Source organism: Neofelis nebulosa, chromosome 5 (assembly GCF_028018385.1).
Source record: "Neofelis nebulosa isolate mNeoNeb1 chromosome 5, mNeoNeb1.pri, whole genome shotgun sequence".
Taxonomy (NCBI): domain Eukaryota; kingdom Metazoa; phylum Chordata; class Mammalia; order Carnivora; family Felidae; genus Neofelis; species Neofelis nebulosa.
In genome coordinates, this window is record NC_080786.1 from 84,839,562 (window position 1) to 84,911,469 (window position 71,908).

The following is a 71,908-nucleotide window of genomic DNA, read 5'->3' on the forward strand; positions in this document are numbered from 1 at the left end:
GCCCACTCGCCCCAAGCCCACCCAGTATTCATCATCTCCATGAGTCCTTACAGGAAGCAGGTGTAAACAGGGGTGGTCAGGTACCATCGGCTTGAAGAGTAAGGATTTCTAAGATGGAAGAAATATGGAGTATGGGGAGGAAGCAAGGACCCAAGGGAGAAAAAAAAAGAAATTAAAGAGAATGACTGTATCTGGGAGGTGAGAAAAGGACCAGAAGACTTGACCATGAAAACAGAGCCGCAAGAAACTTCAAAGTCCAGAGAAGAAGTAGCTGGTCCGAGGATTACATATGGCACAAAGATCTAGAAGACAGAGGTAGGAGGCAGGAAGAACTCATCCTCAGGACGTAAAGCTGAGTAAGCAAGCCTGTATTTTTGCAGTTCTCTGGTTAATTTCCAACCATAAAAAATATGGCCCAAGACTTCGTAAAAATATCCCTAAAGCATTCCACATGCTTCTCAAGGCAGAGGGTAATTGTTATGAACAAATCCACACAAATTCTTGTGCCAAGAGCAACAAATTGAGAATAAAAAGGGAACAAGAAACATGGAAAAGGGGGCTAGTCAGAAACCAGAATGACAAATGTGGGCCATCCTCCCCTCCCAGCAAAACCAGAGGGAAGTGGAACTTTACAGCACCTCAAAGGCTTATCGTTATTGAGAAAGATCCAGCAACAGTCCTAAAGGATACTGTCATCCTGAAGAAAGATCCAGAAGCACTGCTGAATGGTTGTCATGTAGATCAGGGACATAACTCTGCATACTCAGTGCTTGGGATCACAGCCTTTAGGACCCAGAGGGAGAGCATTGAGATCAACCCCCATTCTGTCTCTGCATTGCCCCCACCGGCTCCTTCATGTGATGGGCCAGTTTCTGCTTCCCCACTCTCAGATATCTTGACTTACAGAAAGTTCTTTCTTATAACTAGCCAAACCTTTCCCTCAGAGAGTAGGGGAGGGGAGGAAAGTTGAGACTAACAGAGTTGGCTGCCTTTCTCTATGTCAGGTCCTCAAGTATATGAAGACAGGTCTCATGCTCCAAACTAAACATCCCTTTACTTTCTGTGACATGAGCTCCAGTCTGTCACTCTCTTGGCCAATGTCCTGGGGACATGCTCTGGTTGGAACTGAGTGCAGTACTCCCAGCGCCTGGTCTCACTCCTGTCTGCCGTTGTGCAGCCATCCGTAGACCATTCTGGTGCAATAGCAGCTACATCTAGATGCACAAAGAATGAGAGGGCACTCCCTCAAAATCAGCCAAAGAGTTTGCGTTGTTCCTGCAAAAAAATCTATGGTAAGGAGACTGGGCCCAGTGTAGCTGCCATTGGGCTGGTGTCATTCTTCTCTCCTTTTCCCTTACCACCTTGGTCCTCATTGTGCTGAGATTTAACCTAAGCGGGGCCTCGGTCTCCTCCTCCATTCTCTGTGGGGACAACTGTTCACTGTCCTAAGGAAATCTTCACTCTGGGGGTACCTCTCACCAACATGTGCCCCCATAATAGAAGAGCTCATTAAAAGTACATTAGCAGACTGAGAGGCATCGAGTATGGAAACCTTCATTTCCCCCCTCAGTAAAATGAGAGCCTAACCTACCAAAATTGGAAATGGAGGGAGGTTCCCAGGCTGGGCAGGGGTGAGCGGACTCCAGCTCGGGCTCCCCGAGTCTCCCCTTCCTTTTGGACATCCCCACTGGCATCTTGGGTCAGAAATCTAGCCATTTCTCTTTTTTTTATGTTTATTTATTTTAGAGAGAGAGAATGTGAGCAGGCGAGGCACACAGAGAGAGGGAGAGAGAGGATCCAAAGCAGGGACTCTGAGCTGTCAGCACAGAGCCTGAGGCGGGGCTCCAACTCATGAACTGTGAGATCATGACCTGAGCTGAAGTCGGACCCTTAACTGATCGAGCCACCCAGGTGCCCCCAGCCATCTCTTTCAATACAGTCAAACCCCAGCTCTCTGAGGTTGGCCCTGGTCAGAGACTCTTCAAACAGAACAACGGGAAGGAGCCAGGGTATGACAGAGCTGGCTCCTTGCTTTGGGGCCACACCTTGCCATTTATTGACCACTTTTACATTTATCATCTCATTGGGTTCTCAGAACAGTCCAGTGATACAGGTAGGGCAGGAGTTATTTTAACTTTCCAGATGAGGAAAGTAGGGCCTCGAGGAGAGAAAGTGATCTTCCCAATTTCTACAACAAATCAGAGTTGATTCTAGAACCAGGGTCCCTAGTCTCTTTCTGATGGCCGTGCACAGATCCACTGACAGTCTTCAGACGTCCCCATCTTAAACACCTCACACATATAGTGGCAGCCCCGTGGAAAGTCCTAAAAGTTGACTCTTTCTGGGGATCTAATCGGGCTCAAAACAAGCAGCTTGTGGCCGGCAGCTCCAGCCCTCAAGCCATGATGGCGCGGTGACATCTCCTGTGATAAAAGGCATCTGTGAGGGGCCCAAAGAAACACACAGCCACACCCTAGGGCGCTGCAGGCCCCGCTGACTCAGGAGGAGCATTCCCACGGGTGACCGCAGTCTGCTCCAGCCCGTTGCCCTGGGAGATGAGAGAATCAGCAAGCAAAGAGCTGCCTGCCCTGCCCAGCCTCTCAGGGGCAATAGCTTAGCCCTAAAGCTGGCAAGCACCCACCGCTTGGGTGTGATTCGGCTGGGTGCCCAGCCCTGCAAGCCTGTCCAGGTCTCAGTTCCTGGTAACACCCTCATGCTTCACCCTCTTGCATGTGGGAGAAGAGTCATCAGTCTGGCAGCAGCCCAGGTCAGCAGCTGATTGGGAGGGAGGATGGCAGAGATCGCCACCAGATCAACCCTTCTCCGGCGACGTTATTCAAACGGGAGTTTTGATCATCCTGCTTCAAAGGCTTGAACGTCAGCCTCACATAATGTGTCTCTCTTCTAAACACGTGCATTTTCTCTGCCACAACGGGAGTGCCGTCAGCGCTCTTCAAACCAGCAACCTGGAAAGGCATTCCAGTAGACGTTATTCCGGGAGCGGCTACGAAGGTGTCGACACACACGGGTAATGAAGGGAGGGCACGGGCAAGGCGCTATGCAAAGTGGGACGTAAAGATGCCAGAGAGAGCACGAAGCTTCCTCAGCTCCAATCCCCGTTCACTCAACAGCTCTGTGATCTTAGGCACGTTACCCAGCTTCTCTGAGCCTGTTTTCTTTTTTTTTTTTTATAATTTTTTTTTAACGTTTTATTTATTTTTGAGACAGAGAGAGACAGAGCATGAACGGGGGAGGGGCAGAGAGAGAGGGAGACACAGAATCAGACGCAGGCTCCAGGCTCTGAGCCATCAGCCCAGAGCCCGATGCGGGGCTCGAACTCACGGACAGCGAGATCGTGACCTGAGCTGAAGTCGGACGCCCAACCGACTGAGCCACCCAGGCGCCCCTCTGAGCCTGTTTTCTTTTCTGCAAAACGGGGGTGCCAGTACCGTCCGCAGAGTTACAGGAACTAAATAAGACGATCATCCTAGAGCACTTGAAATGATGCTCTGAATATAAGCCCTTGATTAACGTTAGCCATTCTTACAGGCATATGTTGACTTAAGCCTTTCAATATCCCAGTGAGATGGGAACTAGTATACAAGCGACAAAGTGACTTCAGAGGCATTGAGCGAGTTTCCCAAGATCATAGTGCTGCTAACGAGAGGCAAACCCAAGACCCTCAACAGGTTTGTCTGGATCCAAGCACCGTGCTCCTATTTATTGCATGGAACGATGCAAATGTCTCCCGAGAATTCATTGGCTTAGAAGACAGGAGGGAATTAGTATTTGTTTTGTGCCGTTATATTCACTAACTGCAAGACACTTTGCTGGGGCTTTGCGTATATTAACATAAGCAAACACATAACTCTGGTTCAAATCAAAGGGTGATGAGGGCCTCACTAAGGGCCACTGAAAGTCAGAAGAGAGCAAGGTCACACTGCGGATCCCTCCAGGCCCCAACAAATGGGCTTGCACTTCCCGGGCTCCCGCTTCCCTCCATGGCTCCTGAGAGGTGTCTGTGGAGAAAGTCAGACATGCTCCTGGCCCCTCTGACTCCTGCAGGCAGCCCCAGCACGTCTCCCGTGCACTGTTTTGATTTCACCAAATATCAAACCTGGAAGAGCAGGCTACACACAAATAAGAGTTTCTACTCAAGGTTCCCTACCCCCAACCCCAACCACCCAGATTCCCAACAATTTGGGGTGATCTGTGTCCTGGTTCCATCCTTAATAACCGGTATGGGTGGGCTTAAATCTTTTTTCTTTTTTCTTACCCATCTCAGTAGGGCGATTCAATGGAGCAAAAGAAATTTAACCCTAGCACTTAACATAAATGGTATTACTAAGGGTGCTAAGTACTCCAAAGAGAGAAGAGGTTTCAAGGGAAAGTTGTCTTCACTAAAATCTAAAGTGTGGATTTGAACAACCATATTTAATAATACAAAAGACTGGAAAAACCCATTCAAATGCTTCTTTATAAAAACCGAGGACGCATTAAAATGTAAAGAAGTTTGAAATGTTCTTTTTTGCATAATATAAGCCTGCACATCCAGTCTTATACAATTTTGTTTCACATATACACACAGAGGTGCATACATACAAAAAGCATGAAATACATCAAAACATTAATAGCGGTTGCCTCTAGAGCATGAGTTAATGGTAATTTTATTTTCTTCTTTATACATTTCTGTATTTTACGAGTTGTAATTAGTCAGTCTATGTTATTTTTATAATGTAGAAAGATGCGAAATTTGTTTTACTTTAAATTACTGCAAGGGAAAACAGATTTGTCCATGTTAGCAACCAATATTTTAAACTTGTGACAAAGACAAAGAATTCAACACTGATAGGAAAAGAACTAATTAAGAAAAATCAAGAGGAAGTTTGTGGGAGGGGGGGAAACAGGTGAGAGGATTTAAAAGGTACAAACTTCCAGTTGTACATAAATAAGTCACAGGGATAGAAGCACAGCATAGGGGAATATAGTCAATAATATTATAATAACTTGTACTATGACAGATGGTAATTACCCTTACCATAGTGTTTCATAATGTATATGATTGTTGATCACGATGTTATACACCTGAAACTAATATAATATTGTATGTCAACTATAATAAAACAAAAAAATCTCACCTTAAAGAGTATGAAGCGAGCGTAGTATATAATTTATATTTATAACAACCCAAATTTGCCAAAAGTGCTAAGGATACATCTGTAACAGACTCTGGCTGTTTGTATCCATTTACAAAAGGTATAATGCATCCAAATGTATCTCTAGGGTTTTGTTTTTGTTTTGTTTTTTTTGGAGAGAGAGACAGACAGACAGACAGAAAGAACGTGTGAGCAGGGGAGAGGCAGAGAGAGAGGGAGACAGAATCCCAAGCAGGATGAACATTGTCAGTGCAGAGCCCGACTTGGGGGTAAACCTCACGAACCATGAGATCATGACCTGAGCCAGTGTCAAGAGTCAGGTGCTTAACTGACTGAGCCACCCAGGCATGACAATTTATCCCTAGTTTTAAGCAGTGTGTTTCACTTTGGGGAAGAGGAGTCATAGACTCGTTTGAGAATCGGGGAAGAACCACAACCAATAAACCTTTCCCCACAGTGAGGACAGAAATACGCACACACCACCACCACCAAAGTTTACATATAAATTTAGAAGCTTCCCGATCCCCGACACTCATTTGCCAATCACCTCTTCCCTGAAATCCATGAAACACAGGTCAAGAAACTCTGCGTGGAGGGGCGTCTGGGTGGCTCAGTCGGTTAAGCAACCGACCTCAGCTCAGGTCACGATCTCACGGGCTTGTGATGTCCGAGCCCCGCATCCGGCTCTGTGCTGACAGCTCGGAGCCTGGAGCCTGCTTCGGATTTGGTGTCTCCCTCTCTCTCTGCCCCTCCCCAACTCATACTCTGTCTCTCTCCCTCTCTCTCTCAAAAATAAGTAAAGGTTAAAAAAATAAAGAAACTCTGCGTCGAGAATTTTCTTCTCTCAATCTTCCCCAAGTTTTTAATTATGATCACTTCCAAGCATAGAGAAAAACTGAGAGAACAGAACAATGAACATCCATATACCTTCCACTTAGTCTTAAGAGTTCTTAACATTTTTGTGATCTTAGGCTTGTTATCTATCTACATTTTCATCAAAGCAATTGAGAACTGTAAACATTGTAACACATCACCCATAAATACTTCAGCGTGTCCTCCTTAAGAATAAAGATGTCTTCTTCATAACAACAAACACATTACATTCCAGAATATTTTTTCAATTTTTTAATGTTTCTTTATTTTTGAGAGAGACCGAGCACAAGGGGGGGGGGGGCAGAGAGAGAGGGAGACACAGAATCCGAAGCAGGCTCCAGGCTTCGAGCTGGCAGCACAGAGCCCGACATGGGACTTGAACTCACAAACTAAGAGATCATGACCTGAGCTGAAGTCGGACGCCCACCCAACTGAGCCACGCAGGCACTCCGAGGATATTTTTTGTAGTTTTTTTTTATTTATTTTGAGACAGAGAGAGAGAAAGAGAGAGAGAGGTGAGGGAAAGGGCAGAGAGAAAGGGTGAGAGAGAATCCCAAGCAGGACCTGCGTTGTCAGCGCTGAGCCAGACACAGGACTCGATCTCACAAACCATAGGATACGACCTGAGCCGAAAGCAAGAGCTGAACGTTTAACCGACTGAGCCACCCAGGCGCCCCTGGGTCCAAGATCCACATCACATCAACTCCCGATGCAAACTCTCTTCGGACCCCCCAGTACCTGCAACACAGCTCTGCCTGGGCTTGTTGTTTGGACATTGTTCTTCAGTTATTTGCCTCCCCTGCTGGACAACAAACCTGTCCTTTCCAACTTTGTACCCCACCGCGGGCCAAATGGTGATCCCCAAAAGATATGCCCAAGTCCTAACCCCCAGTACCTATGAATGTGATCTTACTTGGAAAAAAGGGTCGTCACCAGTGCAATTAAATTAAGGACCTCCAGATGAGATTAGCCTGGATAAAGCAGGTGGGCCCTAAATCCAATGTCAACTATCCTCATAAGAGACACATAGGAGAGATGCTCGGGAAGGAGGGAGTCCACAGGAAGCTGGAGGCACAGAGTGCAGGGATGCGCCCAGAAGCCAAGGGACGCCTGGAGCCACCAGAGGCTGGAGGAGACAAGGAAAGATTCTCCTCTGGAGCCTTCGGAGAGGGTGCAGCCCTCCCAACACCTTGCTCTCAGACTTCTGGCCTCCAGAACTGGGAAGGAAGACAGCTCTGTTGTTTTAAACCACCCAGTTTGTGGTGATTTGTTATAACAGCCTCAGAGAACCAATATCCCCAGAAGCACTGTCCCTGACGGAGAGTTTAAGAAAAGCACACTCGCTGAAGAATCGAAAAGGCTGAGGGTGTGATTTTATAGCCTTCTCCTACCCCACGGACGAGGAAGCATCTCTGAGGGCCCCTGGACGCTGGCTGACAACTGCATCAACTCGTGTCAACTGAACAATTTGTTTCTTTAATGAGGTGTTTTAATCTCACTTCATATTCATTGTTCGGCCCTCCTTGATATTACTGTAAGTGACTGGATCGCCTTTTGATGTATTGCCAGTGCACCCTAAGTTATGAGCCTCTTTCTTTAAGGTTGGAGCAGGGAGGAACTCAACTTCCCTCTTCAGTTATTTCAGGCAAGGGTGGGAGCAGGCTTTCTGTGCCAGCAGCAGCATCCTGATTATGATTCAGGATGTGCGGCCAACAGCAAACAGTTCCTCTTCGAATTCAATAAAATAGGAAGGAGCAAAGGCCCAAACAAGCAAAGCCGGGTTCTCTTTGTGTGCATGGCCAACGGGTCCTGGGAAGCTTGGGAAGGATGACACCCTATCTCGGGCTGAGCACCACCGGACTTAAACGGTGCTCGGGAAACTTCTGCATACGCCCAGAGCCGGATTCCAATCCTGGCCTTCCAGACTCTCATTCTGGACAATCCCAAATCCATCGCAGTGGGAGTTACTTGCAGGCTATAAGGACAGGAGTGACCCAGAATGCAAACATCTATTATTATTATTTTTTTAATGTTTTTATTTATTTTTGAGACAGAGAGAGACAGAGCATGAGTGGGGGAGGGGCAGAGAGAGAGGGAGACAGAGAATCAGAAGCAGGCTCCAGGCTCTGAGCTGTGAGCACAGAGCCCGACGCGGGGCTTGAACTCACAGACCGTGAGATCATGACCTGAGCCGAAGTTGGACACTTAACCACCCGGGTGCCCCGAAAACATCTATTTTTAATCTCTTCTCCTTGGAAAAACATTCTACGTGCAACTTCCATGCTGTGGATTATGGCTACTAAGGGCCCCCGATGACAGCTTCTGTGAACATGCTGTTCTGTGCAACTCAGCATATGGGCTTCTCACTCAATAAGTCATGACCCTTTAATGGATTGCGAAATCAATTTAGTGTGAGGTGTCGGCATTTTTGCTTAATGGAAATAAAAGAGAATACAAAATATCCGAGAGTCTCTTGCACAGTAAGTGTGGTACCACGAAACGTTGCTTCTGTATTGTGTCACTGGCTTGTGATAGAAAAGGTACTCCTCACCGAGTGTCCGAACCCAAAAAATGTATGAAAGCCACTGTCTTAGAGAATCTATTGCCCCAAACCGGAGAGCACTCCTTTCCTCTTGTCCACGTCCCAGATTTTGAGAGCATGTTTGCAGTTACGTTGGGGAACTCGATTAATGGGAATAAACCGTTACACCCCTCCTAAGAGAGGTTGCCATCTACAAGCAGGTGCAGATTCCCATCAGTCCATGGGAGTGCCTTCCTCCTGTTCAAGCCCTACTGTGCCTGAAGCTTGCCCCCACCCCCCGCCCATTCTTATTCCTACACTTTGATAGAGCCTCACGTGATTCAATTCCATCTTCCGGGGACGTACCGTCATTCCTCTGTAGTCCTGGAAACTCCATAGCCTTTCACAATTACTGTGCCACAGACTTACACACCTGGAGCTCCTGAAGTCTTTGTGGAGGGAAAGGAACCGCCTTACCCTCTCTCACTACCCACTCCCTTTGTCCTTCCGTACCTAAGTGTCCAATTTCCCCTTTCGCCCATTTGCCAGGAAAGATGGCCACTCTGGCTTCCATCAAGGATTCTCTCTCATCCACGACTTGCCGACTCTCCTAGCCCCAGGGTCCAATACTCTGGCCACAATATCCCACCACTGTGCCTTGTCCCCTGCCGGGTCTGCCTCATAGACCCGCTACCAGTGTTCTGATCACACATGAAGACTGTAGCTAGAGCTTTCTGATCACACATAGTTAAGAACTGTGACCAAGAAGGCTAGCCGAGGGGTGTAGGCTGGAGCGTGCACTTTGGCATCAGCAGAACCGGGTCCAAGTTTCGGTGCTATTGCTTTCCTGGCTGTTGACCTTGAGCAAACTCTTAACTTCTCCAAGCCTCATCTGTAAAGTCAAGATAATGCTAACACCCACCTCAAGGGAGTTGTTAAAGCCCATTTTTTTAAAGATTGGTTGAAGTTTCTGTGATGAATCCTCCTTGTGTATCTTATGAATGGACTTCACCAAAAAAGTCTTTATTCTCTCAATGCTTTCAGGAATCCATACTACCTCGGGAAGATATAAAAAACAGAGACTTTCTGAAAAATATGTATGTCTAACAAGTCAAGCCATTCCCAATACCTTAGATGTATAAAAAGTAAAAAGCGAGAAACAAGGAGGGGAGGAAGGAAGAGAAGGAACTTTCTACATGTGGTCTGACCTCCCAAAACGTGCCACAGGGGTCTTGTTATCCTTCCTGCATTAACACCAGGCTGTGAGCATCTTTCTGCCAGCAGCCTGGTCTGGTTTGGCGGGTCTGCTAGTCTGTTTCAGCACAAAAGATCCACTTAATGGAAAGCAAGTGTGCTGAGGGAAAACGCCGCTCACATTTTCCTGTGCATTCTTTACATGAAATAAAAACGATTCAGTAACCCAAAACAACTGAGGTCATATTTGAAGGAAGGGACTGCCCTTTGCATCTGGGATGGGTCTTTCTTCTAAGGTGGCCATGGATGGTGTGAAATTAAAAAAAAAAAAATGCGGGGCGCCTGGGTGGCGCAGTCGGTTGAGCGGCCGACTTCAGCCAGGTCACGATCTCGCGTCTGTGAGTTCGAGCCCCGCGTCGGGCTCTGTGCTGACAGCTCGGAGCCTGGAGCCTGTTTCCAATTCTGTGTCTCCCTCTCTCTCTGCCCCTCCCCTGTTCATGCTCTGTGTCTCTCTGTCCCAAAAATAAATAAAAAACATTGAAAAAAAAAAAAATTAAAAAAAAAAAATGCAGTTTAATTTTAAAGGGTTTTTAAGACCCTCCATAATGTCTCTGCAGTATACCAATAGGAAAAATATGGACACTTCCGTTTTCTTGAATGGTCAAAAACACAGACAGATAATTCAGGGAAGAAATTAAGTTGCTAATAAATATATAAAACCAAGTTCACTGATGATCAAAGATGCATGTAAAAGCAAAACGAACTGAAACTCATATCCTGTAAACAAATTTGTAAATATTGAAAAGGATAATTAATGGTAGCATAGGAATGATAAATCAGGCATTCTTCTCTGCTGATGGGAAGACAGAAGATCAACGCTTCTGACAAAAATTTGGTAATACGAATCAATAACTTCCAAAGTTCCATACCCTGTGGATAGTAATTGAAATTCCATTAAACACATCAAAGGGAAATAACCAGATATATGAGTATGTAGATATAGACATAAAAATTCTCATTATAATAAAACTTGTAATAGCAAGAAATTGTAGTCTACATCTCTATTAAGGACATTGACAAATAAATTATGGCTTATCAATATGATGGAATATTACAGTCACTTAAATTATATTTTCAAAATGTTTAATGGCATGGGGAGACATGGGGGGCAAAACTTTGCACATAGAATGTTCCAAATCAAGTAAACAGAGACATAGATCAAAGAAGGTTAAAATGAAATATATTAAAATACTAACAGCAGTTACCTCTGGATGGTAGGGTTGTAAGTAAATTTATGCTTTACTGTATTTCCAAACTTTTAATTATGGGTCCAGCTTACCACCGTGTGATACCAGAGCTCTAGCTAAGGGCAAGCTGACTAATGCACGGACACTTAGTTATCAACTCCAATGTGCTGCTTGGTGGGAAGGATGCATGTTACTCACGATCCCATTCCTTCAGGGGTACAACACACGCAGAGATGAACAATCTGAAAAAAATAAATAAATCAAGGCAATACAGTATTATGATCAGCACAAAGCCTTCCACATACAGGCATACCTCAGAGATATCATGGGTTCAGTTCCAGCCCATGGCAATGCCCAAATGCCACAACAAAGCTAGTCAAAGGAGTTTTTTGGTTTTCCAATGCATGTAAAAGTTATGTTTGCCCAGTATCTACAGCAATCCATTAAGTGTGCAATAGCATCACATATAAAAAATAATGGGCATGCCTTAATCAAAACATACTTGATTGCTAAAAAAACGCTAACCGTTATCTGAGCCTTCGACAAGTCATAACGACTGATCACAGATCACCATAACGAATATAACAGTAATGAAAAAGTTTAAACTATTGGGAGAATTACCAAAATGTGACACAGAGACAGAGAGTGAGCAAATGCTGTTGGGAAAATGACAAGGGTTGCTACAAACTTTCAATTCGTAAAAAAAATGCGATATCTGGGAAGTGCCATAAAGCTGAACCCCAATGAAACAAGGTAGGCCTGTAGTAAGTACTCAATAAACTAGTTACGTTCACTTCAGTAACAGATGAACAGAACCAGCCGTAAATGCTACTGTAATCAGATGGACAAGAATCCTGTGGCCTAGAGGACAGAAGAACGCACTATCAGGGAAGGTCCATGGAAGGCCTGGTCCTTGCACTGGAGCTTAAACGAGGGGCTAACTGGGTGCAGGTGTGGAGGGTGGGGGACAGGAGAGCCTGAGGTAGGTACAGGCATTCCTCCTGGGCATCCCAGAGACATGGTTCATGGCCTTACTGGCCTGGCAGTTTCTACATACTCACTTCAAGCTATGTTAGAAGCTGCCTAAACGTTGATCCTTTTCCTAAAGCAGCAAGAAACAAATGGGGGCGCAGGATTGTTGGATCACCAGCAAGTGGCATTTGCTGTCCAAGCTGGTCAATGGCCTCTGCATGTCCGTCCCTTGGTCATGGTTGAATCTGAGTGCTGCTGGTGGTGGATCTTGAGGAAGCAGTCTTACTCCTCATCTGCACCACACTCCACAGTGTAGCCAACTCTTCCGATCTAGGGTCTCCCCCTTAATCTCCCACTGTCCTATGGAGCATGCTCAGTTTCCAGCTAAGGAGCCGGAGGCTCACTGAAGTGATCGGATATGCTCAAGACAGAACCGGCTCGGGTAAAACCCAGACTCCAGTTCGGACTAGCCCTTTTCCCCTAGACTACAGGACTCAGTGGTGATCCATTCCTGGAGAGATACTCTCCCTCAGCAAGTGCTGACCATCTCCTCCCCTTTGCGAAACCCTTCCGACGCTCGTCAGCATCTCCCCCATGTCTTGGAGTCCTTGTATACATCAGCATTTGGGACGCCAAAAGGCAACACAACTACAACATAAAATACGGCGGTTGAAGATTTCCACAAGGAGTGATCAGAATGTATTCTATTCTGTGCTTGTGTGTTGTGGTCATATATAAATGCTTCCATCGAATTCCCATAGAAATCTGTCAGCCAGGAAAGCTGAGGACGGTTGCTGAAGAGGGTTGCTACATAACCGGGTGGGCTTGTCTGGACACTAAATTCAGCCCTGAGCTTCCTGGTCATCGAGGGGAAATGAACAAAGTAATGATAAAGCAAGGACTTTCTATTAGAAAGTAACTCTCCCACCACCCAAAATAAACACACACACACACACACACACACACACACACACGCACACACACACACACATTCGAAGACAACTGGAAGCCAAAATAGAATTGGCCTCTCATATCCCCATCCTTGTGGAGTTACAAGGCAAGGAGTGGTCAGGAGGCAAGGTATGTCTTTTAGTAAGGTATGGCTTACCTGGGCTAGTAAAACGTAGGAATCTATCCCATGCATAGTCACAAAAATTCATATGGCTGTCCAAGAAGTCAAAAATACTCATTTAAGTTGAAAAACTTGAAGGCAGTAGAAGAGAGATTTGCCCCAAATATCTTTGGAAAACTATGGTCTAGAATAATCCACACTAGCATGCTGGAGGTATTCATCAAATGCTGCCCAACAAAATTTTTAAAAAAGACCCACATTATCCATTTTCATATATAGAAAACCTGTGCATTTCATATTAACATTCAAATGACTCAGTTGCTAGAATGCCAAATAAAAGTTTAATTTCTGAGCCAGTTAAAAGTTCTGGCTTTCTAATCTGGTTTACTCTGTTAATCTACTTACTATACCTTTTTTCAGAGATGGTGAGTGAGTGCCCACCTCCTTCCTAGGTCTGTCTTTTCAAATCCAGAATGAACAGGATCCTAATAAATAAAAGGACTTGTTAGTAGAGTTAGATTTTGGGGTTTCGAGGGGTTTTTGTGGGTTAAAAAAAAATCCAGAGGTTCTCTTTTCCTCACTCTATTTAAGCCTGGAGAAAAAGAAATTAAAAAAGCATTCTTGGTAAGGTTACTTTCACAAAGCCAGTGGGAACCACAAAACCTCCCCCAAGGCTAAATCCTTCCTCAGGGCTGGTTGGTGCGAAAGTCCAGAGCTAAGGGGTTCTTTCCTCTGGCCCTTAGAAATAGGCATAATTAGGGCTTACACGGAAGTTATGATACAGTGGTATCATATATAGCAAGAGTCAGCAAACTATGTCCAGTGAAGCATTCCTAGCTGCAACACAGACCATATGCCCTGCAAAGCCAACACTGGTCCCTTCCAGAAAATGTTGGCCACCCCCTCCAAGCATCTCACCTTGATTCTCAGAACTGCCCACAGAGAAAACAGCCTCCTGATTTGATGGTCACATGGACTTCACAAAGAATGAGGGTTTGAGATTCCTCCTGGAATACTACCTGCAAAGAATGCCAATTTACTGGGGTGAATGAAGGGACAGGGGGAAGGAGAGAGGAGGGTTAGAAAGGTGACCCCAAAAGAAGAAAATGAGTCCAAAGGAGGGACCCCTGCCAGGGCCAGTGCACTAGCACTGCACAGGACGCCCCGCAGCCCCACCTGCTGCCCCTCCTGTTGTCCCCTGCTCCGCGTACCCCCTAAGGTCCTTGGCGCACACAGTGGGGGATGGGAGCCAGCTGGCACCAGCCCCTTGGGAGGTAGCTGCCCGCACCTTCTCCCACCTCTGTGGGCAGCAATATCACTTTGGTAGGTTGATATCGGCCATGATTGAGTATTTAGACCACAAAAATAGGCAGAAGCCACAAATCGGAGCTCTGCACCCCCCAAACTGATTGGTAAGCATCTCCCAGCACAGCCCCGGCACAACCACCCAGAAGTGGAGGACGTGGTGTCCCTCCCTCCCAGCGGAAGGAGCGTTGGCTGCTGTCGGCTCCCCAGCTACATCTCTATCCCTCAGACAACTGCCTGGAGCTGAAGGGAACTGCCACACCCCAGGTCTGCTTCCTTCCCTGGGGCACCCTCACTGCTGGTTCCTGCCTGGTGAACAGGCCAGACCCATCCGGGCTCAGAGGGGCTCCACGCCAAAGTTCTCCCTTGGGTTCAGCTGAGGCCTTGGCTGCGACAGCCTCGGAGAGACAGAGAGGGACAGAGAGACATACAGACAGAGTGATCCAGGGGCCCAAATGCTCCCCACCAACTTCTTCATCTTCTCCTGTCTTGACTTGTCTGTGTTGCTGACGGTTCTTTCTAGAGGTTTTTTTTCTCAAAAGACCTGGGCACCCAGGTAAGGCTTGTTTTGTTTTACTCTGACCAGCAAGACAGCTCTAGTATTTTTCAGGCATCTTCGAGTCCCCGTTATTAGAGGTGTGAAATATGACCCCCATCTCCTTTCCTTTCCTTTGTAACTAATGTTTCCCTCTTTGTACTGAAGAGGGAAAGAGGTTCTCTTTACACGTGCCTTTCAAGAATTTTATCTGGATGGGCTTAGGTATGTGGCTTTCAGTGCTAGTGACTCCCAACCCCCCCAGTGTTGTCTGTAAACCTTAGACCCCGGTCTTTCCCACTCAGGGCAGTTATCTTCTATCATTTGTCTAATTATTCCCTCTCCTTCAGCTATTTCTTTTTCTCCTCCTGGAACTCCGGGGATTGATATCTTAGGTCTGCTGACATTAGCTACCTTCTCTCTTATTGTCCCTGCATGATTTCCATCTCTTTGTATTCTTGTTCTATGTTTGGGACTTTTTTTATAAAGTATTTTTAATATATTATTTTTAATGTTTATTTATTCATTTTCGAGAGAGACAGAGAGCAGGGGAGGGGCAGAGAGAGAGAGGGAGAGAGAATCCCAAGCAGGCTCCATGCTGTCAACACAGAACCTGACCCAGGGCTTGAACTCACAAACCATTTGAGATCATGACCGAAATCAAGAGTCGGACGCTCAAACGGCACCCAGGCGCCCCTGTTTGGGATATTTTTGCACTTGATCTTCTAAGTCTATATTCTGCCTTCATTCATTCAATGATTATTTTAGTTAAAAATATGATTTAGTTCCTGGAAGTCCTTTTTTGGGACTGTGTTTGAAGGTCCTTGTTACTTCTGCACAGGCTGTCAGTGTTATTTCCTTGAGGAGCTGTTCAGTGGGTTCTTCTTCCCCCTCTCTCTGCCTGCTGAGCCCTCTTACGTGCACAGGTTTCTTTTATCTGTCCTTTGAAGCTCAGGGCCAGCTTCTAGGGGTTCCTTAAGTGGCAGCAGTCCTGGGAGTAGCTGTATATAGGGAGTCAGTTCTGATCAAGGCACCAGGAAGAAAGAAGGGTCTCAGCTCTGCTGTCTTCCCAGGTTCAGCTTCTCCTCAACAGCCTGGGACCAGGGAGGTCGCCCATGAATGCTGATGGAGCCCAGGACCCATCACACTTAGAGCCTCATCTCTGTGCTCTCCGTCTGTTGGCTCAGAGGGGAGCTCAAAGCTCAAAGCTGTCCAGCTGCCGCTCCCTTCCCTGGGTCTGTTTGTCCTCACTCCTCCACCACCATCATTCCCAGTGGTTGCCTCATGGAGAGAAGTACCGGACTGGAGTTGGAAGTCAAGGGCAGCCAATGTACCATCTTATAAAAATCTCCATCCCACCCTCAGCCTCTTCACATAAATGAAGGACAAACTTGATCTGTGGTCTCTGGCAGATGCCCAATCTGCTTAGAAGACCATTAAACTCTTTGTTCTCCACTGGTTTCTTTGGGGGAAGCCCTTCAAAGTTATGCACAATAATTTGATTTTTTTTTTTTAATAATTGGATTTACTTTAAAGCTGTGGTCACTGGGAAAATAAGTGGGCAAAAAAGATAGAATCCAAAATGCACGTGCGTGCGTGTGTGTGTGTGTGTGTGTGTGTGTATGTGTGTGTTCTCCCACATCCGCAGATCTACAACACACCAAGAAAAAAAAGTTTGCACGCACAACACCAAATTGTTTTCTGTAGATGATGAATCTATGAATAATTTTTACTGTCTTCTTTTCTCCTTATCCAGATTGTCCAATATTTCTCGTTTATGGAAGACAAAAGAATTATTCTCTTCAATTGTTCACTCAGCAAAACACGTTATATAATGTTGGCTGATGCTCACGAGCACTTTTCCAAGAGTGTGAGGAGGATGGTGGCGGAAGTCCTTGGCCTCTCCATCTCCATGTCTGTACAACGAGGGCCCATCTCGAGGACTCGATGCTTTCAGTGGACTCACCAGGCTGTTAGCAACCGGTGAGGGCAAAGGAAAACCATAGACAGAAGCTTCTTACCCACAGTCACTCAGGACAGCCCCACCCACGTGGAATGGGGTTCAGAGGCAAAGCTCAACCACCCCAGCTTCCTCTGGTCTCTCCAGATGTCTATTACCGGCCCCAGTGGACTGGACAGTCTCCCAGCGCAGAACCATTTCCAGTTTACTGCTGAATCTCCAGCACCGGGGACATGGTCTGGCACTTTGTGGCCACTCAGTAAACATAGGTTGAATGAATGAATGAATGAATGAATGAACAAATGATTGCATGACCTCTCACCTCACTTGATACTATAGGACAGGTTAGTAGATGGCATTGCTTGCTTTGAGGCTCTCTTTGAACTTGCAATCCCATCGAAGTGAGGAACAAAAAGTTGAGATGTATAGAAAGATTTCAGCTCAACAAAGGGGGTTCATACTTCTCATTTGTTAGGAAAATTTCAGTTCCTGTTGGTTCATACAGGAGGCTTCTTTCAGAGAGCTGAGTTCCCTGGCAAGGGGCATGACCTAGAAGGGGCTGACTATCTCCTGGGAAGGTTGCTATAGAAGGGGCCACGCTGGCTATAAAGAGAGACCAGATGTCTAAGTTTCCTTCTAATTCAAACTCTATGGCAAATGCAATTCCTGCTTGGGAAATATTATGCAAATTTGTCTCTTTCTCCCAAAAATATTCTTCAACCCTGAAGTCATTCCTCTGCTTATTAACACTCTCCTTTGAGGCAGTCAAATATGATTCAAGGGAACAGTTGGGTGTGTCCTTGAAGCAACCAGGGGAATGAGAGTCACCTCTTAAGAAAGCCTCCTTTGGGCACCCTGGACTGGTCTGGAATCCAAGAAGGGGAGTCCGATGGAACTGTCCCTGGTCTGCTCCACAGGTATCTGCCAGGCCTCACCCCCAGGAAGACATGATGTAGAACGGGTGACTATATTTTTTTTTATTGTTTTTTTTTAACGCTTATTTATTTTTGAGACAGAGAGGGACAGAGCATGAACGGGGGAGGGTCAGAGAGAGGGAGACACAGAATCCAAAGCGGGCTCCAGGCTCTGAGCTGTCAGCACAAAGCCCGACGCGGGGCTCGAACTCACGGATCGCGAGATCATGACCTGAGCTGAAATCGGACGCTCAACCGACTGAGCCACACAGGTACCCCGAACGGGTGACATTTTAAATACGCACCAACTGATACTGCGTGGGCACCGGCCACTCCAAACCGATGTGGCACTGGAGACACAGAGGGGGGTCTGCAAGCAGCCCGTATTCGGTTGCTGGGTCCTGGGGAGGTCCTGGATGGGGGCTGGGCAGTCAGTGCAGCAGCAGGGAGGCACTTAGGAGCCTAAGAGTAGCAGCTCTGTAATAACGGGCACAGAAGTCTCTGAATGGTCTACGAACCGGAATGGCCATACCCAGTGCATACCAGCTAGACACTGGCCCTGCTCTGAAACCACTTCTGAGTAGGGTGACCCTCTAGCAGAGGCTGCAGCCCGGTGCCTCCAAGCCGCATTTTATGGAGTTCTTTTATTAGTCTCTCATGGAACCCGTAGCCACATCATAAAATTAAACACCCCACTCTGTACACCAAGTCCACTGACTTCTTGAGCCCCGATTAGCACTGGGCTTTTCCCTCCGGGTGTTGTGTTACAGTAACATTATAACTGTCAGAAAAGGAACCTTTGCTGGGAGCAGTCAAATCCTTCAGACCACCTCGGCCGCGGCCACAGTGTGTCACCCTTTTTCTGAAGTCCCTTTGCCAGCTTCCTGTCAGCCTCTCTCTGCATCTTTCATCCCTACCCCCCCCCCCCCCATCTCTCCCTCTGGGTCCCTTCCCCTTCCCAAGGCCCTCCAGTGCTATAGAGCCCCGGGGTGCTCAGATGCTTGCCTGGAGACACCCGTCAGGGTAGCCCCAACTCACCCCTGAGGATAAATTTAGCGGGTGGGTGACATCCCAGATGGAGAGGTTATCTTTAGCCTGGCGGAGGTAAGGAGTCAGTCTGGGCCATGCGGGACCCAGCAGAGGGAGCGGGGAAGGAGGAAAGAAACACATACTAGAGAATCTACAATATAGCCGGGCTCAAGTGTACTCAGGTGGTAGAGAACTCAGGGTGATGGCGTGCTTCCTGAAACATGAGGCTGTTCCGGGAACACCCTGGAATAATGGCCTGTTTCATTCCGTCCATGAACGAGGAACAATTTTAATAGCAGAAAATATGGCTACATTATGGGCAGGCAGTATAAAACCACAAGCACACATGTTCTTTAAAAAAAAAAAAAAAAAAAAAAGCAACACACTCAGCAAGATCGGTGGTTTTCAAGCTTTCCCATTCATATGTTTACTACTTGTTCATTAGTTTGGTTGCCTGCAGGTGCTGAAGGTTTAAGAGTTAAGAAGAATGTACAGAAAAAAAAATTTACGTGGAAAACTTGCATTACCTGAATTAGGGAAAAGGCCACTGCCATTCGGTTTTCAAGGTAGGACATGTCAGTTCGCCTCAGGAATACCAAGGCATCAGCTTAGAAAGAAGCGGGATGCCTTCTTCTGAACTGTGCAAGAAAGATTCCAGACTCTTCCTTAAGGGAATCCAAATAATATTCCTTGTTATCATCCCAATATAAGAAATCCTTCCTTTTCACTCACGAAAATTTTTCCTGCTGTCATTTATACCCATAACCTCTAGTTTGGCCTTCTTTGGTGAACAGTTGATCAGAATCGTAGTGACTGTGAGGGGAAACCAAGGTCTCAGTTCGAACCTGAGCTGGAATTCTGACGTGTCTGGGCTTGTCTGACACAACTGTGGAGAGGCCCAGGGGCCGCCTGGGAGCTTGTTCTGTGGGAAAGGTGACCTGAGAGACGGTGGTTAACCGGAACATAGTCCTCACCACTGGAGGGGAAGAGCAATTAATTCTGAGTATCCCTTAGCCAAACATGCAGTGGACTCCTATCTGAGCCTTACAAGAGCAGCAGGACCGTACAGAAAAACTGAGAAGACCATCGTGTTAGAGTTTTGGGAGAATTCAGAGAGCAGGTAGTGGAGCTTTGGGACTGCACTACCAGACTTCACACACAGGGAAGGGAGACAGGCAAGGAACCTTCTTCCTCTTTCCCCAGAGCTTTGACTCCAGAATGCCTAGGGGTGCCCAAGTGTAACTTGAGTGGCCGGCAGGAACAGGTCCCAGGGGCTCCTAGGACAACTCAGAGGGGTTGTGCAGGGGGCTGGAAATGCTTTGTGGTGTACAACCACAGGGTACAAGAAGACATCTGTCCTCAGACAGTGCAACCCGGGGGCACCCAGCTTACTGTGCCATGTTCTTACATAATTAAGTCACGTTTCGTCCTTTTCTTTTTTAGATGAAATGATGCCAGTTTGGTCAACCAGGCTGTTGTGGGCACCCTTTATTTTAACATTACATGAGTGCATTTAATTGAACGTTATATGAGTGCATTCAAGAAATGGGGGGTTGGGAAAGCCTCTGATCTCACAGATGCCCTGCTTATGCCTTGATAGATTTCCTCCTTATTCAGCTAGAAGTTACTTTATTCATCTCTGTGACTCTCCCTCCTAGCAGTATACAGCAGAGTAACCAACAAATGACAGGACATTTATCAATACTTTAAGGGGAGTCTACCCAATAAATACTTTGCTGATCTCCATCGGGTCTACTTATGATCCCCCTAGAGCACAGTGGTACTTGCTAAAATGGCCTAACATTTCCTACCCATATCCAATCTGTGGCCAACCACATCTCCTTGGATCCTTTCTCCACTACCCTTGGACCAGACCTGCCTTTTTCAAGATAGCATCTGAGGTATCCAGATTTTATTATTACACCATTATTGCTATGCATCATCATAATGTACAAGACAAGTTCTCCAGTTCTCAAGGTCAGTGGAACCCTAAAACCTCTTTTCCAGATCACCAACAACCCTAACACCATCACCATCGCCTGCAAAGGCATTGAGGGTGCTCACAACAACCTTATTAGTTCCTCACAGAAAATACAAAAATATTGTATAATACATGGCACCTCGGGGAAAAGAAACTCTGAATGATGGCTGCCTCTGGGCTGGGCGATGATGAGCTAAGGAGTCTGCTTGGACCCCGGGGAATCATTTTAATATGTAAATCATGTGCACATTTCCCATTTCCAATTAAAATGCTTTTAAAGCAAGTTCTAAACAAACGGAAATACAACGAAGAATAAGACACAGTCCCAACCCTCTGAGCAGTGATGCTGACAGGTGTCCATAGTTGACACCATACCCTTTGGAGTCAAATGTCCACACCGTGTCATTGGCCCTATGGAAAGCTGAACTGAAATCAAGAAGGATTATGCAATGATCTGCTGGCTCTGGGCCCTCACAGTTCTTTCCTCATAGCTGGGGTGACAAGACTTCCTGCTATGCCCAGTCCCCGGGACTAATCCTGTTCCTAGGCTGGAGGGATTTTAAGGGACTTCGGGCTTAGGTGACGGACTCTGCCTTCATATTCTCTAGGCCGAGAGTGGTCCAGACCTTCTCTGATGGGGACACCCGTCGTCTCCATTTTTAGTTTGCTTGATCATGAAATCTATCAAGGTGTAAGCAGGGCATCCGTGAGATCAGAGACTTTCCCAACCCCCCATTTCTTGACCAAATGCAGTTACTAAGAACCTCTTATGGGCAGGATATTCAACCAGGCCTGAGGCAAAGTGAGTAAAGAGGGGAAGGAATAGACCAGCGCCCTCCAGAAGTTCACAGTCCAGTAATAAAGATGGATGGAGTCCAGAGCTGAGAGCTTTACTGCACATAGGCAAGTGTGACAGAAGAGAGAGGGAAAGATTGCTTTCGGTGACTAGCACGCTGGAGCTGGTGGGGTTTCAGTTAGCAGTAGATGGAGACCGCTGGATCCAGGCTGAGGCCTGGGAAGGTGATCCCATTTCACACAATATAAAGGCTCTGCACTTCCTTGGGGAGAACACAAAATGGAAGGTGAAAGGAGTCGCATCCTAGGAGCCTTTCTGTGGAAACTGCCTTCCTCTCATTTTCGCGTCTGTCTGGTGAACACCTAGGCTTCAAGTTCCATCCCTAATAACACCCCTGCCCCCAGAAAGCCCACTTGGGTTCCCCCAGGCAGGATTAATTGTCCCGGCTGCTGCACTCACCAGGCTCGCTGTCTGTTCTAGAAAGTCAGGGACATTTAGAGGTTGTGCACAGGCTGTGGTGGTGCCATGCTGCCAGGGTTCAAATCCTGGCTCAGCCATGGACTTCATGAGTCATCTTAAGCAAGTTGCTTACCCTCTCTGAGCCCCAGCTTCACCTTCTGTCAAATGGTGTAATAATGGCACCTCCCCCCTAAAGTCACCATGAGGATGGCGTAAGTTAGTGCTCCCAGAGCATCAGAACAGGGCCTGCCTTGGTGTCTGCTCTGGGCTACTTAGAGCCCCAGGCTGCAGTGACCCTTCCCTGGACTGTCCTCGGGACCTCCAGGACCTGAGGTCCAGCGTCACGGCTCTTAATCTAGAAATCTCTAATGAACCTGCCGGCTTGGAGGGGTCCAGTAAAGCAGCTATGCAATTACTATCTTCCGAAAGGAGGAACAATACAGGGCCATGAATGGGGGGAAAATGAGTCAAGTCCAAATGCAAACACAAAGCAACACCCACGAAATGATGGGGAAGGAACTTGCAAGGGTCAGTGTAGGGGCTGAGAATTTGCCAGCCTTAGGAAGAGAAATACTCCCGTCAGCCCGTTCCCTCTCGCAACAGGGCACCAAGCCTTTGGGCGTGAAGGATTCTGCCCTTTCCCTCCAGGCTACGCGCGCCGCGCCGCTCCCTCCCCCGCGGGCGTTCCCCCTCCCGCCCCCCTCCGTCCCGCCCCGCCCCGCCCCCGCCTGGCCGCGGCCCTGACCTCCGCTCCCACGCGGGCCCGCAGCCGACGGGCTGGCGGGCGGGGCAGGAAGGGGGAGACGCGGCTCCCGGCACCCGAGATCCTTAACTGCAGCTTCCAAAGCCCTGGCTGATCCTAATCAGTGTGGGAAAGGAGCGCGGGCCGGCCCGCCTGCCGCAGACGCCGCCTCTTTTCGTAAACTTTATCGCCGCGCACAGCCGCTGATAAAGCACCGTAAATAAGCAGGCGGCCGGAGTGTGCCGGGGCCGGGGCTGCCGGCGCACGCCCGCCTCGGCCCTGCGGCTCCCGGGGGAGATGAATCACGCGCAGAGTTGGAAGGAGTTCCGAGTTTTCCTCCTCTGCAGATCAGCGGCCATAAATAACCACGCATTCCTTCCCTGCCCAGAAACCCCCTCACCTTTTGTTTTATGGATTCAATAAAAAAGCCCAGGAGTTTTCCTTCTGGCTGCCGGGCCACCCTCCCCATCTCCGGGGAGGTGAGTGTGCTGGCCTGAGTTACCCTCCCGCCTCCGGTTGAGCTCCTTGGGCGTGGGCTGGGCCTGTTACCTGCGTCTCCTTTATCTCAAATCCCCTTTGGCTCCTGCACAACCCAGAGGGGCTGGAGCAGGGCAGGGAGGGGCGACCTGCCGCCTCTAGGGGGTAGGTGATGAGAACCTGTTCCCCGGAAACTCACCTTGGACTTGAGTGCATGGTGAACTCGCTGAGGCCAAGTCATAGCAGGAGCCCTGGCCTCCGTGCTTGGCCTGCACCCCAGGATTTAAGGCAGAGAGAGTGCAATACCCTGGCTGCAAAGGACCCGAGGGACCCCCACAACTTACACTATAGTGTATTCCAAAGTGGAAGTGTCTTAGATGCTATTTGGCAGATCTCATGATCTGTATTCTTAAGTTCTTGAAATTTTGACTCGAGGGGGCCCCCCAATTTGACCTGTGGCACAATTTGGAGACTGAAGTTTGAGGAAGACTGCAGGAACAGGGATGAATAGAGAAAGAGGGATGTGTAGAGTGTCCAGCTCACCAGCTCCATCACAAGACCCTGGGCCCTTGCCGGGCTCTGCTACCACCTGGCTCAGGGGCCTCCTGCAGCCACTGACCCTGTGTGGGCCTCAGGTTCCTCATCTGTCCCCTGAGTGGATAGTACAAAAAGGATCCTCCAGGGGCGCCTGGGTGGTTCAGTCAGTTGAGCATCCGACTCTTGGTTTCAGCTCAGGTCATGATCTCAGGGTTCGTGAGTTTGAGCCCCACGTGGGGCTCTGTGCTGACAGCTCAGAGCCCGATTGGGCTTCTCTCTTTCCCTCTCTCTCTGCCCCTCCCCCACTCGCACGCACACCGGGGCGCTCTTTCTCCCTCAAAATAAATAAACTTTATAAAAATAAATAAAGCGGGCGCCTGGGTGGCTCAGTCGGTTGAGCGTCCGACTTCTGTTCAGGTCATGATCTCACAGCTTGTGAGTTCCAGCCCCGCATAGGGCTCTGTGCCAACAGCTCAGAGCCTGGAGCCTGCTTCAGATTCTGGGTCTCCCTCTCTCTCTACCCCTCCTCCGCTCATGCTGTGTCTCTCTCTGTCTCAAAAATAAATAAACATTAAAAAAAAATTTTTTTAAGATTTTTAAAAAAAAAATAAAGGGATCCTCCAGCTTTCCTACTGTATAGGAAATAACATCCTGCTTATAAATCACTACATTTCTGAGGTGCCTTCTCACAGGCCCCTCTGAGAAACACTGTTTTGTCTCCTTGGAAGAAACCAGGGCATGGCCAGCTTCTGAAACTGACCTCTCGCTGGTGAGGTTAGCATTGAACTTTACCCCTCTTGGAAGTCACAGAGGTCCAGAGTCCCTCAGGCCAGAAGGGAATCCACCTGTGAAGCAAAAAGCCATTTAAAAATAAAATCCTGCACACCCTAACAGCATTAGCTCGGTGCTTCCTGGGGCCCTCAGTGTAAGGGGCCCAATGACTGTGGTTCTGCTTCAGGTGGGAGGGAGGCACTGGTTGGCTCGGAACATCTAATCTGGCAAAGACAACGTTTTCCCCCAGAAAAAATAGAGGCTAGGAGGAAAGGGGCCTCTGATGGCAGATCTAGAGACAGCAATCCCTGATGGCAGTCCTAACGAGGTTGCCTGGTGTAAGTCTCCCTCAGAGTACGTGTGGGTGCGGAACCACCCCTCCAGCCACCATGGCTGAGAGGAGCTCACTCACCAAACAGAATCGGACAAAGGCCCGCTTCTTCCAGGACCCATTTCTGACACTACGACATGTCCCAAGGGAACGTGTGGCCCCAGACAGACTTCATATCCTGATCTCTGGACAGAAAGCCACTCAGTGTTGTTTCCCTCATTTGCATGATGTCAAAAAAAAAAAAAATGAGTCACACTGAATTGTCATTTGTTAAGAAATTTTGGCAAGAGCCTCCCTACTGAGATTGGAGCTGATTTCTCAAAAAGGAATGCACAGGAACTCGAACCCTGATTTGTTATGTGAATGTGATCAATGTTTTAGGCCTCAGTTTTTCCATCTGTGAATCCTGACGTGTTTTAGGGTTTCTTTCCGCTCTAACCTACTGGGACTCTACCGTAGTCAGGACTATCATAAGTAGAAGGAAGATTTTAAACTTTCCAGGACAGAGATGAGTTAGGGAAACTTATCTAACGTGACTCTTCCACAATTGTTCTTGCTTTCGATTTTGTCTGCTGTTGTGGAGGTCAGCAACCAAGGCCAAAAGGGAGGGAAATCAAAAAGATCGGGTTCCATGTCAAGATTGGGCTATTCTGCCAATTAGTATACAATAAAAGCGGCTCTGAACCTTTCACAACCACAGAACTTGGTAGAATTTGATGAAAATCACGTGCTCCTCTCTCCTTCCCCCAAATACACATACAAATACATACTTGTCTTTCCAGCTCATGTCAGGGGTCCACAGACCCCGGAAGCCCCAGCCACAGACCCTGTTAGGAAATATTAAGTAATTCGTATTTAATAAATTATTGATCCTCTGTTTCTGTATCTGTAAAAAGGAAACACCATTCACCCCCAACCAGTGTCCTGGAAACAGAGGAGGATAAATAGAGCTGTGCTATTAAAACTTATGGGTTCTCTGCCTAGTAGCCATGTAATATTGATGCAATCCTATTACCATCATCTGCCATCGTCATTCTCTCTTCTGCTTCATGGGATGTAAATTTCCGTGCAAGACAGCAGCAGTCCTGTCTTGTGAAATTCCCGAAGCAAACCCTTCTGGTAAGTCAGCACTATAAGTCTTCATACTTACTTGTTAGAGACGTAACGGGTCCCCGTGGAGACCAAAGAGAAGGCTAGAGGTAGCTCTGTGGGGTAATAACCGCCGAGGTAGGAATGTCCCAAATGATCCCCTTGTGGCTTTAAAAGTCAATGTAACTTTCCAAAGAGTCTTCCTTTCTCTCAGAATATGTTGTAACATTAGAGAAATGAACTCACAGAAACAAAACCAAGGTTTAGGGGAAAAGCTCTTGATGAAGTTATCAGTCATATATTAAATAGAGTCAGTCCATTTGGTCCAAGGAGCCAAACCTCAATTTCCATATCAGCCACATAATGAAGGAATTAGATTAGGTTCTGTGGCTCTTCCTCTTTCTGGGTCTGCATATTCTTTGAGAATGGGATGTAAGCTGTGGCTCCCGGCAGAAAATATACCCTCGATGGACACCTACTCTCACGCGCTTTGACTTAAAATTTGGGGGCCTTGCAGAGCCCTGGCGGCCCGATTATGGAACACGAGATTCCTACCAGCTACACTCCCCCTCCCTCAGGCCTCTTCTGCCTCAGCTGTTGAAGGCTCTTGGGATCCACTGCTAAGTCCATCTGTGGCTTCGGGGCCAAGTCCTTGACCATTTCTCAGAGCCTCTGCAAACAGAGGAAGGAGTGAAGTTCTCTTCTGGTGGCTGCTGTGAAAATAGCCGTGCTTTAAACGCTCGGCGTGGGGTCTGTTTAGGAAGCAAAGCTCCGACAGCAGTCTCGCAGGCAAGAGCATAAAACTCTTAAGTCAACATGTTTTGTTTTGTTTCTTTCTTGGAAATGAGGAACAACGAGGGCTGGGGGACGAGCGCAGGATGAAGTGGAGGGTGTGGTCAGAACATGCTCACAGCACAGGGCTTGCAGAAGGGGTGCTAAGGATTTGGAGGAAGCCTGGATGAGCGGCGATCTTCCCTGGGTGGGAAGTTCTGCAGCTTCTAAACAGACAGAGGGGCTCCTCCTACAGCACCTATGGCCTGCCTTACTGTGGTTCAGAAATAGTCCCTGCCCCTCCCTGGGGAAAGATGATATTTCTCCTCCTCACTGACATCAACCTTGGTCACAGGGCTTGCCCTGGCTGGTGAAATGAGCAGAAGTGACAGCCATCATTTCCAGGCAGAAGATTCAAGAGCCACCTTGAGGTGTCCCACACGCTCTTCTCCCTCTGCCACAAGACCACCCTATTCCAAATCCACCACCCCATCAGCCTGGTCTCAGAGTGAAGGTGACCCAGAGCAGACCTGCTGTGAGCCTGTCAGAAACCGCAGGAAGTGCGAGAAAAAAGGCACCTATAGTGGGTTGAATGGTAGCCCCCCAAAAGATATGTCTATATCCTAACGCCCCAAACCTATGAATGTGACCTGATTTGGAAAAAGGGTTTTTGCAGATGCAGTTAAATAAGGATCTTTAGATAACGTCACCCTGCTTTACCCGCACGCGCTCTACAACCAATGACAAGCTCCTCATACAGATGAGGAGAAGCCAGAGGCAGAAATTGAATGATGCAGCCATAAACCAAAGAACGCCGGGAGTTACCAGAAGCTGAAAGAAGCAAGGGAGGATCCTCCCCTAGAGCTCTTGGAGGGAGGCTGAGACCCTGCTGACATCACGACTTCAGAATCGTGGCCTCCAGAATTGTAAGAAGATAAATTTCTGTTGTTTCAAGCCACCCCGTTTGTAGTCATTTGTTACAGCCACCATAGAAAACGAATGCCCCACCTTGGCAAAATATCTTTTCTTCCTGAGTCCCTCCCTCTAATGTAATTCGCAACGGCAAGAACTACAAACCAGTATACTAATGGATTAGGAAGAAAGCTTCTCTTTCTCTCTATCCAGTCCCTAGGGCAGGGCCGCGATTACGTTTGAAGGGGAGAATGCCAGCTCACAAAACCCGACTGGTTCACTTCCTCTCCAGAGGGGACACCCGCAGTGAGAGAGGTTGAATCCTTGATTATGGGCTGTGCACAAACTGATGCTCAAAATAAACAGCCCCTGGAATCAAAGCTCAGGGGACGGGGCAGAGAATTTTAGAGTCTCAAGGGTGGAGAGAGATCACATCCGACATCTTCAGATAGAAGTTTTAGCGGTACTTTAGAGAGTTTAAAGGACTTTTGCACCCTTGTTTATTTTTTGGCTTTGTTGGTGACACTGAGGCCCTGGGAGGGGTGCAGCCCGCCCAGGGTCACGAATGAATTAGGGGCTGATGCCTGCTTCACCATTCAGCACAGAAAGGTGTTTCCTTCTCCACAAAAGTCTGGCTGTGGGCCTCTGTGCTTCCCACCAGGAACAGGGCTCTTACCACCTAACTGGTCTGGAGGGCGTAGGTCTCTCATAAGGTTTCACCTCGCCTAGTCTGGGGCTTCACTCCATATCATTTAAGCATCTTAAAATGCATGTTCATCCCACACTGAGCACTGTTTTTATCTAGAAACATTTCCATAACTCTTTTAGAATTTTTGCTTTTGAAAGTAGTTGCTTAAACTAACTTGTTTGGTTTTAGTTTCTTAAAAAAATTTTTTTTTAATGTTAATTTATTTTAGAGAGAGAGGGAGCAGGGGAGGGGCAGAGAGAGAGAGAGAATCTGAAGTAGGTTCCAGGTTCTGAGCTGTCATCACAGAGCCCACCGTGGGACCTGAACTCATAAGCCATAAGATCATGACCTGAGCTGAAGTTGGACGCTTAACCGGCAGAGCCACCCAGACATCCCTAACTTGTTTGATTTTAGATGTTCTACAATGGTCTCAGCAATCCTCATTCAGACTCAGGAAAATCTAACCATAGATTGTTTTCAAATGCAATGGCATGTTGATGGATGCTGAATTTCATGATTAATCAGATTGAAATCATGCTTCCTTTTGTACAGATTTAATTCAATCAATGCCAATATTACAGATAATGCAGATATTGGTTATCCCCATTTCAAGCGGAAGGACCACTCTCCCGAGGATACCCAACTATGAACGAAAGAAGCCAAGAGGACTGCAGCCCAGGCACCCAGACTCCAAGAAGAGCCCCCCTTTCTGTTGAGCACAGCAGAGTTTCTGTTCAAAAGATTCACAGCCTCTCAAAGAATGACTAATATGTCAACAAGGCACAGAAGTCAGCTTGAAAGCACTCCCACTGGTCAAATCTGGGGCAGTTTATTTCTCAAAATAAATAATGGTAGTAATACATTGTAATTATTGAGGAAAATAGGAATCCCTAAGTCCATGCTAACACAAAAAAATAGAGAAGAAAGAAAGTTTTTCCTTACAGTAAAATACTAACTAATAGATGAAGAAATGATGGAATTTTAAAAATCACTATTCAGCAACCATCTTAGCAATAATTAATTCATCCAAGAGATACCAGTGGATGTTGAAACCTGGGCGGTGGGGGAGGAGTTGAATAAGAAATGGGAAATTTGCATAGTTTCAGAGTACCACTACACAAAATTCTCATTCGTGACAAAGAGAGAGTAATTTTTTTTTTGTATCTTAGGGAGAGAGAGAGAGAGAACAGGGGAGGGGCAGAGGCAGAGGGAAAGAGAGAGAATCTTAAGCGGGTTCCACACCCAGTGCAGAGCCCAACGTGGGGCTGGGTCCCACGACCCTGGGATCATGATCTGTGCAGAAATCACGAGTCAGACGCTCAACCAACTGAGCCACCCACGCACCCCAAGAGAGACTAATTTTATAATGAAAAATCAGGGGGAAATATCGACAAATGCAAATGGAGGGACGCTCTACAAAATAATCAGAATGTGACATTCAGAAGTATCAGAGTTGTAAAAGTCAAGGAAAGACTGAGGAGGCACTCTGAGTGAAAGAAGTGGGAGACAGGACAACGAAATACAACAGGTGATCCTGAACTGGGTTTCTGTTGTAGGGACCATGATCTGTCAAAACCTGAACAGCACCTGAAGCTGGATGGTAGGAAGGCATCAGTGTTAATTTCCTTATTTTGATGATTGCATTCCAGTTATGTAGGAGAATTTCCTTGTTTGTAGGAATTCTACATTACAGTATTCAGGCTCAGGAAAGAAGTTCTTTGTTTCATTTTTGCCAACTTTGTGTAAGTATGAAATTATTTCAAAATAAAAAACTTTTAAAAAAGTAAAAATAAAAAAATAAAAATAAAAAACTTTAAAGAAGAAATGTAGACACAAACAAGTCAAAGTAGTGAATGTTAAGCATATTTTTGTCACTGTTTCCAAGAAATAGGCTGCCTCCCTCAAGGACAGGGCAGTAACCTGTCAGCTGAGGCAGACTGGTGCAGCGCTAAAAAGACATGCGCTCAATGAATGTCTGAAAACGAGTCCTATATCTTTGCTGGTTTAAACTGATGATGCCTGAATGTCATTCGCCATCAACCTTTAGTTAGCAGTGGCTCTTCCATTTGACCTTTAAATCTGACCCATTCAATGAAAAAAAGTTCTGAAAAACAAAACACTAAAGGGTATTGACATGGTTCCCATGTAAAATGAACACTTCAATAAATGTTTTTTAAGAAACCAGAATCTAATTTTGTAACACGAATGCTGATTTTCTTCAAGGGGGGGGGCGGGGGCGCCAGAAATGAATGTGCTATCATCACAGTGTAAGAGGAACAGAGGCAACACCGACTTACCACCGCACAGAACAATGCACCTTCCTGTGCTGGATTCTCCTGTGCGTTCTACTGCCATTACTCCTGAGTGACGAATTTCCAAAGAAACATTTTACAGTGTGTATGTCGTCTTGTCTGCCGACGATTGGCTTGCCCGCCCTCCCTCCTTCCCTTCCTTCCTTCCTTCCTTCCTTCCTTCCTTCCTCAGTGCATTCCTTAATGCACTCAGCATTGTCTGGGTCAGTCGGAAAGTCTATTTTTCTTGCAGACTTTAGGAAATCTACAACACCTAGTGAACCTATAATTAAGCTTAATATAACCTGGAGAAGGCAGAAGAGGAAGAAAATGAAGGCTGTGAATAACTGGCAGCGTGTAGTTAGCACATACCCATTTCCTTTGCGGAAAGGTGACGAAAGCCTGCAAACATCTAGAGTGCCCTCTGTGTGCTGGGTCTCAGATCTCTAGCTGTTTCAGCTTTTCTTTTTTTGAAGAAATGATGCTCCTGGGGACTGTCTGGAATATTGCCAGGGAGTCCCATAGGAAGCCGCGCAGACCCTCCTTTCTCTCCAAGTAGAATAGGCTGTCCCTGACTCACAACCCTGCTGTGATCCAAAAGTTTTTTTTTAATTATTATTTAGAGCGTGGAAATATTGTGAATTATGGTTTGGTTTCCAGTTTAGCTGCAAAAGCCCCCCCCCATAATTAGTGTATTAAGTAACCAATACGCATACATACACGCACTCCAACGTCATCATTAGAACCGCTAAGGTGGCATTTTCGGTAACGGTCCGAGTCTAGTGTTCATAGTTCTGACACTACCTTGATGAAAATGATACATGTTGACAGATGGCTCCTTCACTTGGAATTCTGATGTGAACAAGAATGTGGTGAGGGCTCACAGTAGGCCATTCTCTCACTCTCCCCGACAGGCATAGATCCCCCTCCCAAAGCCTACACTGAGTTTTATTATGCTCTCATCATTGTCTTTTTATTCCACTGCACACACCTCTTGTTTGTTCTCTCTCTCTCTCTCTCTCCCCCCCTCCCCCAACCCCGGCATAATCCGTTTCACTGAGCCCAGAAAATCCGACATTTGGGCAGAAAATAAGGACTGAAAGGAAACTGAAGAAAGTAGATATCGCTTTCTTTTAAGATTTTATTTTTAAGTCATCTCTACACCCAACATGGGGCTCGAACTTACAATCCCAAGGTCAAGAGTTCCATGCTCTACTGACAGAGCCAGTCAGGTGGCCCTGAAGAAAGTAGGTATCATTGATCATTTCACCACTAAATACATTTTTCATTTAGAATGCTTCAACTGATACTTGGTGAAACAAAATATCTTTAGAATATTCTACTTATCATGGTAATAAAGAAAAGGAAAAGGAGGAGGGAGACCTAAATAGCTATATTGGGATCAACTCACTGCTGTAACCACACTTGGCTATAAATTTACTAGATGTGACATGATTTAAGTTTCAAAAAATAAGACCATCACCAGGATGATCTCATTGAAAGTACAAATGTCCTTGAAATTCTTATTCTGTGATGGGGGGGGGGGGCGGGGAAGGAGCAAATCCGTCTGGTAGTCTCCCTACGTGTTCTTCTCCAAGACAAAGTTTCTAAAATAATCTCAGACGTGGTGTAACATTTGCCAGACAGCTGTTCTAGAGAAGCCAAGACAATAATCCTTGGGTCTATCATAGTCTTTTGTACTTTTTCTCCCTTCAGTGAAATCTGTGCCCAAGCCATTTTATAGATGCATGTTCTGCAAGTTCAAAAATCATCTCTAAGGAGACTTGATGTGACTTAAGGCCTTTTATGCTATTCTACTGACCTGGTTAAGAAAACAGTTTCTTGACTCATTGGTAAAGCGATGGACCACAACTCTGTTTTCTAGAAGGCAGATGTCTGTGAAGATGAAGCTTCCACTGACGTTCACCAGCTCCAAGATTCACCTGGTCTGAACGGTCCTCTCTCCATCCCTAAGACTGCTCCCATCCAGAGTAGATGAAACCCTAGGACAGACAGTTACAGACCTGTTGATCTTAGAGTTAGCAGAAAACTCTAGAAGTCATATGGCCTGGCATCCTCCCTTCGAATCTTTTGGTTACCCCTATTGTCCAATAGATATAAAATTTTCTAGAACACTAAATTCTTTCTACCAATAAATGTGTTCAGAATCCTGTGACTATTTTAATACATCTGGCTTTATCTTTCCTTCAGATTAATGTCTTGAAAGAACTTTAGAGGAAAAAGGGTTTGTGTGTTTCCATAGACCTAGATATAAAACCTTGAGGTCAGCCAGTTCTCTTCAAAATGCCAGTTTTCTGACGCTAGTGCTCTTAAATCTTCATCATCTGTCAAGGAACAAAGAGGACTGTTAGTAGAAGAGGAGACAGAGAAGCACACAATATGGGCATGGGGACTGGAGAGCAGACGCTGCTCTCAGACAGAAGCAATAAGAGAGAGAAGTGTTCCCAGCTCTCTTTGAAGCCCCAACAGATTGTTGCAGGAAGCAGATTTCTGGCCTCGGAGAAATTGTTTTCTCTTGCCACTAAGCTTTCTCCAGGTCTACCAAGAAAAAGGTTAGTGTATACATTTCCAAGGGCTGCCACGAAAACATACCACAGACCAGGCGGCTTAAACAACAGAACTTAATTTTCTCACACTTCGGGGGGCTAGAAGTCCAAGATCAAGGCGTTCACAGGGATGGTTTCTCCCTGAGGCTTTCTTCTTGGCTTGCAGACATCTGCCTTCTTGCTGTGTCCTCACATAGTTTTTCCTTTGTGCCTGGGTATCCCTCGTGCCTCTTTCTATGTCCAGCTTTTCCTCATCTGCTAAGGACACCAGCCAGATTGGATTAAGACCCAGCTTAAAAGCCTCATTTTAACTTAACCATCTCTTCAAGGGCCTGGTCTTCGTATACAGTCAGTCACATTCTGCGGCCATGTTGAAGGGACATAATTCAGCCCATAACAGAGAGAGTACTTTTCAAGTTAGGATGCTAAAATCCAAATAATTAGTAAATGTCAGTGTTTTTAAAATAAGCGAAATAAGAAGTGTGATTGAAAGTATAACTGGAGCGCCAAGGCTAAGAGATGAAATACCACGGGGACCAGTCAAATGAGACACCTAAAAATCGTGTACCGTAGATTCAGGCACGGATTCTGCGAAGGAACGATACCTAAACCCAAGAGGGCGGCTGTTGCTGCATCCAGTTCATCTGCAGGAGTTCAACGACTGGTCACAAGATAAAAGTTTGGGGTTTTAATAAATAAATAAATAAATAAATAAATAGAAACTATTATTTCACTATGTAATCAATATTGAAAACTCGCTCATGATATCACTGGCATTCCTCCTTGGGTCTTCGGTCTTCGGGCTCTGGTGACTACCTTGCACTTACAGCAAATGTCCATGGTGCCTAGCACATTTCTAGTGCTCATTACCCGCATGTGGCTGTCATACTAGACAACGCAGATCTAAAGAGTGGTCAAGTCCACGGTGGCCCAGGACACTGCCCTGTCTTACGCTCCAAAAGGAAGTCTGAGGATTTAATGAATGAAGAGGAGGGGTTTGAAATTAAAGACATTTTCTTAAGGTTCTCGAGAGCGGTCAGTGTTTTCTGGAACTCCTAGAGACGCCTAGAGACTTGTGAATGCAGCCCCATCAGATGGTGCCTTTCCAGATTCAAAGGCTGTGGGCTTACCAAGGACATGACTCAGGAGCAGAGCAGCCAGAGAGGGACACTCACCCTCCTCTCATCACTTGGCTCTGTCTTGGTAAATAGAACCAAGACAGGGCGCTCAACTCAGCCTTCTCTTCTCCACCACCTGGCTAGAATTTTGGTCAGATCATCCAAGCCCCTGCCTAGTAGGAATCAAATAGACCCAATAAGAACCATTTTGTTACCTGTCCTTGCCTCTCTTTCCATGCAGGCTACCTTTTCCAGGGTCCATCGCCATGGAGGTGGGAAGGAGGATATTTCCTGCACACTAGCAGGTGTATTATGAAGAAGCATTGAACAGGAAAACAGGGATCAGTGAATGGTTGGTGAAAAACTCTGGAAGTCAAGTAGCCTTGTAGGATTACTGACTTTGGAAAGCAGGGCATCCCCTACTCCCTAAAGGGTTTTAAAGGCTTAATTCATGCCCAGAGATAAAGCAAGTAGCCTAGAGCTTGTTTCTCTCCTGTTAGTTCTCCTGAGAGAAGTCACCTAAGAGTGTTCTTCTATATTTTTATTTTAGAGAGAGACCTTATGCACTAGTGGGGCGGGGCGAGGTAGGACGGGAGGTGAGGGGGGAGGAGGGGAGGGGCAGAGGGAGAGAGACAGAATCTTAGGCAAGCTCCATGCTCAGCGCTGAGCCCGGCACAGGGCTCGATCCCACGACCCTGGGATCATGCCTTGAGCCAAAATCAGGAGTCAGATGCTTACCCAACTGAGCCACTCAGGCGCCCCCACCTAAGTGCATTCTTAATCAGAATTCCATTGTTACCTACACAGTTAAGGCTTGCCCTAGCAACACTCCTCATATCCCTAACGTTGGCACCTCCCATTGACATATGACATCCATTATGCATATGAAATCATTCGACTCCAACAAGGTCCCCGTGAGAATAGAAAACTGAGGCTCACAGAGTTGGCAAAGTTAGTGGGAGGATTTAAAAACGGTCTTCTGACCTCAAATCTACATAAATAGTGCACAAGGTCATTGATATGTAATCTATGCCTGGAACGTGGGGTCGATAAACACCAAATAAAAGTTGGTTGAACGAATGAACAAATGAATAAAAAGAGACCGAATTTCTCGAAATTCCTCAGATGACACCATTTCTACATTCAAGTGTGAGATCACACTTCCTCAGGAAATGTCCTGAGGAAAGGGTCTTCACCTGATGAATATTGCATAGGAACAGCAGACAGCATTTCCTTTAGTCTAGATTTCTTTCTAAAATTAGCCATAGAAGTTGTTTGAGAACAGCCATCTCTGTTTCTCCAGGCTTCTTGCAACAATGTACAGACATCTCAGCAGCTAGTGCATACCATCAGGCAAAGCAGCCTTCACTGGAAAAATGTCTTGTCCACAGATGACTTTGCTCAGCTATAGAGACAAAGGCAGCCAGCTGGCAAAGGTGCTGGTCTAGTCAGCCTCTGTCCAGGTCTGTGCTTTCCTCACTTACCTGGAGGTGGACATTGCCAGGAAAGAAGTTGCCAGCAAGGGATTCAAATGAATTCGACAGAGGTAACTAGGTGGGAGGAACAAACCAGTTACAGAGAGAAAATTGCCTATAGACTATTTTTGGTCTTCAAGTTCAAACCCACTTTCTTTATTTCTCAGGCAGGGCATGGGGGCAGGAGTCATTCAAGTGTTTTCAGACACCCAATGTTCAAGCTGGAAGAAATTTATAGATGATAACAATAATAATAATTAGTAATAATAATAATAATAATAATTGCAGCTCCTACTTGGGTATCCCCAGAATGATACCCCAGAGGGTATTGAATGGCACCCTCTAGAGCTCTGCAACCCTGAAGCCTTGCTCATTTCACAGGAGGAAGCAACATGTATGTATGCTTTCACTTCTCTGATCAAGAAACTGATGTTTACTAACTCTACCACACAGCAAGTTATTGACAGAGATGATTCTAAGATCTTGACTTCCTCGTTTTGAGTCTGGTGCCTGTGCAAGCTGACATGGGCTACTTACCTTTTGGAAGCCGTGGGTGATTTCAGGATACCCGCCTTTAAAGACCTCACAACTAATAAGGGAGGAGTTAGCAGCAGAAGAACGTAGAAACCAGCACATCTGCACATTCAGGTTCAGGGTAACGTTCCCATCATCCTCTTGGTTGTCCTTGATTTCTCCTTCCTCGAGGCACTTGTCCAATAGGTGGCCACGCCCTTCCATCTCAGCAGAGCCTAGTAGTTGAGGACGGGTGCTCACACCACTGTCTGATCTCGGGCCAGTGTCTGTGCCTCAGTTTCCTCCTCCAGAACGTGGAGACAATTACAGAACTCGATCCTGGGGTTGTTAGGAGAATTAAATGAGTTGCTGTTTCTAAATCATCTCAAACAGTGCACAGCACAAGGAAGCATAGGATGCAGGTGTTTCATAGAAGTCCGGATTATGAACCAACCACCTAGCTGCAGTCACTTCCTACGGTATCAAAGTACTCTTGCTGAACCCCACGTCTGCTTCCTGCCTGCCAGGCTCCAAGTGACCTACAGCAATAGCTCTCAAACTTCAGTTTGCACAAGAATCCCCTGGGGTGCTTGCAAAAAATGCAAACTTCTGTGCCACTCCCTGGACTCTGGTTTAAAAGGTCTGGGTGGAGCCCAGGAATTTACATTTTTAACGAGTACCCACAAGGGATTCTCATGTAGGTGGTCTGACAGCAGAATTTGAGAAAGGGAGGCTACCCGGATGAAGGCTACCTTTTAGCAAGGCTTTCAGTGACCCTGGTCAACTGGCCCTTGTCCACCATTCCAGCCTCGCTGCTCAAAACTCCACCCCCGGTCCTGCCAGCCAGACCTGCGTCAGGAAAAATAAAAAGCCATGTTAAAGTCAAGCCCAATTGCATTTCTCTATATGACTGCTGTGTTATAGGAGATTAGGAAAAAACAGCTGAGTTGACACCCAGCAAAGTCTCTGTGGCCGTGCCGTTGGGTCACCATGGGAACGACATCTCTGTGACTTAGTTCTGAGTGTGCATACAAGCCAAGAGGGACAGAGTGCTTCATGTCTCTGAGTTTCTGTTCTCTTTCTGAATCTCCCTGAGAGACCTGAACCGTTGTTTTCTTCCCTCCACATAACTCAAGGGATTGTCAGTTCTAAATTTGGGGAGAGAAAGGTGAGAGGGGTAGAACAGAGACGTAAGTAGGCCTAAAGCCAAGGGGACAACACGCTGAGATAAACGGAAACATTAAGGTGTAGGAATGCCCCTGTTCCAAACCACGAACTCATCCACAGAAGAAAAAGAAAATTATTTTCTCTCACAGCAAAGCAACTTAAGCCTACTTAATGTAGGCTTAAGACTCCCTAAAAACTAAGTTTTCACAAACCAGTCCCAGAAATGTATAATACCTCTTTTTCCTAGTTACAGAGTCCAAGCACTTTTAAAAGGGGTTTAGTCAGAAAACAAAAGTGTCCATTAAATTCCACTATGGAAAGCGTCCCTCTCAATGAATTCCAGGTTACACCCATTTGTTTTTGTATCTAAAGTTGACTTCATCAGGGGCGCCTCGGTGGGTCAGTTGGTTAAGTGTCCAGCTCTTGACTTCGGCTCAGGTCATGATCTCGCGGTTCGTGGATTTGAGCCCCATATCAGGCTCTGTGCCAGCAGTGTGGAGCCTACTTGGGATTTTCTCTCTCTCTCTCTCTGTCTCTCTGTCTGTCTCTCTCTCTCTCTCTCTCTCTCTCTCTCTCTCTCCCCCTGTCTGCCCCTCCCCCGCTTACGTGCTCTGTCTGTCTCTCTCTCTCTCAAAATAAAGAAATAAACTTTAAAAAAATAAATAAATAAATAGGGGCACCTGGGTGACTCAGTCGGTTGGACGTCAGACTTCAGCTCAGGTCATGATCTCATGGTCCGCGAGTTCAAGCCCCACGTCGGGCTCTGTACTGACAGCTCAGAGCCTGGAGCCTGCTTCGGATTCTGTGTCTCCCTCGCTCTCTGCCCCTCCCCCCGCTCATGCTCTGTCTCTGTCTCTGTCTCTCTCAAAAATAAACATCAAAAAAAAAATTAAATACGTAAATACATAAAGAAATAAATAAAGTTGACTTCATCAACCAACCGGGGGAGTCTACTTCACCCTCTGCCTGTCCTGGGTTGAATCGTATATCCCTTCCCCAAAACGCACGTCCATCTGAAATCTGTGAATATGACCTTAGTTAGAAATAGGAACCGTGAAGATGTAATTAAAATGTAAGGGAAGAGGAGGTCAAACTGGTTTTCTGTCTCAGTCTGTTGGGGCTGCTATAACAAAAATTCCACAGACTGGGCGGCTTCTAAACCATGGAAGTTTCTGTCTCGGCCCTGGAGGTCGGAAGTGAGGGTGCCAACATGGCCAGGTTAAGAGCCCTTTCCCGGTTCGTAGCCAATGCCCGTTAGGCTGGGCTGGGGCCCCTCCTAGGCTGGTAGGAGGGGCGAAGGAGGGGGCGAAGGAGGGGGCAAAGGAGCTCTCTGGGGTCTCTGTTTACCAAGGGCACTAATCCCCTACCTGGGGCTCCATCGTCCTGACCGAATCACCTCCCAAAAGCCCCACCTCCTGACACCATCGCATTTGGGTGACGATTTCAACCTATGCATCTGGGGGGACACAAACCTTCAGACCATGAAGTCACACTGGATTAGAGCGGGCCCTCAATCCAACTACTGATGTCTTTGAAGAAGAGGAGACCCAGAGAGGAAAACACCATGTGAGGAGAAACACATAGGAAAGAAGACGAGGAATGACACAGAGGCAGAGAATGGAGGAGGCCGGCGGCCACCCCCAGGAGCTGCAAAAGGCAGGGAAGGATTCTCCTCCAGAGCCTTCAGAGGGAGCGGGCCCTACCAGCACCATGCGCTCAGACTTCTTTCCGGCCTCCAGAACTGGGAAAGAATAGATCCCTGTTGTTTGAAGCCACCCAGATTGTGGCCATGTGGTGTGGCAGCCCTAGGAAATTGCTCAGCAGGCCCCTTTCTTGGTGATAGAAAATTCATACTCTCCTTAGCCTTCAGATTGATCCGTTCAGCGTGAGAACCCCGGGGGGATGAGCTCAGATCTTAGAAAACAGTAACAAACGGCTTTAGTTTTGAATCAGATTTCCCTCGGCAGAGCCCATGAGGGGTGCGGTGACAGTGCCCTGCAGGAAGGAAGCCCTTCCCCTGACAGGCGTCCAGTTTCCCAGAGGGGTCTGTCCTCTTCCCACCTTGCATACAGTTCTGCCGAGGCTGACGGAATCCTTGAAGCGGTCTACTAAGGAGGTGCCACATGACCCACGCGGTGCCACCCGGACTGTCTTCTAGGAGTTTTGTCCCAAGCATGGCGATGCTGGAAGGAAGAGTGGCGTCGTTCATCCACTGCTGAGCCCCAAAGGGACTGTCCACCAGGACCTGTGCCTGGACGCCAGGAAGTAATGCAGAGGGGCTGTATTACTCTGTCCTCCGAAAGGCTGGCTCTTCTGTTGAGTTGGCCGAAAGCCAGCTTTTATTGCATGCTCCCCAAAACTGCAGTGGAGACGCTAACCTGCATCCAGGCACCCTAAGCCCTCCTGTCCTCAAAGGGAGAGAGGGGACAGAAAGGAATTCCTGGGAGCGGCTAAGGAAAGGTCACAATTGCCCCCACACACATGCACACACTGCTGCAGCTCTTGCAAGAAAGCAGCTAAAAATATAGTCATCATGTTTTTCAAAATGCCTTGGGTACAGATTTTTGACACAAATTTATTTCAGAAATCAATACAGTGCTAGATAGAGGTCTTCTCATCTGAACGACTGCCATGTCTTTCTACCAGATAAAGCACATCACACAACTTGCTGTGTTTCCCTTCTGTCTCCCTGTGCCTTTTGCGTCAGAGTTAAAGCTACTACCCCCATCATAAACACTATGCTAGTTTGTGACTTGATGCATATCCCTTCCCCTTGTCCTTTGTTTTTGATCTTCAAAGACTTGTTATAATATCCCTAAACTCTCTCATGGAAATAGGTGATACGGATAAATAAACAAGCACATAGACAAATCAAATGATCTCCACAAATCTCATCAAGTGAGATTCATAAATTTAAATTTATGAATTTAGCTTCCAGACTTTCAAACACCTGCCTTAGACCCCTGAAATACGTCCTGCCAAGTGTTCAACAGCATTCTCGAGATAAACCAGACAAATTCCTGAACCACTGGTCAGAGATCCCAGAGGCAAAGGGCCATGCCACACCCTCACCTTTCACAGAAACCTGTGGAAAGTATAGGCCATACTGGTCTTGTTTTGTTTTGTTTCCATATTTTTTGACTGCATTGGCTGTGCTCACCTGAAAGAGCTCGCCCATCAGGAAGGGATTTCACAGGGTGACCATTTGGCCAGAGAAAAGCCATCTTTGTTTTCCAATCCCCTCTCCTGTCCCCAGGGCCTGAAAATAACACCAACACCAACTTCTCTCAAATCTGAGGAGCTATTGTGCGAACCTGAATAAGTCAGTTACTCTTTCTTTGCCTGGGGGAGGAGGAAACAAAACAAAACGAAACAAAACAAAACAAAACAAAACAAAACAAAACAAAACAAAACAAAACACAGACGGGACTCCTCGCATAAACCAGACCTTCGCACTGAAGAGATTAATATTTTCCACAGTCAGATGAAAGATGGTATGTAAATGCAAAAGGGGTCACTGTACATTATTACATTTCTATTACACTTGAATTAGTTATAAAGTGACATTTTGACTGTTTCCTCCATGTAATTCTCATAACTCCACCTGTCTGACATTTCCTTCCTCTCCGGGGCCCGTGTAGAACAGGTCCCACTTTGTGGGAGCGAGGCCACCCTGCAGAATTTCAAGAACACATTCCAGGGAAGTCTGTTGCCGAGGCACACACAGGAAATTTCAAACACTCACAGACATCAAGAGGTTAATCGCCCCAGGACTTGATCATTCAAGAACTACCCAAGGAGGAACAGAGAAAGTTCTTCATAAAAAAGAAAAAAAACTCCCAAATCCTTTCACCTCCTTCTAGCCCTCAGGGACAAAAACTCATTGAGTAACCAAATAGACACTTCCCCTCCCCCCACCTGAGTGGGCACTCAGAGAAAAATCGCGAAGATTAGAGGTTTAGCACCCATTGTCCAGAAGAAATGCAGAGAGCAGTGAGAGTACTGGGACAGGGGAAATAGCATGCCAAGAACTGAGATTTATGAACAAGAAAAGAGAGAGAAAGAAAAGACAAAGGTAATGACCTCAAACAAACATAACCTTTACTGCACTGAGGCGAATGGCAGGCAGAATGTTTATGAGGTGGCCGTGCCCGATCCCCACCCCTGCTTTTTCCTTGGGTCACAACCAGGAGTTCAAATGGCATCGCATATGAGATCTGACGTATTCTAGCACCTACCTCACTTTAAGATAACTAGTTCAAGCACAGATTTCACTCTATTGCATATTCTTTTGTCTTGGATAAACCCAAGGGGCATTGCCTGACCAAAGTCCCGGAAGGCTCCTGCTATAATACAGTGGGGAGAGGTGGGGCCTTGTCCCCTCACCTGGCTCCATGGTATGATGGTTTCATAACAGTGGTGTTAGCGCCCTGCCCTGAAGACAGGCATTAATGGCCTGCCATTTGAAGCCACCGCCTCTCATTTCTCCCTGAAGTATTTCAAATACGAGAGGAAAATGAAAGCATACTCTCAGAGGCTTGCCACCAAGGCCCTGCGTGTTTTGTACACTTACCCCCAACCTCCCTCCCACTTACATTCAAGCCCAAACTTTCCCTAAAGCCCTGTGGTTAAGCTTAGAAAGCCATGCAGGATTTGTATCCTACTATTTTATGATATGTCTTTTGTTTTACTCTAAAAACATTTCAAATTTCTTACCACTCAGTGAATTTATATCCCATGAAGATGTACCAGGTCTATTCTTTGGATTAATATATTTCTCTGGATCATCACCCCAAAATGAGAGTGTGTACCCCAGTTGGAGGGGCATGGTCTTAAACAATTGCTTCTCTTAGAGAAGCAAAGGTCCGGACAGTCGTTCTGGAGACACATTTGGGCCAGCTGCCCTATTTTATTTTCAGTTGCCAAGAAAGGTCTCTGGTAGATGAGCAATATTCCTCTAACTCAGTGCAAAGGGGGAAGCTTCTCCACTGTGGTGTGCCTGGCTCTCTCTCTCTGAGTCTCGTGATCCTCCCTGGGGATTCTGGGGAAACATGGTCTGCCTTTGCTCCATCTCTCACACTTTTAAATAAGATAAAAACAGAGAGGGAGACAAACCATAAGAGACTCGTAACTATGGAGAACAAACGGAGGGTTGCTGGAGGGGAGGTGGGTGGAAGGATGGGCTAAAAGAGGGCACTTGTTGGGATGAGCACCGGGTATTATATGTGAGTGACGAATCACTAAATTCTACTCCTGAAACCATTATTACCCTATACATTAACTAACTTGAATTTAAATTTTTTTTTTTTTTTAATGGACTTCAAGGTTCCGCATGGTCTGGTCTTTCCCCAGCTCTCAATGCTATCTTCCTCTCGATCAATCGCTACATTCTCTCTTATGTCCTAATGGGCCTGCATTCTAAAAGTAGTACCTGCCATGTTGCCAATTCCCCTACTTCGGTAAGAAGGAAATGGTTCCCTTCTTGTCCATGTGAGTCTGAGGCTCTTCTCTAATAATTTGTCCAGGATCCCAACTCATCTAGGACTTGCTGTCCCCGGGGGCCTTCCTGCCGCCAGTCCTTACTCTCCTGAGCGGTATGGTGGACCTCCCCGACACCCACTCGACCCTTCCCTCACTTGATAACAGACATTCAGTCTTGTACAATTCCACTCGTCTCAACCTAACTCTAAGATCTAAATCAATCCTGGTAATTGTCTTCCTCTTGAAACAGTTCAGGAGTGGGCGTATGACTTTGGATCATCCAGTCAGACAAAAGCCCAGGACTTTGTCTGATGGTTCGAGGAGAAACAGTCCGCGCTTCCTTTCTTTCTCTGTGGATGGACAAGAAAGCAGGTATCCTGGGGCTCGTAACAGACACTGTGTAACCAAAAGAGGAGCCCATTTTAGGACGAAGGCACAAAAAGAGAAAGCAAAAGGAACTGGGCTCTTGGTTATATCCCTGAGCCACTGAATTAAAGCAATGCTGAGGCTTACCCTCTAGAATGTTTATCTCCAAGAGCCAATACTAATCTTCATTATTTAAGGCAGTTTGATTTGGGATACAATATATGAGTTTCCTACGCTCAGGGAGTTTACAGTCGAGTCAAGGAAAGAGAAAATACATCACACAATGAATACTAATGATGGAGGAAGTAGAGTGTTCTGAGAGGCATAGAACTGGGCCACCTAATCCCAGCTTGGAATCCACACTTGGCAGAAGTGACCATGATCTGATGGGGGGGATACACATTAGGCAGCCAGTGTGAGGGGGGAGAAGAAAGAGAAGATGAAGAATGTGGAGCTCCACACAGAGACAACCACCTACACAGAGACTCAACGTCAGAAAAACATGGTGTTTCCATGCAACCAAAAATGGCCCCATGGTTTGGTCCTGTCTTCAAATCAGCCACCAAGAGAGAGAAAGTAGTTGCTTGGAGTAGATCCTGCCATCCCTTTTATTTATTTATTTTTTAATTTTTTTTTTTAACGTTTATTTATTTTTGAGAGAGAGAGAGACAGAGCATGAACGGGGGAGGGGCAGAGAGAGGGAGACACAGAATCGGAAGCAGGCTCCAGGCTCTGAGCGGTCAGCACAGAGCCCGACGCGGGGCTCAAACTCACGGACCGCGAGATCGTGACCTGAGCCCAAGTCGGCCGCTTAACCGACTGAGCCACCCAGGGGCCCCCCGCCATCCCTTTTAAATGGCGGGGCCTGATGGCCAGACCCCGGTGCCATCTTCAGCCCAAAGGCATTCTTGCACTAGCGGTTGCAAGTGGGGGCAGCAGGTACCGACCCACAGGGTCTTTGGGAGCCACACACATGGTCTCTCCACAGACACTGCCAGCATCAGCCCGAAACTTCCCACTGTCACCCTCGTCGTCTACCACCAGCCAGGACCTGCTCATCAAGATACCGGATCAGAAGAAGACTCTGCTGGTATCTGGGAATAGTATATCCTTGTCCTTTGTGGATTCACCTATTTTTAACCACCGAGTCAGTACTTGTGGTGCTCTGGCAGTCATTTGTGGACACTTGCAGATGGATGAAAAATCTGAGTCCCTTGATACACGTTTCCAGCTTCAGTCCATGCTGGGCCTTCTTGTTTCAGCTCTCATACTGTAAAATGTCCTTTTCACGATCTATTTTAGTGCCAGGGTGTGGGTTTTGGGGGGGGGGGGGGGTTGGTTTTTTGGTTTTTTTTTTTTGTTTTTGCATTTTTGTGCCTTTTTTTCTTCTTCAGTAATTTCACTGTTTAAAATGAACCCTAAGGATAGTCCTTATGTGCTGTCTAGTGCTCCTTCGTGAAAGAAGGCTGTGATGTACCTTGTGGAGCAAACAATATGCAAAATGTTGGAGAGGTTTCACTCAGGCATGAGTTATAGTGCTGTTGGCCATGAGTTCATTGTTAATCAATCAATAATATATTTAAATAAGCTTTATATTTAAATAATATTTTTTATTTTGAATATTTTTAAATATTTTAACTAATATATTTAAATAAGCTTTAAACAGAAACACACATAAAACAAGATTATGTATTGATCAAAATGTCGTGACCAGTGGCTCACAGAAAGCTAACCCTGAATTTCTCCTAGGAGCAGTGGCTCAGTATTTGCTAATTCAGTGTTCACGGCAACTTTTTAGAACATAATTACCACAAATAATGAAAAGAGACTGTATAGGTTTATAGATTGCAAGGACTAGTGGATGTTTCTCTAGCTCAAGCGTTTGTTCCTATAGCAGTTAGGATAAGTGCCCTGCTCTAGCAAATAGACTTCAAATTCCATAAGGGTTCAAATACAATAGGAGTTTGTTTCTTGTTCATGTATCAGTTTTGAGCTGATGAATGAGTCAATCCAGTGACCCTCCTCCACTTGAGTCTGCAGAAATCCAGGCTGGATGGACACCACCATTATAATACGTGGCACTCAAGGGGACCTGAGCATTATCCTCATTTGGCCCAAAGGGGAAAAGAACATGTAGGAGGGCTCCTGTAGTGTTTTGATGGGCAGGACCTAAGTGGCACACATCGTTCCTGCTCACATTCCATTGGCTAGACATCAGTCACATGACCATGCTTGGCTGCAAGGGAGGCTGGGAAATGTAGTCTGGCTGATGACCAGGAAGAAGAAAGCAAAATTTCCTTGACTGCAAGCCAGCTCTGCCAGTTTGTTTTAAGGATCCGTATGAAGTCATGTTCATACCAAGACTTGTGACTGCCCCAGGAAGATTAATAATTTGCTCTCTCCCCTATAATTCTTCTTTAAATATTTGCTCAAAGTTTATTTTGAGGTGAAGCTACAATCTGTGTGAAGGGAGGGAGGCAGAGAGCTGCACCTTGACCTGAGGAAATCTTGCCCAAATCCTTGTTCTGGTTCCCAAGCCGCCTCCAGATGTGTGGAAGATTCCCGGCCCCTCCTTAGGGCTTCGTGAAAGTGCAGCATTTTCCTAATCCTTGTGGCAGACAGAGCCCTTGGGTGTAATGCAGCCCAAAGGCTGAGGGAAGGCCCTCAGGCCTCTGTGAACAGACACCTCTGGGACGAGCAAACCCACGCCCTCAGACAGAGGGAGGCCACAAAGGTGCCGGGCTTCCGCTGGGGAGTGCCCAGCCTGGCAGCTCCCAGAGGCAAGTGGTAGGTGAGGCCTGAGCCAGACCCGACTTTACTGTCTGAACCCCTTCCCACCCTGTGAGACCAACTGTGAGGAACCCGAACAAAATGTATGAGAGGGGCTTTTCGGTAAAGGTGATCTGGCGAGATCAGGGAATAGAGGGACCTCACCTCCAGCCCATGTCCTAACAAGGAGGCAGCCTCTCTTCGTGCCTTGGAAGCATTTGTAAGAGATCATGTAGCCACAGGCCACCTATAAGGCCTCCTCACCTTACAGCTCCATACTCTAGCTGAAATAAAAAGCAACACAGACAGGTGATGGCCCACGAAAAAGCACTACAGACATTGTTTTCCCTCTATTGTATCTCTTCCTGGTTGCCAAAAGAAAGACTCCTGTCCTGTAACAAGCAGCTTCATGGGGTCTGGAAAGAATCCCTAAAAGAAAAACATAATAATAACAACAACAACAACAACAACAACAATAATGGTATATTGAATGCCAGACCCTGGTAAACATTTGACACGTGTTGCTGTACTGAATTCTCACAAGGACCTGAGAGGCAGGTGTTCTAATCCACATCCTAATAATGAGGAAACTAAGGCTCTAACGAGCTGAGTAAGTTGCCCATGCATGTGCAGCTAGAGAAAGGTTGAGTCAGGACCTTTTGTCTGATTGCTAAGCCTGTATTCTCTTTTTTTTATATATAATTTATTTATTTTTTTAATTTACATCCAAATTAGTTAGCATCTAGTGCAACAATGATTTCAGGAGTAGATTCCTTAGTGCCCCTTACCCATTTAGCCCATCTCCCCTCCCATAAGCCCTCCAGTAACCCTCTGTTTGTTCTCTGTATTTAAGAGTCTCTTATGTTTTTCTCCCTCCTTATTTTTATATTATTTTTGCTTCCCTTCCCTTATGTTCATCTGTTTTGTATCGTAAAATCCTCATATGAGTGAAGTCATATGGCATTTGTTTTTTTCCAAATGACTAGTTTCGACTAGGCCTGTATTCTTAACCTCCAAGCTCCATGGATAACAACATTAGTTAGATGGTGGGTGGGGCCAGGAGAATCCCTACCTGCCTACCTTCTTGCACCTGCACCCTTCTCCTCCACAGCTGAGGCCTGTCTCCCTAGAATCAGCCCCATGCTGTCCCCCCTCCCTCCCGTAGAGTCTCCCCATCACATCTACACATTTAGGCCCCGCCCCCAGCATGAATCCCATCCTGGGGCACCTGGCAGTTCCTGGGCACCCTGTTGGAGTCCACTCACCAGGTGCCTGACCTCCATTGTTGAAAGGGGGTGTCTCCGGAATGCTAGAGGGAGCCTCGGGTGGCAGAGCTGACCATACTAACGTTCTCTTCTCCTTGCTCACTTCCCTTCAGGTGGCTTTTGGAGAGTCTTGGAATTGCACCCATATCTCAGGAAGTACGCCTTCCTCTACAACAGGAGCTCAAGAGGTAGTGTGATCCATCAAATAAACAAAGAAGTTTGTTATTAGGCCAGTGTCAGGCCAGGAGTCTGGCCCATGCTTTTGTCTGGCAGGCTGCCATGAGTGGCTGCTTGAGCAACACAGAGATGTGGCCTTGGTCTTCACCTGTACAAACAGCCCGTGTGATAGAGCTGAGCTCTAGACAGGCAGGAAAGAGCTGGGGTTTCTCTTGACCCTGCCGTGATCACCCTGCTGTTTGACTTTGGACAACATCCCTCCCTTCTCTGAACCTAGGCTGTCCCCTTTTGCGGGTGGGATAGACCCGAGGGGTCTCCCAGTTTGTCAATCCTCTAAAAGAGCATTTTAATCTGTGGGTCCCTCAGTGACTTTCCACGGGCAGCCATAAATGATGCAGTTGGTAGTTGTCTTGGCCTGCTCTCTCTTTGGGGCAGCCACCGTGTGGCCTCATTTCAACTTTTTCCTCCTGTTTGTTTTTTCTGAAAGAAATCCTGTAGATTAGAATGGGCAGGAAGCTAGGAAGATCTTGTCAAGGCTCATCATTTAGAACATGTCCTCTTTTACATTCTTTCTAGGTTTTGGGGAGGGGGTGGTTTGCATTGGCCAAGCCTTTTTCCAGGTGTTGCTAAGCCAAGTAAACACTCCTCAGCCTTTCTCCCCAACCAGTTCTTCTTCCAAAGCCGTGGTGGATTTGGCAGAGAAGGGTCAACTGGGTGCCACAGCTGGTTTTCCAGGAGTCTGGGTCATGCCTGGCTTCCCACCTGGGTTGGACTGAGTGACAACGTGGTCAAGATATTTGCCAAAGATCACAGAGCTGGGAGGGATGGCCCTCCCATAGTGCAGGGATACTAAGAGCAGGACAAAGGGTACTGAGGGGAGTCCTGAGGCAGAAAGCATCCACAAAACTAAGGAGAGTGCTTGGGGCTGAGCTTATAGAGTTTGCTCTGAGCCTGACTCTGCCAACAGCTCCCTGGAGAACCTGTCACCACACATCCCACAGTCTCAGTCTCCTCGTCTGGGAAACCAGTAGGTCTGGCCATCTGAGGTGGATGGATACTAAATTGACCTAAGTTCCTTTCCAACTGTGGGATTCTCTGCCTATTTACAATTTAAGGGTCCAAAAATACCTCCATATCTTTTCCCATTTGCATGCAGTATGGGGGGCACACCGAACCTCAAATGCAGCACCCAGAAATCCCTCCCCTCCCATCCCCACCCCAGCCATGCCTTGAAAAGGAGATAAGGACCTTATGATCCATTTACCTCAAAGGCAACCAAACAATGGCTTCGCAAAGGGAATCCAATGCCTCTAAAGCCACGATATGAGCCTCGCATGGGTGACTTTTATGACTTCTCTCCCTCCTTGGGACCAGAAATCTTTATCTGACCAACATTCAAGCGCCCAAATTTCCAATCTGCCTGGAACAACCCCGGGGAGTCTTAACCTTGGAGAACTACACACACCCCCACACACACACTCCAGCCTTTACCAGACGCTTCATGGGGAAGGCGGTGGGGTGCAGACATGTTACAGCCTCTGCCCTGTGACTTCCTCATCCCCTCTACAGGGAAAGTCATCCCTGCCAGTGTCTAGAAGTCAAAACAAAGCTCCTTTCCATGCGTATTTTCTTCTCAATGGCTTAGACTGTAAAGTCATCAGGAAGCATGGTCTGGTGCTCCAAGCTCCAGACAGACAGCCTGACCTCTGTCCTGGCTCCCTGGTCTGGCCTGGGCCAGACACCGCACCCCCACCACTGTTTTCTCATCTGCAAAACAACCCGGGCCTCCCTAAGCCGGCAATGTCTGTCACTGCAAAACACCGCCCCTCCCTCTTCCAGCAGCAGCCTGTCTCCAGGAGAGGGAATCCATCATTTCAGAGAAAGGTGTGGAAGAAGAACACAGCAGAGACTAAGAAAAGGGTTCGTTGCACGTGGGGGGGCGGGGGACAGGGAGAAGATTTCAGGGACTATCTCTCTATCTTAATCTTCTCCACTCTGCTGGCCCTGGGGTGGAGGGTCTCCCCTCTGGGCTACCCTGCTCTTGGTCTGGTTCCCTTCCTAAAGGAACACCCTGATGTGCAGATAAACAGAGGGGCCCATTGTAGATGGCTGCTGGGTGTCTCTAGGGATCAGTAACACCTTCCTCAGAAAGGCACTTATGTAGCATTGGCTTCCCTTCCTGCCCCCACCCCTTACCTAAGCAGGCTGTTTCCTCTGCCCCCACCCCCACCCTCTCACTGCTGGGTCATTCTGCCTCCCTCTCTACTGCTGTCGTGCAGCCTGTCTTCTGCTACTTAGGAGTTCTCTTCTTACACCTGCCTTTAAATAAAACCCTGACCTGACCGTGAAGGAAAACCTGTCTCCCCATCGGTGGCTGGTATGACAAGTTTTTTGGAGCTGAGAAGCTTGAGGTCGGCCTCGGGGTTGCTGAATAATGGACCCCTTCAGTGACCCTCTGCCAGGCCTCTGGTGAGGATTTTCATCGGGCCCTTAATCCACCTCCTGCTGAGACAGCCACACCCCCAACAAGGATGCCTGTGGTAGGTTCAGAATACCTCTGGCTCTCCTACTATCAGATAAGGAAATTTCCCCTGCCCTTCATCACTGAAGCCAGGCAAGGGAGTTCATCCTTAGGGGGAGGAAAGGTGAATAGGAGCCAGGGCAGAGAAGTCCAAGTTTTTGAAAGGGCAGACATCTTTTCTCCCCAAAGTAAACCACTGGACACAGTTTCTATGGGTCCTTGGGTAAAGTCTATGAGAGTGGATCTCAACACTGACTGCACATTAGGGTCCAGATGATTAAAGGGGAATCTGTAGGGGTGGGAACCAGACATCGGCTAACTTTGAAAGCCACTGATCTAAAACAGTGCCTCATCTGGTAGCTTGGGAAACACAAGCCAAGAAAGGGGAAGTGACTCGCCCAAAGTTAAATGGCCAGTTTGGACAGAGCCCTGACCTGAGTCAACCTGGGGCTCTTAACTTTAAATTCATATGTCTTCCCAGCATGGTTTTCCCTCCGGTTGCTTTATGAGAAAGGAAATTAATTTCAGGTACACATTAAAATTATCTGGGGAACTTTAAAAATAGATGATAGTAGGCCTCCTCCTGAAGTTCTGCTTTAATTGCTCTGGAGTATGGCCTGCGTATACATATTTTTTGAGGTTCCTTGAATGGATTTGAATATGTAGTCATGATTAAGAGAAGTCCTGCGTTAAAGGCAAAACTCAGAAAAAGAAAAAGAGGAAGGAGAGAGAGAAGGGAAGAAAGTAATGCTACAGAAGTCAAGGAAGGCAAAATGTTCCTCTAGGACAAATCTTGCAATCTGTCAACATAAATGAGGGCTCTCGAAGGACAAATAGATGTAGATACTTACAAGTGGTACATCCTTCCAAGGGAGGGAACAGTATGAGCAGGGCTGGGACTGGAGACTTCTCTTTTCTAGCAAGTTCCCAAGTGCTGCTGCTGCTGCTGCTGGTCCTGGGAGACACTTTAAGAACCACTGTGCTAGGGCAAGGCCCAGAGCTAATGCAGGGGCTTCCAGCAAATGTAGCATGAGATTGTGAGGAGTCCTTGGGCAGTGGGAGTGGGGAGGAAAGGGCAGTTTAGGGAACGATCCGGCGGATGAGTGCACTGAACGGGGTGACCAACTGAATGTGGAAAAAGTAGAAGCAGAGACCAGGGCGAGTGGATTTTGGAGTCTAAACAAGCAAGACAATGATGGTACGATCCCTGGAGCAGAGGAGACAGGAGGAGGGGGCAGGTGTATGGTGGCTGAGGGGGTGCGGCTGGAAACTCGAACACCGAACCCCTGATTCGAGCGCCCTGCAAGTCCATGACCTCTGATTCAGGGCTAGGGCTTGCCCTGCTCCCCTAAAAGTTAGGGGAGCTTCTGCCCTAAAACTAAAACTCTTCTCCTCCTAGAGGGTGGGGGTTGGGCTGAGCCAGAGAGACCCTCACCCACAACCCAGAGTTTTGGGCTCACCTCCCCTTTGGGGGGCTGGAGGAAGGGAAGGCAGGGTTGTATCTCCTCAGGTCAAATCTGGGAGGCAGAGTCATCAAGCTTGTTATGTTACTCACACTAAAACTCATTTTGCTCCAACCCTCACTCTTCCTTTTCCTCTGCCTTCGCCTTCCACAGAATGCATTCCCTGAAGCCGGGGTCCTAGGTCTTGGCCACACATTAGATTCATCTGGGGAGCTGTAAAATGTCCTTACACCAAGGCTACCTCCCACACCAACTGAAACCGAATCTCTCTCGGGACACCTGGGTGGCTCAGTCGGTTGAGCATCCGACTTCGGCTCAGGTCATGATCTCACGGTTCATGAGTTCAAGCCCCGCGTCGGGCTCTGTGCTGACCGCTCAGAGCTCAGAGCCGGAAGCCTGCTTCAGATTCTGTCTCTGTCTCTGTCTGCCCCTCCCTTGCTCACGCTCTGTCTCTCTCTCACTCTCAGAAATAAATAAAACGTTAAAAAAAATTAAAAAAAAAATTAAAAAAAATCCCTGGAGTAGGCCCCAGGCATCAGCTCCCTGAGTGATTGAGAAGGGCAACCAGGACTGAGAACTGGGCCCAGCAGGGTGTGCATAGGTAGCCTTCAAATAGCCTATTTATGTAAATGGCATTTCCTCCCTAAGGAAATGGTTTGAATGTGTTGAATATCACCCCTCTTCTCACACATGGAAACTGGTCAAAGGACCGGCTGGCCTTTCTGACCCACGGGCCTACAGTGCAAGTTCGGGGCAGAAGCTGTTTACCGTAGCTGTGGTTTATGGAGCTGGAGGCCATGCCTTTGGAAGGGAGAGGCTTGAACGCCCAAAGTCCAAGCAGGCCTTCACGCGAGGAGGCTGGCCCAAAGCGGAGTGTGGTAGGGAGATGCGTGGCGAGGGATGTGGCAGGGTTCAGAGCCACACTAACAGGGTGGCTCTAAGGACCTGACAAACCCCTGGGAAGGAAGAGTGGGTGAGGGTGATAGGAGGTGTTCTGTATGGATCTGGGTGACCCCCTACAGCTGCCCTCCAGGCACAGGTGATGGTGGGGAAGCCAGGAGGGGGCAGTGTGACAGGGTCGTCCTTCCTGACTCAGAGTCCCAGAGGCAGACAAGACAAGGAAGCTTACTGGGGAAGGATTAAGGCTAGGAGCCACTGGGATTTGGGAGTCCTTGAAGCTTGTGCAATTTGGGGTGGGGGAGTGGGGGGAGGCATCTTTAAGAAAAAGAATACCAAATGGAAGGAGCTGGGGCACATGAAGGCCCTGTCAGGGAGCTCTCTAAGGTCCCTGTATGTCTAATCTGGTTCAAATGCTGACATTTTGTGGTAGGACATTAACTAAGGGTTTCCTTTCCAAATCTTGTCAGGCCTCCCCGAGTTGTGCCTGTGTGGTCGTCGGTACTGCGATCTTTGGGACTCCCTAAGACCAGGGAGGCCAGTCATCCATTCTATTTCTCAGGAAACAAAGACATAGAGAGGTATTGGAGGTCACTCACACAACACTTCCATGACTGTGCCCCCTACAAGCCAGCTCTGCATGCCATTAAGTCCTTCCACAGACTCATACTAAGACCATGACAGGGCATGGTGCTGGGCATGGTAGGCACTACAGTGACCCAGACATGGCCCTGGCTCTAGAAAATGACAAAACCTTGCCCTCGAGCAGCTCGGTGAGGAGGCCTACTGAGGCAGATCATTACAGTGTGAGGAGCACAGGAGAGAGGGCAAGAGGCACTAGCCTCAGGCAATGAGGGTAGGCTTTCCAGAAGGGCCACAGGAGAAGGGAACTGAGAGAACATGCCAGGGAAATTTCCAGTCAGGGAGAGTCGTTCCTGCACTGAGAACGGTAACAACATTGACTAAGCACCTACCGTGTCCCAGCACTTGGGCTCATCATTACATGTTTTAGGCCAATGAGTCTACACAGCAACCTCACAAGATGGGTCCTATTATCATCCCCATTTTACAGACAATGAAGCTGAGGCCCAGTGAAGTTAGGAGCTTGCTCTCAATTCACAGCTACTTAAGTGGTGGGTCTGAGCTGCAGGGCCAATGTAGGCATAGAACAGTGAGGGGAGAGTTTGGGACATTTGGGGAACTGCAAGAAACTCGGTGTCTCAGGCACAGGAGGCCCAAGGGAAGTCGGCAAGGAAGAAGACTGGGGAGCCCCAAAGGGCAGGATGGGTCCAGAAGGACAGAGAAGAACAGGTAAAGGAGTTTGGGCCGGGCCTAAAGAGGCAGGCTAGATACTGAAGGTCTGTAAGCAAGGGTACAACACGATCAGTCCTAGGCTCTAGAAAGGTTCTTCTGAGTAAGATATGCTTATGGAAGATGGCTTAGAAGCCATTTGATAGGAGCAAGGGATCTCCAATGATGCTACTGCAGAGTCCTGGCAAGTTCATGCAGCATCAGCCAAGGCCGAGGGTTGAGCTCAAAGCTCATTGGGCTCCAAGGACCAGCTTTACCAGCCTGAGGGTGTGGGGCTGGGGAAGAGAGGGGGAGCAGCATTATGCCACAGAAAGTGCTCTGGACTTGGAACCAAGGAGCCACATTCCCACTGGCCACCTTCGTGGACTCAGTCAAATCCCTTGACCTCCCTGGGTCACAATTTCCTCATCCGGAAAGCAGGTATAATCACTCTTGCTCTGTCTGATTCACCCTATTTTCGTGAAATTCAAACAACATATGGCACGTGAGAAAATGGTCCAAGTGTCATTGACAGTATGATGGAAGTCTTGAAACGTCTGCACAATTAATTTGACAGCCCAGAAACCAAGGGCTGCACACTTCTGGCCTAAAGTGGTTTCCTTTGCATTTCAACAGGCCTCACAGCTCACGCGTGGCCCTTCTTCCTATTTGCACAAGACCCACCAAATCCTCCCCCTTCTTCATAGCACGGCCCGAGCACCACCTCCTCCATGAAGCTTCTCCAAGGCTTTCTTCAGACCCCAAGCTGGAAATCCCTCTTCTTCCCCTGAAGGAACGCTAGTCTGAGTCTTCCAGAGTCTCACTTCTATCTTTGATTTAGCTGCAGTCGGTTATACAGCCCGCTCCCCACCCCCAGACACCCCCCCCCCACCAGCCGCTGCAACTTTGTTGAATGATGGACCTACAGGAGGACTGTGGCTCCACGCAGAAGTCTGGGAAGGCAGCAGCCTGGACCCACTGAAGGGGCAAGAGGGCCTATGTGGCAGCATGAGAGGGTCAGAGGGATGGAAGGCTGAAACAACCTTTTGGATTCGACTCTTCTCTAGGGACAAACAGAAGGGATGGCAGTGAGAATAACCATATTCACCAACAATTGGGAATACTTATTCCCCGACAACTTACTACGTGTTTTACTGAATCGTCTCCTTCAGTCCTCACGGCAAATCCATCCAGCACTAGCACAGGGCCTAGGACGGAGACGGTGCCCAGGAGATGTATGAAAAGACATGACAGCTGAGGAAACTGGACACGGGGAGGTGAAGTGACTTGCCTAAGGTCACACACTTGACAGGCAGCAGAGAGGAGATTCAGGTCCGTCCGGCGTTCCTACTTTATACTGTGCCTCAAAGAAAAGATGCCAGGCTGTGGGCACTGTCAGGGAAAAGCAGGCGTGCTGAGGGAAGGTGCTCTCCTCTGCATTGGCAGGAGGGGGGTGCAGCCCGAGAATCCAGGAGAGCGCCACCCCCGGCATCGGTCCTGCCTGGCCAGCCTTCCCCAGCCTGAAAAGAGTCAAGTACACGAGTCATGGGTCCCCCCAGAGGAGGGGGAATGGTTTCAGACTCCAAGACCAGCAGAGTCCTACACACAAGGAGTAATGGAGCTTTACTTGCTGTTCCAGACATTTCCTCATCAGCCTTTCTTCTGGAAGGATCTGGGCCCTCAGCTATGTTTACACGTGCCCAGCCTGACAGAAGCCCTGTTTATTAAAAAGGATGGAGTGGACTTGGGTGTTCTGGGGTCTGTCCTCGTCTCCCTTGGCTCGGCCGGTTGAGAGAAGATGGGACACGAGACAGAGAGGCCAGGAATGTGCAGCAGAAAACCCACAGCCTTTGCCTGGGAGAGCAGGAGCGAAGCGGATCCTGTCTGACGGATCCCAGACCCCTCCACTGCCCCTGCTGACATTTGATAAATGCTTCCTGTGAAAATGTTTACCCAGGAGGAAATGGATCATGCTTCCCCTTCCTACCACGAGGGTGGGAAGAGGGGCCACACAGGTCCCATAAATTCCACCAGCTGTCCGTGCTCACTGCCTCACCTCCCTGGGTGCCCCAGAGGGGGTGAGACAAAGGTGCCAGACACAGACAGAGCTAAACAGAAGGCAGGTATGCAGCCAGGCGACCACGTCTATGGAAACACATCTATGTCCATTTGTCACTTTTATCTCCTATTTTTCCCTCCATTTCTTTTAAATTAAGTCGCCATCTGTCCTTGTTTCATCCAGAAAGTCCTAAAGGAACCATCAGGAGTTGGCCCCTTTTCATTTTTCCCTGCTTGGAAGGTGATGTGATGGGCGGATCTAGCAACCTGTCACGACGGATCTTAAATCTTGGGAGCAGAGGTGTCCACGGGTCTGGAAAAACCATTTGCTTCCCCAGCAATCAGGGTCCCTTGGTTCCGGTCTCCGTTGTGCCGCTGTCTCTTTGAGAGGCAGCTGGAGGTATTGAGAAGAGGGTGAGATCAGGAGCCGGAGCAGCCCGTAGGGCCCTGATGTCATCACTTATTCACTCTGTGACCTGGAGCGGCTCCCATGACCCCTGCAAGCCTGGATCCCCTCCCCAGTGACATAGAGATAATGTTACTACCTACAACACAGTTTCCTGGGAAGGTCAAGTAAGGAGACATGTACAAATGCTTTGAAATGGTAGAATAATGCACGGTTATGGGGCTCTTTTAAGCCAAGGAATTTGGCCAAACTGTCCTTCTACAAAATGGGTACAATATGTTGCATTAGATAATAAAAGAAAATTTGGTAATGAATTGAACATATTCAGAACCTCCTTAAGAAATGCAGATTAAGGACCCTAGAATGAAAGGAAGGCAACGTTCATATTTTTCCTCGTTTTCCATTGTTATTTTTTCCTCAGTTGCTTTACTGATATCTATGAGGGAATAAAGAGACATATATTTGAAGAATCTGGTATTACAATGCTTGTGAGTACTCCGTTCAACACATGCATATGATTTATTGAGTATAAATAAAATATTATGCTTTGGGGGCACCTAGGTGGCTCAGTCAGCTGAACATCCAACTCTCGATTTCAGCTCAGGTCATGATCTCGTGGTTCATGAGTTCGAGCCCCGCATGGGGCTCTGTGCTGACAGCTCAGAGCCTGCTTGGGATTCACTCCTCTCTCTGCCCCTACCCCACTCATTCTCCCTCCCTCCCTCCCTCCCTCCCTCTCTCTCTCAATAAATAAACATTTAAAAAACCAGATTCTTACAGTGTATTGAATCAGAAACTCTGGGGGACTGGACCCAGAAACCACATGATTTTAACATGTGCCCTAGGTTCTTCAGCATGCTGAAGTTTGAAAGCCATTAATCTGGAAGCCCCATAATGTGCTACAGAAGAGTCATGCAAACCTTCTCTCTATGTCCTTTAGCAGCCAATCCCTGGAGCCCCCGAAAGAGGAGGCTTGGCACATAGAAATCTATTAAAGCCCGGGGCACCTGGGTGACTCAGTCGGTTAGGCGTCCGACTTTGGCACAGGTCATGATCTCACAGTTTGTGAGTTCGAGCCCTGCGTCGGGCTCTGTGCTGACAGCTCAGAGCCTGGAGCCTGCTTCAGATTCTGTGTCTCCCTCTCTCTCTCTGACCCTTCCCTGCTCGTGCTCTCACTCTCTCTCTTTCGATAATAAATAAACATTAAAAAATTAAAAAAAAAAAGAAAGAAATCTATTGGAGCCCAAGTCATGACGCCCCAACTTCCAAGGCTTCATTCACATCTATAGACCTGATTCTGGAAAAGGCAGGTGGGAGATACCAGGTCCAGGGCCAAGTCTTGATGTTGAGTTGAGACCACAGCAGAGGTCAGCACCAGCAAGCACTGCTGATATATGACACTAAAGTAATAAAAAAAGGCCACTGTGCCCTGAATGGGGGGGGGGAAGGAGGGAGGCTGCAGGTGACATCAGAAGCCAGGTTTCTAGGCAGCGGACCCAGGCCACAGGAGCAAGGTAGGAGAGAGGCAGCGGAAGGAAGCAAGCAGGTCATTACAGAGTCTTGGGCTATAAGAGTTCCGATGACTTGGATATTTCCTTTTCATCAGGATATCATTTCCTCTGGGTTTCTGGGGACAAATCTTGTGCCTTGGAGACCTTCTGAAAGGATGGAGGTGTTCTCAGGTTCCAGGGCAGTCGTGCCCTGTCTATCAGTTAACAGGATCCCATGACTCTCCTACAAGGTACTACAGTCGTGTGAAGAGATGTTGGGTATTCCCACGGGGCTGACCTCCCACTTACTCATCAAGATGACCTAAACGTACAGTATTCCATGGTGACTGTGGCTCTGAGGCACCCTGCAGGGATGTGCTGAGTGTCCACAAATACATAAACGTTCCAATTCCATTATGTCGCCTGATTCCAGCCTCAGGCCCTGTGAGCAAGACAGGACAGGCTATCATTTCTCAGGTGAGTAAACTGAGGCTCAGAGAGGTTCCAGTAATTTCCAAAGCCACACCGTGTAGAGTTCATAAATGGGACTCTGGGTCTCCTGGCTCAAATTTCCCTCCACTGCAACTTTCTCTGCAAGTTTCCAAGAAACTTGACTTTGGAGACACATCTAGAAACTTTCTCCTCAGCACCTTGAAGATCTATGGAGCTCTTCCTTCTCGTTTTCTGGTTACAAACAACATCCGTATTTAATACTTTGGCAGATGAGTGAGGGTGACCAACCATCTCGATTTCCCCAGGCCTCTTCCAGCAGTGTCTCTGGGGGATTAAGCTGCAGGTGCCCACAGTGATAGCTGGCTGAATGACAGGCACTTTACCGGTTGCCTTCCTTCCTTTGTGGCCCTGTCCATACCTCCACCTGTGCTCCCTCCTCCTCCCCAATAGGCCATTTGTTGTTCCAGGGTCTGCTTCTGGCAAAACCCAAACTAAGAGCCTCTTATTTCCTGTGAAATTGGTTAAAATTGTATCCTTTTTAATTTTTTTTTTTTTTAAGAGAGAGAGAGAGAGTGTGCTGGCAAAGGAGGGGCGGGCGGTCGGGGGAGGGAGAGAAAGAGTGAGTCTGAAGCAGGCTTCACGCTCAGCACAGAGCCAGCACAGGGCTCCATGGATCCCACTACCGTGAGATCATGACCTGAGCCGAAATGAAGAGTCGGATGCTTAACCCAATGAGCCACCCGCACCCAGGCGCCCCTAAAACTGTTTCCTTTTGACTAATGCGAAAACTAAGACGCAAAGAGATTAAATAACTCATCTAAGGTCACATAGCAAGCGAGCGTATGATATATCCCAGGCCTGAGCCCACACACTTCTGACTGCAAGTTCACGCCGGTCCCGTCCGGATCCTGGGAGAAGAACCACACAAGCACGCCACTTGATCACGGGGACATGGCACACCCCTACCCCTACACTCGCCCCACTCAGGAAACGGGGAACTTTCTCCAAATCAAGGCTGACAAATGGGCCGATGATTTGGTCCCCCTCAGTTCTCACCAACTTCCTATTCATTTTAAAATGTCCCTCTTCCGCCTCTCCTTGTGAACTAAGGACAGAAATGACAGTGACCAGCCGTGTGCAAATCCCATACTCCACACGTGAAGGTAGGTGCAGACCAACAAATAGGAAGATACCCTTTCTGAATGTAGAGATGCTAGTCGAATGTTGTCTCCACATCGCTTATGCGGATCCACAAGAAAATGGCTTTTGCAGCCACACTTGCAATTTGTGACAAGTTTTGCACATCATTAGGATGAAGGGAGCATATGCAGCCATTTGTTGGCATAAGCGGGGGTGTGTGGCTGGATGCGGGTGCTTACTGACAACCAAACCAGACCCCGGAAGCTTGCAAGTTCTGCTCTGCCTCGGAGCCGTCCACGAACCCAGGTGAGGTTTTGGCTCCGTGAAGAGGTAACTCGATCCAAGTTTTAAGCAAAAGGGAATTCTCATGGTCAGGAGCAGACGGATGAGGTAAATCACATGAAATCGGCCTAAATTTGTCAACAGCCATCAGCAAGGTTTCTGCCATTGACGTCCAGGATTCTGGTTGTCTATTGCTGTATATCAAACCATCCTAAAATTCAGTAGATTAAAACTACCATTTCATGAGATCTCATGAGTCATGATTTTTATGGGTCGGGAATTCAGGCGGGGCTTGGCCAAGCCGCTCTGTTCCACATGGCACCAGCCGCAGCTACGCGGAGGCATTCAGCCGGCAGGCGGGCTGCTCTGAAGGGTGTGAGTTAGGTTGACTCGCATGGCAGGCTCGTGGGGTGGGTCAGAAGGCTGGGCTCAGCGGGGACTGTGGATCAGAGAGCGAAGTCTCCAGCGCATACGGCGGAAGCTACATGGCCTTTTTATGACCCACTTTGGGAATCTAGGGGTCACTTCTGCCATCCTCCTTGTCAAAGCAGCCACAGCAGATTGAGGGGAAAGGACTTAGACCCAGCCCGCTCAACGGTCGGTGTGTAAAAGTGCAACGTCCAGTTTGGGTTGGAAGCAAAGAAAGGAAGTCAGAGCCTGCAGGCTTTCTCTGACTCCGAGAGTGTAGCTGCAGTCACTTTGCCAGAGGATATGTGACCTGGGTCACAGACAGAGAGGAGACTGGGAAAGGGGAGAACTGGCATGGCTGAAATCTCAGCTCTCCTGATGGTGCTCCCCGCTCTCCTCATCGTGCTCCTGCCAAAATCCCTGCTCTCCTGACAGTGCTCCCTCCTTCTGGCCTTACCCAGCCAGCAAACAGCTCTGCCCCTGGCGCTGCAGTCATGACTAAAGAGCTGAGTGAGGGGTCTCACCTGCTCCAGGACACTGGTTCTCTGGAGCTGAGAAAAAGACAGGCCAGTGGTGAGGATTTGGCTGATTTGAGCGAGGTGCAAATCAAGCAGGAGACTGAGGAAGAGGGCCTGGTGTTGCTCACACATGAAGGATCTGTAGCTGAGGTGAGGCTCCATGGGGCCCCGTCAGCAGGGCCGGATGCCTCCCCCCAGGCAAGGCCACCCTGTGGGCTTCGATCCCAGTGCTCCTGTCCAGTCCTGGAGAAGAGAATTGGCACGATCTCTTACACATCTGTGGATCCATGCCTGGCAGGGGTGTGTCCTCAGAAGACGCCAACAGAAAATAAACTCATCAATTTAATGCTCGTTTTCCTTCTTCCTTTCTTTGCTTCCTCCCTTCCTTTCTGCCTGTCTTCCTGCCTTTCTTTCTTTTTGACTTTCTTTCGTCATTTTCTACATTAGAGACCTAGAAGTAGACTGCCTGGGGCGGGGGGAGGGAGGGTGGTAATGAAAGGAAGGGAAAGAAAGGGACCTGATGCTGCCAGAAACAAGTTTCAGGCCTTGAACTGTGGCCCAGCCCAGTGACCAGGAGTGGGCTGACCCCACAGAGACACCTCAGCCGTCATCTCTTCACCCAAAATGAATTTGAAATGTTTGACACGGTCCTGAAGGGACTAATTATTTCCTTCCAAATTTGCATGGATTTGAATAAATAGCTGGATGGATGAAATTAACATTACCTGGGAACCCCGTGCTAACACATCCTAGGCGCTTTCATATATACCAATCCACCAGTCCCTACAAAAGCTCCAGGGAACAGGTGCACTCATCCTTCTATTGCCATAGAAGAAATTCCGAATGAGTTTAATGAACACTGAGATTTGACGACTTTGAACCACTCCTCAGGCTTGGTGGGGGGGGGGGGGGTGCAGGGCGGGCTCTGCAATCCCCATGCTCTCCCTTACCTGGCGTGAACACACAGAAGCAATGCAGGCTCCTCCCTCACCTCCGGTCCGTCAGCAGACAGGTCCCAACTATTCTTCATTCTCAGAGTCCTTCCATCACTCGCCCTGTGTCAGGGTCTTCCTTGTTTTGTCCTTCATCCTTTGTCACCTGGGCTATTGTGCCAGTGTCCCGGCCAGTCCCGTCTCAACGCCCTCCAGTCCCTCCTCCATGCCATAACCAGAGAAAGCTGAAACACAGAGCTGAACACATAAGTCTTTTGCCCGTGAAGTTTCAATCACTCTCACAACTTACAGAATAATTTCCAATCCTGAAGCCAGGTATTCAAAGTGACTAGAATCTCCTCCTAATCAGCATGTCCTATATTACCTACCACTCTGCCCTTTCACCACTGGTTTGCAAACCAGAGGCTACAAAACTCTGAGCATTGTTCTCGGAGAAGAGAAGAGTTCTATGTAATATTTTGAAATTTTCTGTTTTTGTGTCAGAGGTGGTCTTTTTTATTTAATTTTTTTTAATGTTTTATTTATTTTTAAGACAGAGAGAGAGCATGAGTGGGGATGGGGCAGAGAGAGAGGGAGACACAGAATCTGAACAGGCTCCAGGCTCTGAGCTGTCAGCACAGAGCCCGATGCGGGGCTTGAACTCACGAACTGTGAAATCATGACCTGAGCCTAAGTCGGACGCTCAACTGACTGAGCCACCCAGGGGCCCCAAGAGGTGATCTTAAGGAAAGACAGCGAGAATATCCACCTTTTGATCAATCCTCCCTCTCTTTTTTAATCTCTGCATTATTTACACTTGTGTTGGCAATCTCTGATGTTGGATGGACAAACCAAGTGACACTTTTCAACTTTTAATGCAGAGTTTCTCACACAGGGGTCCCAGGGTGCTTGCTCATGGGTCCTCAAATTCCTCTCTACATCCCAGCTGTGGATCAGATCACAAATTCCATTTTAGCCATACCCCTATTTCATCACCTCGATTCTCATTCCCCCTTTGGTTTAGAATGCCTTTCCACATCGTCCACACTCAGCTCCTGCCCGCCACTACCCCTAAGCCACATCATGTGTATGACTAGGGACAGCACGGCATAGAGCTCCAGATATAAAGACTCTCCAAGCTAGAATGCACATTGTAGGCCACGCAGTTTATTGCACTTCACTTATAGATAGGAAAATCAGGGCCCAGAAAAGAGAAGTAACAAGTCTAGGTCTAGGATGCAGGCCTCCTGACACCATATATGGTGCTCTTTTTTTCACATCTGGCAACATCCTGATCACTTTCTGTAAAGTTTTCTCATCCATTTCTGCATTGAGTCTCTAGAATGGCTGAATGAAGAGCAAATCCTTAGTTGCCCTATAACCACGGTTGATGGAGCCATAAAGCTACAGTAATTACCTAACATGTTCATATGTCTGAAGCACTACAACGGAATATCTCAAGGGAGCTACATGCTGGAAGCATTTAGAATGTCCAAAGCATTTTGCATTAGACAATGGAGGCTGCTCCAGTTAACGCCATTCAGATCCATCCACTCTTGAGAAGCCCACAATCATACGCTGATTTACTGAATCTATATAAAGGTCCCAAATCAATTTTTAAACATTTCTGCAAACCAGGACATTATATAGAGGCAATAAAGCAGTTAGTTCAGTGCTCTGAACTTAGTAAATATTCAATAAATGATCTGAATGAATGGATGCCCCATGGACTAGAACCTAGGACACCTGAGTTCCAGTCTTTCTTCTACTAACGGGTCATAAGGACTTGGGAAAATCACTTCTCCTCACTAAACCTCTATCTGTTCATCTGTAAAATGGGGTATTTGGACCAACTCCTCTTCTCTGCAGCAAATCCCTTGCAGCTCTAGAATTCTACAATTTCATGAAAATGCTAAATCCATTTATACTACTGATGTCAAAGAAAAAGGAAGGTGAAACTAGTATTGGTTAATTGTCCTTATTTTATGCTTCCTTGCTTATTTTATGCATTATTATATATGCTTTCCGATCTCTTACATATTTTAATTATCATAACTAACTTCCGAAGCAAATATCAGCACGTTCTGTTTCTACGCTTCGGGGAAACTGCAGTTTTATTAACTTGAGAAGACTTCAACTTCTAGTCTTGATAGAATTACAACCACTTTAAGACACTGGGAAATAAGCAGTATAAAACTGTAATTCCCAAGAGAAAAGATCAATGGGCTGAGCCTTAAAGTAACTCTGTATTTATGCTGGGAGGCAATTTCCACCTGGAAATCACAAGTGTAGTCTAGCAGCCTTGCTAAGCAGGGGAGACAGAGTCCAGAGACTGGAGAAGACTGAGGTGGCTAGGAGTTGAGGATCAATTCCAGAAAGGAGAAGAGATACACAGAAAAGAACATCATAAATCTGCAGAGATATCCTCTTGAGTCTGCTGCGTATTAGGTCATGGGTGTATAAAGTGAAATTCAAGAAGACCAGGCAAAAGAAATGACCAGAAAATAGTGGTAAGCTGAACAACCCAAAGCTCTCTCAAGGTGTGGAAATGGTTGTGTACCGACCAAAGTGGAGAGTCTGTGGCAACACCTGGGGCATTCAATGCAGAGCCTAGAGGAGTTACACCGGAGTAAAGTGGCTGAACTATTCTTGGAGTGACGGTTACTCTGGACCCTCCATAACAAAGCTTAAAGACAGGGCTCAAAGGGATCAAACTATTTCCTGAATAAATTAACTGCCTGCCAAAACAAAGTCTAACACCTTTAAAAGAAGATAGCAAAGTCCAAATGCTTAACAACATAGCTACACAATGTCTACCACATAATAAAAAATTATCAGACATATAAAGAAGCAAGAAAATGTTCACCCATAACCAAGAGAAAAAATAAGTCAATAAAAACAGACCAGTAACTGACAAAGATGATGTATAAGTATTTAAGTGACTAGATAAGACCCAACAAAGAGTAGAGAATCCAAACTCAAACCCAGGTCTCCTGACACTTTTGCATAGTACTCTTTCCATGCATGTGTTCACCAGTCTCTCTGCATCTGTGGCAATTCCTAAGGTTTTACCATGACAATCCCAAAGCAATTTTCCTATACTTCTTGTCTTCACTCTGGTTAGAACGTCTCAGAAGCTTGCAAAGATAAACACAGATATGAAATCTGTGACGGCCAATCTCTGATCAGGGACCAGCACAGGCCATCCTCATGGACAGATTTCAACAACACTGCAACAGGGCTCTCTTGTCTCTCCCCAGACAATCCTATGACACTCACATTGGAATTCCCCATAGTCACTCCTAGGTCATATTTCTGGCTAAAGGAACTCTACAGTAGGGGCTGTGTGGCTCAAGAGAACGTTGGAAACAATGTGTGAATGGCGGGAGCCCATACCAAGGAATGGGGCCTCAACTTCACCTCTGAGTTGGCCAAAACTTAAACTAGGAGTAAAGGGGAACACAGAAAGTGTCACAGGCTGCTGTCAGCCTTCAGAAAGGTGCAAGGCCCCCTCACCCCGATGCTGGGATTGCACTCACGGGTGTACTGCCTACGAGTGTTTGTGAGACAATGGTTTGGGGAATACAGACACAGGGTCACCTCCCAGGTTGGGGGTGCAGTTTTCCTCCCTGCAATTTACTACATAGGTTGTTACCAAAGCAAATATCAAAGCCCTGCAATTTGCTAATTACAGGCGGGATCCTGGGCTTGTGGGCCCAATTAACCACTTGTTCCTCATTTTCTCTGTGTGACCCGCCGGCTGCACCCACAATTACCCACTTGTCTTTTAACTCCCCTGAGAGCTGGCTGACTCACCTCCAATTCACTCCCACTATCACCTCCAGATGGCCTTTGGTATCTTTTTGCTTTCCAGGTTCCCCCCACTCACCTATTATCTCTCTCTGCATCAAAGGCAGACGTCTGGTCTCCCCGTGTTGGGACTCTTACGTGATTTCCTGAGCTTGCTCCTTGCCTAGACTTGAGCCTACAAGGCAGGAAGAACTCCTGTTGGTCTGGGCATCTTGCCTAGCTCACCCAAGGAAGCTCAGGATGCTTTGGCCACATCCAGCCTCTGCCCCCAGACACAGAAGGAGTAAAGAAAGTTACAGCTTCTCTGGAACCTGCCCACTGCCAAAGCCCTTGCCCACACTCTCCATCAAGGCATCCCTGGCTCCCTACCTCATTCAGGGCTGGATCCAGGGACACTCAGTGCCAGTCCTAGGGAAGGAGGTCCCAGTAGCTACCGGCAGTAGTTCTCCAGGGAGACACAAGTCAGAGAAGGAGAATGACTTTCTCATGACCTTCTGCTTCATTAGGCAGCCTACCTGGCAAGCAAAAATTTCCAGTAAACTTGTTGATGATTTACTATGTCAGTGGTTCCTATCCTTTTTTGTGTGTGTCACAGGCATTTTTGAAAATCTGATGAAAGTTCTGACCCCTCTCCAGGAAGACAGTTTATATTCATTCATTCATTCATTCAATCATCCACCAAATATGGGGCACCTACGTGCTGGGTACTGTTGCAGGGATTAAGGAAACATCAGTGAGCAAAAATAGACAAAAATTCTACTCTCATGGAGCTTACATTCTAGCAGGAAAATATAGGGAATACATAATAAATGTAATAAGTAAGTATACAATTTGCCAGCAGGTAAGTGCTATGGACAAAGAGAAATTCCAACAGGGTAAGAGAAGTATCGGCAGGGAAGAGGTTGCGTTTTTATTATGTTTATGATTTTCTTAAAATGTTTGTTTATTTATTTATTTTGAAAGCAAGAGAAAGCATGTGTGGGAGGGGCAGAGAGAGAGGGAGAGAGAGAATCCCAAGCAGTCTCCTTGGGCACAGAGCCTGACCGGGGGCTGAAACTCACGAACCGTGAGGTCATGACCTGAGCCGAAATCAAGAGTCAGACATTTAACCGACTGAGCCGCCCAGGCGCCCCATTGGTTGCATTTTTAACTAGGGTGTGTCAGGTTGTCCTCCTTGAGAAGTGAAATGTTAGCAAAGAACTGAAGAACCTGAGAGGTTCCACCAGGTGGGTAACTGGAAAACGAGCGTAGTGGCCAGAGAGAATGCAGGGCAAGGCCAGGTTGGTGCATCTGAGAAAAAGTGAGCCACACAGCATGGCTGGACCAGAGGGAAGCAGGCTCAGTGGAGGTGAGGTCAGAGAGGCGGGGGAGTGGGGGCAGATATCACATAGGGGGCCTTGTGGGCCACAAGGACTTCGACTTTTACTCTGAGTTACATCAGGAGCCATTAGTGGGATTTGAGCAAAGGGGTAACATGATCCCACTAAGACTCTAAAATGTCTAGGGCTGTCGTAGGGAACAAATGGTCCAGGTGTGAGATAACGATGGCTTGGACCCATGGTGGCAGTGGAGACTGGGGGAAGGCTGGGTCAAGAGGATTTCCTGGGTATCGGTGGTGTGTGCAAGGAAGGCATGCAGATAGGAGTTCACGTTTTACATACTACAATTCAGCAGTTTACTGGTCACCTAAATCTATCGGCAGAGGCAGGTGAAGGGCCTCTTATGAAATGATGAAGGGCAGTGGCGACCCCAAGGAGGGAGGGAAAATGGCGACCCAATGGAGGAGAGCCTTGGCTATCTCTAAAAGTTTCACTTCTTTTAAAGCATGTGTAAGAACATGTTTAAGGCAAATGCGGTGACACATTAACATCTGGCAATCTGAGGGGTGGATACATGAGTGCCCATTATCTTTTCTGCATGTTTAAAATAATGCATAATTTTTAAAAGAAATGCCCATCTCAGGGTTTTCCAGAAAACCTCCTGCTGTCTTTGTCAATGCTGCCAGGGGAAAACAGCACAAGTCATTGTGCTAGTAAATCTGGCTGTGACATCTGGCTGGGCGTCCTTCTCATCGCCAGCTCACTTTCCTCCCCTTCCTTCTACCAGAGTCAGGGACGAACACAAAAGCCACACCACACCGAATAGAGTCTAGAAGGGGAAGAGGGCAACAGTGACTGGACAGACTGTGGAAGGCTTCCCAGCAGAGGCGGCCTTTCAGGAGAATCCAAGAGAAAGGGTAGCTTGGGACTTGCAGAGAGGAGGGAGTCTTTCCAGCAAGGGGCGGAGGGGGGGGGCTGCTTCAGGAAGAGAGGCACAGTGCAGGGCAAATGTAGGACCCAAGCGCCTATTCTCCTATGACCCATTTGAAGGAGAGTAGGCAGATTTCTTCATCCGTGTACCGAGTTAGAGAGAAAAGGTCAAACAGAAGGTGCTTTCAAGAGCCCTGAGGTCACCCCAGTGGAGCCAAGAGGACCCATGGTGGAAGACCTTGGATCCCAGGTCTGCAGCAAGCTGAAACATGCAGATAAGGTGGCTTCAGCCCCCACACCCACCCCCCCCACCCTCCGCCACCCTGGGGTGTAACGCGACTGAGCTGGGCAGTCTGCTTGCTGACCTGGGGGAGCAGGAGACCGGGAAGCCGGCTCTGCGTCAGCCACCTCAGGCCATGGCCCTCAGACAGCAAATTCCTCACAATCTGCAGACCTGTCACTGAGCCTGAGGGAAGGTCCCCTGCTGCCCACATTTTGCAGAAACTTGCCATGTCACAAGTCCTGATGAGGTGCCAAGAGAACAATTTCCCAGGCCACAGTTTTAACAAGACCAGGCTTCTTAATGACTAGTTTTCTCCTAATTAAATAAAAAGAGGGGAGAGAAACCCGTGATTACTCCACCTTAGAACACCACCTTCCATTTATGTGCGTCTCTCTTCAGAGGAGCTCAAAGTGCTTTGTATATTATTGTGTATTTTCCCCTTGTAATATCCTTGAGATTCCTAGGGGGTGGTTATTATCATACTATTTTACAGCTGGGAAAAGGGACGTGGCTGAGGTTAAGCAAAGTGTCCAAGCACCCTCGCCGGCTATGGTCACTAGTTTGAAGCTCTTATGAGAAACTTCTTCATAGTTGAAAATCAAGCCATCCCCTGGCCGATAAACTAGGCTAAAGCAGCACATAAAGAATAGTCATCTACTGCAAACTTTACAATAGTAATTAACACTGTTTAATTCTCACAACAATCCAATAAAACAGATAGTATTATACCAGTCTTACACATGAGGACAATGAGATCCAGAGAGGTCAAGCAAGCTGCCTAGAGCTGCATGAGAATCAGAGTTGCAGTCAAAGCAGAAGCCCATATTTATTAAGCACTTAACCATGTGCCAGACATTTTGCATGTATGAACTCCCTTTAATTCTTATAAAAACCTTCCGAAGTGGTTATTAGCATATCACCATTTTGCTGATGACAAGACGAAAGCACAGGAAAGTTAAGTGACTTGACCAAGGTCACACAGCAAGTCAGCGGCAGAGCCATAAAGGAACACACAAAAGCGATGCATGTCCCACCATGCTGGCTTGTCCGTCTGAAGGAATACTGTACTCTGTGGGTTGGCTTGGGAAGGCCCAGATACAGTCCAGGGGACCCAGGTATAGCCCCAGGACTGCTCTGTGCCCTTATCAAGGTCCTTTGATGGAGGGTGGGGAGGCACCTCCTGTAAGTTGCCCCGTGTCAGGCCCCTCGTTGTATCGATAGGTTCCAGGGGTGGGGGTCATGGGGAAACGGCGCTTCCTGCCTGATTGAAGGCAAATGTGCTGGGCATAAAGTGGCACCGTAGGGGCTGTTTGCACAAAGGGAGTGGAACCCGCAAGCAAGGGTTAGCCTAGAGAGACATTTAAATCAGTGCGAAGTGAACCTGGCGTACAATGTGCACAGGGGAGGTGGTGCGTTTAGCTCTTTTCCACACCCCCAGAGAAACGAGCCCCAAATTGTCCAAGAACCTTGGCGTTTTCATTGCCCTCTCCCCAGGAGCCTCCTCTAATGGCTCATTCCACTCCCCATGCCTCCATACCAGGAGAGGGATGTCCCGGATGGGGCACAGCTTCTCACTCTTTGACAGTCTGGCCAACCTTGCTATCAATGAACTGGCTTTCCAGACTTCAGAGCAGGAGGCCTGCAAGTGCCTGGCATACTTCCTGGGGCAATGAAGGTGGGACTGACCCCACTCCCTGACTCTCAGGCGAGGCCCTGGCATGTCCTCTCAAACCTCTGTCTTCTCCTTTCAGACTTACACTCAGTAGCAGACCGACTACAATCCCCACCTCCTGCCACTAACCCTTTCCGGTAAGCCCAACTGCCAGGGAGCCCTCCCTGAGAGTGACAGGACAGCATTAACCACCCGCCACATGTCCAAAACAGCCAGCACATACACGGTTCCTAGTGAGGCTGGATACACCAGCCCGTTTGTCCCCAGCTCTTTCTGACCAAATCAGAACATTTAGGAAGGTCCCGACTTGCCCTGACTTCCACTTTCCAGAGCTCCACCTCGTTGATGTTCTAGAAGCAGCATCTCTCAACTGGTGGGAACAGTGGTTGTTACTAGCACAGGCCCTGGGGCAATTATTTAAACTCCGGCCCTACCATTTACTAGCTGGGTGACCCTGAGCAAGTTGCTGAACCTCTCTGCGCACCTTCTGCAGTCTGTTATAAAGCAGGGATGGTAAGAATTCCTATTTCACAAGATTCATAGGGTTGTTGTGAGGAATAAATGAATCGCATTAAAATGCTTAGCACAGAGTAAGCAAACAACGTGGCCTCAAACTTCTTCCCGGAAGAGAATCCATCATTTTTCTGGCAACTCGAGCTTTGCACCCCAGGACCTGATGCAGGTGGAGGCAGTTCAGCATTAGGAAAACTTGTCTCAGCTTTGGGGGAGGGAGATCTCGTCCTTGGGGACCCTTGGGGATCCCACAGATACCTGCAGAAAGGGAAAAAGAAAAGAGGCAAAGAAACCTCCAGGCGCCGCCCCCAAACCCCCTCCCCCTCCCCCCTCCCCCAACGCTGACGATGAAGCAGGCTCCCTGGAGTCTTCCCGAAGATGCCTTCTCTGTTTTCGCCCCGCCCCCCCCCCCCCCCCGGCCCCCGGCTCCCCGCCACCCACGGGAGGTTCCCCTGCAGATGTTCAGACGCTTCAGAAACGTAAAACCAGGGCAGCAAAGCTCGTGAGTTCCCAGAGCGTCTCAGGCACGCGGCATCTTTCCCCACCGGCAGCGCCTTAAATACCAGAGGGCTTGCCAAAGATGGAACTGTTTTGTTGGGAGCTCGGGTTTCTCCCGCCGCGGGGCTGAGCGGTGGCGCAGCTGCTCCGAGGTCACGCCCGAGACACGTCCGCACACGCCCGCCCGGGCGGGGTGGGGGCAGGGCTGGGGGACGCGCGGGGCGGGGGCGCCACCTTCTTCAGGGACCTGCCCAGTCTCTGTCCCCCATCTCCATTTCCCAAGCAAGCAACCGAGGAGCTGGCTTCCCTCTCCCAAGGAAGATACTTAATTTTTGCAACACAAGAGGGATGCAATGCGAAACAAAAAGACCCTAGGTGAAAAATGCTTCTTTTCAACGCTAATTGTGAGCTTCCCCCCAACCCCCACCCCAGTGGTTTTGGAATTCCGTCTGTATTGGATCTGAAGCTATTTTTCAATAAATAGCTGAAAGAGAAGCGCCTAAATTTGCCCTAGGAAACCCGAAGCCTCATAACCTTGAAAAGTTAGTCTTCCTGAAGTTAGTATTACTTAAAATATTTGCATGTGAATGCTTAGAGCCCACTGCATATGATAAAAATAGAGGCACCGAACCGTTTAACCACCTGTGTTTCCCTTGGGTTGCATATTTTCCGTCGTAAACAAGAAAACACAGATTGGATATCCATTCATTCCTTCATAAGAAGGCTTCAGTTGGGATCTAGGTTTTCAATAGATGGAAACCAAAGCCAGCCTTTGCAAGATTACGATATTTCATGCAAAGAACCAAGGTTAACGCAGCTAACAATTGTAATTACCATTTAATTGAGCACATACTATGGCACAAAGCACATGCCTGACTCATCATCGGGCTTGGGATAATGTTGGGAAGTAGTTAGTCTTAATTTCTATTTTACAGAGAAGACAGGCTCAGGGGGGAACACGCAGTAGCTAATAAGTGATGAAACCTTTAGATGCCTGACACTGAGGTCTGAGAGCTACAAAGCTGTGCGGTTTCCACCACTGAAAACCACTTCGTGTTTAAATCGTTCTAAGTAAATGGATGGTTAGGCACATACAGAGGCATTGATCTTTTCTCTTCATTTTCAATATAACTTTTAGGGGGAGAGGCACTCAGGGAAAAGCCCTGATTTCTAGAACCGGTTTTTATCTTGCCATCCAACCTTAAATAAGCCCCTGAGCCTCAGTCACCCTCTCTAAAATGAGACGTTATCCCTATAGTCCCAGCTAGCTGTGACATCGGAGATTTGTCCTAAATTAAAAGCTCCAGGGGCGACTGGGTGGCTCCATCTATTAAGTTTCCGACTTCAGCTCAGGTCATGATCTCGAGGTTCATGGGTTCGAGTCCCGAGTTGGGCTCTGTGCCGACAGGTCGGTGGAGCCTGGAGCCTGTTTTGGATTCTGGGTCTCCCTCTCTCTCTCTGCCCCTCCCCCCACTTTCTCTCTCTCTCTCTCTCTCTCTCTCTC

At 47.6% G+C, this 71,908-nt stretch overlaps 1 long non-coding RNA gene across 2 annotated transcripts; it reads right to left on the minus strand.

Moving 5' to 3' along the window:
- Nucleotides 1-11,674: 11,674 nt before the first annotated feature.
- Nucleotides 11,675-37,663, minus strand: LOC131512347 (uncharacterized). Of its 2 annotated transcripts, XR_009262101.1 has the most exons (7): nt 36,321-37,653; nt 32,446-32,626; nt 30,630-31,475; nt 25,643-25,699; nt 24,531-24,615; nt 13,954-14,054; nt 11,675-13,520 (listed from the first exon to the last, which is right to left on the minus strand). It is a non-coding gene; the product is annotated as an uncharacterized LOC131512347 (long non-coding RNA). The 2 variants fall into 2 exon arrangements; XR_009262100.1 differs by lacking the exons at nt 11,675-13,520; nt 13,954-14,054; nt 24,531-24,615; nt 25,643-25,699; nt 30,630-31,475 and having other exon boundaries at nt 31,747-32,626; nt 36,321-37,663.
- Nucleotides 37,664-71,908: the final 34,245 nt, after the last annotated feature.